General features: G+C 36.4%; 4 protein-coding genes across 9 annotated transcripts; 1 reads left to right on the top strand and 3 right to left on the bottom strand.

The window, feature by feature from the left end:
- Window positions 1–29,257: 29,257 nt before the first annotated feature.
- Window positions 29,258–30,267, bottom strand: LOC127138325 (uncharacterized). The gene has a single exon (XM_051064748.1). The coding sequence runs from the start codon at window positions 30,057–30,059 to the stop codon at window positions 29,445–29,447; it is 615 nt and encodes a 204-aa protein (XP_050920705.1). The 5' UTR covers window positions 30,060–30,267; the 3' UTR covers window positions 29,258–29,444.
- Window positions 30,268–40,031: 9,764 nt separating this feature from the next.
- LOC127138324 (probable carboxylesterase SOBER1-like) lies at window positions 40,032–44,446 on the bottom strand. The gene is made up of 7 exons (XM_051064747.1): window positions 44,388–44,446; window positions 43,989–44,294; window positions 42,648–42,700; window positions 41,424–41,547; window positions 41,109–41,230; window positions 40,404–40,511; window positions 40,032–40,315 (listed from the first exon to the last, which is right to left on the bottom strand). The coding sequence occupies exons 2-7, from the start codon at window positions 44,134–44,136 to the stop codon at window positions 40,226–40,228; spliced, it is 645 nt and encodes a 214-aa protein (XP_050920704.1). The 5' UTR covers window positions 44,137–44,294; window positions 44,388–44,446; the 3' UTR covers window positions 40,032–40,225.
- Window positions 44,447–44,631: 185 nt separating this feature from the next.
- Window positions 44,632–50,467, top strand: LOC127138322 (uncharacterized). 6 transcript variants are annotated; one of them, XM_051064744.1, is made up of 4 exons: window positions 44,632–44,800; window positions 47,080–48,750; window positions 49,096–49,140; window positions 50,132–50,467. In XM_051064744.1, the coding sequence occupies exons 2-4, from the start codon at window positions 47,337–47,339 to the stop codon at window positions 50,161–50,163; spliced, it is 1,491 nt and encodes a 496-aa protein (XP_050920701.1). In that variant the 5' UTR covers window positions 44,632–44,800; window positions 47,080–47,336; the 3' UTR covers window positions 50,164–50,467. The 6 variants fall into 6 exon arrangements, 5 of the variants coding, with proteins under 5 accessions (XP_050920701.1, XP_050920702.1, XP_050920697.1 ...); XM_051064742.1 differs by lacking the exon at window positions 50,132–50,467 and adding an exon at window positions 46,516–46,593 and having other exon boundaries at window positions 44,671–44,800; window positions 49,096–49,489; XM_051064743.1 differs by lacking the exon at window positions 50,132–50,467 and adding an exon at window positions 46,522–46,593 and having other exon boundaries at window positions 44,728–44,800; window positions 49,096–49,489.
- Window positions 50,468–50,675: 208 nt separating this feature from the next.
- On the bottom strand, window positions 50,676–51,989 carry LOC127138323 (uncharacterized). The gene is made up of 2 exons (XM_051064746.1): window positions 51,442–51,989; window positions 50,676–51,328 (listed from the first exon to the last, which is right to left on the bottom strand). The coding sequence occupies exons 1-2, from the start codon at window positions 51,824–51,826 to the stop codon at window positions 50,862–50,864; spliced, it is 852 nt and encodes a 283-aa protein (XP_050920703.1). The 5' UTR covers window positions 51,827–51,989; the 3' UTR covers window positions 50,676–50,861.
- Between the last annotated feature and the right edge of the window lie 20,100 nt (window positions 51,990–72,089).

The following is a 72,089-nucleotide window of genomic DNA, read 5'->3' as shown; positions in this document are numbered from 1 at the left end:
GGTTATGATCCAGTAATTGAGAGTTATACCTTCCTAAGGTCGTTATGGGCCTTTCCTATCCTTGTGAGGGTAAAACTGTCCTTACTATTGAGAAGTAAGTAGTTTTATCCTTTGGATGTAAAAGGGTCATCGTAGGGTCATCGATAGGTCATTGAAGGCAACAGTTGTAAGGATACCTTAGCATTCGAAGGGACGATCATCATTTAACCGTAGGCTACACCGAAGGGTCATCGAGGGACAAAATCATATATTCGAAGGCAACATCCGAGGGACTATGATTTATTTTAAAGGGACATGATGATTTAATCGAGGGGTCTTTGCTAAGGGTATCCCCACATTCGCGGGACATGACCGTAATACCGTAATATCGTAAGGCAAAAGAGAGGTCCAAGATCACATATTTAAAGGTCATATTTTAAAGTCCATTAGGTGATTAGGATGAATCTCCACATTAAAATCAATACATTAAAGTTAATACATTAAAATTAATACATTAAAATTAATTAAGCAATTTAGGGTGGATCTTCATAAGGGTATCCCACAAATAAAGTGGAAGGCCTAAACAGCACTCTTTTCCTGGGATATGTGAGCCTTTACAAAATTCAGCAAACGGGTTAGAATACCAATCAGGATGCAATCAAGAGTTGCACCAAAGCAGTAATAGTATCAGGTAAACAGAGCATGGTTATGATAAAACAGGTCAGATGGGCAAAGATCAAAACAGAGCGAAAAAAACAACGGCATCCATTACAACAATTCAAGGTATCCAGGCATAATTAAGTCCACATGCAAAACCTCAAATATATTTATGAATTCAATTATGGCATCACATGTGAATTCGGAACATAAAGCGGCGATAGTAACGCAAACCTGTTTGCAATTGAATTGCAACCTTGAATTAGCCGATCGGATCGAATTGAGCGGTGTCGCCGGCTTTTCCTTCAGGGTTTCCTTTAGGGTTACTCGGAATAAGTTAAATAGTAGTCCTGAACACTCCACCACAAGCCGGTAGGATTTGTTCTTGAATTCTTCAACTAAACAACAAATTAAAAGGAAAGAAATAAACTAGATCCTAACGTAAGGTTAGATCCGGTGAAAAGGTACACAATAGTTTACGTTGTAGAAACTATTGTGCGAAAAGAATTAACTAAATGCTAAAAAGGAAATAGGGAATTGCAAGGGAAATAGTGTAGAACCCGTAAAACACAATGCCTAAGCTGCTAGAAAAGAAAAAATGCAAAAGCGAAAACGGCAAAGGAAAAAATGTGAAAAAGCTTCCCCCCGCGGCCCCTTTAGGTTTTCAAAGTGGCTATTTATATTGGTGTCATTAAGTAACTGCCTGCTGCCAAAAGGTCTTCAACGTGGCTAATTGCATGGCGTGGATATAGGGCCCAACACTCCTCAACGTCTCTTCAAGTCTCTGAGGCGTTACTTGCGCCCAAAAAGTAGGGGGATGGTGTGACGTTCGTCACACCATGTGTGACGTTCGTCACAAGGCTGTTTTGCGTGACGCTCGTCACGCCCTCTGTGACGTCCGTCACAGGCACAGCATTTGTGTCTTGCGCTTTGGGCTGGGCTTTGGCATTTGGTTCTTTTTCTCTCCTTTTTGCACCTCTTTTCCTCCATTTTTACTTGTGCTTCCAAATAATCCACCTGAGACAAATAGGAAGAAAATACCGCGTAATATCTAACAACATAAAGTGAACTGAAATAAATAATGATAAAATTTAATTGAATTAAGTCCTAAAATATAATTTCATGTTATCACTAGGCGAGCGTGTAGCGAACAGGCCAGTTTGGGTCATTCGTGAGCTGGGCCTTCGTTCCCTTAAGATCAGTGTCATAAAAAGGAGTCGGAGTGCCCTGAAAAAAAATATCTTGAAATATTAATGGGCAAATTTTGGGGTATGACAGCTGCCCCTGTTCAATATTCTTGAACCGAGAGAGTAGAATGGTATGTGCCGTTCGTGGTCTGGAGGTGAAAGATTATTGAACACTAGAATGCCCCAAAAATTTGTGCTTGTCAATCAGGAGCTAGTCTTGATGGAGATGGGCTTAAAGATGCCATCCAGGGAATTTGATGATGAGAATTTCAGGGTGCGTCGTTCATTAGACGATATCTGAAGACATGGATGTCGTGCCGAGTCGTACGATAGCCCGTATAGTGAGTTATCCATTATGCTGTCGACTTCGTTGGGGAGTCAGAGTGTGTTATACGCTGCTGGGGATAAGGGATCAGAATGGATCATACGCTAGATCATATCTGAGTACCAGAGTGAGCTGTTCGTTAGGCGGATGACTTTGATGGGGATGAAAGATCAGAATGGATCGTACGCTAGACCGTCTCTGAGTTGCAGAATGAGCCGTCCGTTAGGCTGAATCTGCTGAAAAGGGAGTAGTCGTACACTAGACTACCATTCAGAAATGTACCTGTCCGAAGGTAGCATCTGAGAAGATGAAGGTTTAACTTGGTCGTACATTAAACCATATCTGAGCAGAATGAGCCGTCCATTAGGCTGAATCTACTGAAAAGGGAGTAGTCGTACACTAGACTACCATTCAGAAATGTACCTGTCTGAAGGTAGCATCTGAGAAGATGAAGGTTTAACTTGGTCGTACATTAAACCATATCTGAGCAGAATGAGCCGTCCATTAGGCTGAATCTACTGAAAAGGGAGTAGTCGTACACTAGACTACCATTCAGAAATGTACCTGTTCGAAGGTAGCATCTGAGAAGATGAAGGTTTAACTTGGTCGTACATTAAACCATATCTGAGCAGAATGAGCCGTCCATTAGGCTGAATCTACTGAAACGGGAGTAGTCGTACACTAGACTACCATTCAGAAATGTACCTGTCCGAAGGTAGCATCTGAGAAGATGAAGGTTTAACTTGGTCGTACATTAAACCATATCTGAGCAGAATGAGCCGTACGTCAGGCTGTATCTGAGGATTTGAGTATCCAAATGGGTCGTACGTTAGACCGTATTGGAGTTGTTGAGAGTCAAAATGGATCGTACGTTAGACCGTATCTGAGTTGAAAGAGTCATATGTTGGGCTGAATCAGAATGAACCGTACGTTAGGCTGTATCTGATAATATTTGTTGTATTTGCAGCGAATATCTGAGGTGGGCTTAGAGATGCCACCATTGGGAGGACGTCAGAATGAATGTTGACATGGGGTATATCTGAAAGCCGTATTTGTAATTGAGAAGGATGTCCGTCTGAATGGATCTTTATTTTGACTGTATCAGGAGGATAATTAACCTGAAACATGAAGTTAGTTTCATGCAATGTCATGATGCATGAGATGCAAATGTTGTATGCATGCGTGTGCTGTGAAACGATGTGATGAGTGAATTATGCGTCTGGAATAAATGCGAGCATTGTGTGCATGTATATGAAATGATGTAATGTATATGATGCGGAATGAAAATTGTATATAGGTATGTGATGTGAAATGGTGTAATGAATGCATTAGGCGTCTGAAACATTCTTCCAGGGGACACTACTGGGGAGATAAATCTCAGTCTGCTGGTCGGAGACATTGGTATTGATGACCCTGTCTCGGCTGGGGGATACTTGATTTCTGTCTGATGGTGGAAACACTCAACAGAGCCTGGCTGGGGATGGAAGAGATGACCTTTCGGTATGGTGGTGCCGACCTCTTCTGGGGAATAATTGGCGTTGCCGGGGAATCGAATTAGCAACGGATTCATTGGAAAGCATGGTTAGACCTTCTCCTTGGTCCTGAAGTCTTGTAGTAATCGCTATTTCTATTTTAGGCATGTATTTTTGTAAACATTGATCATATTCAAATGCATATATCAATTCAAATTAAATCAATGGACGTTTATGCAATCAAAACAGAAAAAGTGAAAACAAAAGCATCTTTTTTTTTGGGGATAAAATTGTATTGATTTTGAAAGAGGGCCTATAAACAGGCAATTTGTGTACAAGGAGACAGAAATCCTAGTAAGAGGAAATTGTCAAGACAACAAAGAGAAAGCCATGCAGAGAAAGTCCTATTTATTTTAATTCCACTACTGTCATCATGTCTTCAAGCATCTCATCTCCTGCTGTCGGATAGAGGTGATTGGCTTGTTCAGTCCCTTGGAACTTGGTTGAAGCTGACAGAGAACGGGACATAGTCATACGTTTTAATCCCTAATTTTTGCCTGGACCGCCTTTTCAGGTTTTCAGTCCACCGGGATACCCTTTTTTTGCCCAAGCCGCCTTTTCAGGTTTTCGACTTGCCGGGTGTACATTTTTATAGGTTTATCCCTAATTTTTGCCCGAACCCTTTTGGTTCGCCGGGATGCCCTTACTTTTGCCTAGGTACGTCGCCCTAGCGGGTCTCTGTTATGCGTAGTATTTTTTAACTACGTCCGCGTTCACAGGATGCGGGAAGTCTTCGCCATCCATTGTAGCAAGTATCATGGCTCCACCGGAGAATACCTTCTTAACCACGAATGGCCCTTCGTATGTGGGAGTCCACTTGCCTCTGGGATCCCCTTGTGGTAGAATGATACACTTGATCACCAAGTCGCCAATTTGATACACCTGTCTCTTGACTCTTTTGTTAAACGCCTGGGTCATGCGTTTCTGATATATCTGCCCGTGACAAACAGCCGCAAGTCTCTTCTCATCAATCAAATTTATCTGATCGAGCCGAGTCTGAATCCATTCATCCTCGCCTAAACCCGCCTCTTTCATGATCCTTAGGGAGGGAATCTGAACTTCCACTGGTAAAACGGCTTCCATTCCGTAGACTAAAGAGAAAGGAGTTGCTCCTGTCGAAGTGCGTACTGAAGTGCGATAACCATGAAGAGCAAAGGGTAACATCTCATGCCAGTCTTTGTATGTCACCGTCATCTTTTGTATGATCTTCTTGATATTCTTATTAGCAGCTTCTACAGCGCCATTCATCTTTGGTCGGTACGGAGAAGAGTTATGGTGCTTTACGTAGAACTGCGTGCAGAGTTCAGTAATCATCTTGTTGTTCAAATTAGTACCATTGTCAGTAATAATTCTTTCAGGGATGCCATATCGACAAATGAGATTATTCTTGATGAATCGTGCCACCACATTCTTGGTGACAGAAGCGAATGAGGCGACCTCTACCCACTTTGTAAAGTAATCAATAGCGACAAGGATGAAGCGATGTCCATTAGAAGCAGTAGGTTTAATCTCCCCAATCATATCAATGCCCCACATTGCAAAGGGCCAAGGTGCGGTCAACACGTTCAATGGAGCAGGAGGTGCATGTACTTTATCCGCATATATCTGGCCCTTGTGACAGGTTCTGGAGTGATGATGGCAATCAGCTTCCATGGTAGACCAATAATACCCTGATCTCAGAATCTTCTTGGCCATCGTATGTCCACTAGAATGAGTCCCGAAAATACCGTTGTGCATATCTTCCATAATCTCTTCTGCTTCCTTTTTATCCACACAGCGAAGCAAAGTTGAGTCATGATTACGTTTGTATAATACTCCATTACTCAAAAAGAATTTAGCGGAGAACTTCCTCAGGAATTTTCTATCATTGATAGATGCCCCCTCAGGGTACTCCTGAGTTTCTAAATATCTTTTTACTTCGTGGAACCAAGGTTTTTCCCGTACTCCCTCGGTGTTAAGTTCATAACAGTATGCCGGTTCAGCTAGTCGCTCAATGGTGATCCTGGGAGCTTCATTGTCCCATCTAACTCTGAACATAGATGACATGGTAGCTAATGCGTCTGCCAACTGATTCTCTTCTCGTGGGATGTGTTCGAATGTAATCTCTTCAAAGTATGGGATTAATGTCATCACCCGTTCTCGGTAAGGGATGAGATTCGGATGCTTAGTGTCCCATTCTCTTTTGATCTGACTGATTACTAATGCTGAGTCTCCGTACACACTCAAAAACTTGACTCGCCGGTCTATAGCAGCCTTGAGTCCCAAAATACATGCTTCATACTCAGCCATATTATTGGTACAATGAAAACATAGTCTAGCAGTGAAAGGCGTATGGTAACCCTCGGGAGAAATGATTACCACACCAACACCATTGCCCAATGCATTAGAAGACCCATCGAAAACCATAGTCCATCGGGATCCTAGTTCGGGTCCTTCATCCGGTCCAGGTTCTTCATAATCAGTAACAAGCATGACATCCTCATCTGGGAACTCAAAATTCATAGATTGGTAATCATCCACTGCTTGATGAGCCAAATGATCGGCTAGCACGCTTCCTTTGATTGCTTTCTGGGTAGTATACTGGATGTCGTACTCTGTTAGAATCATCTGCCATCTTGCTATTCTTCCGGAGAGAGCAGGTTTCTCGAATATGTATTTGATGGGATCCATCTTAGAAATCAACAAAGTGGTATGATTCAACATATACTGTCTTAGTCGGCGAGTAGCCCAGGCCAAAGCACAGCAAGTTCTCTCGAGCAGTGAGTATCTTGTTTCACAGTCGGTAAACTTTTTGCTAAGGTAGTATATGGCATGCTCTTTTCAACCAGACTCGTCATGTTGCCCCAACACACACCCCATTGAATTTTCTAACACGGTCAAATACATGATTAGAGGTCTTCCTTCAACTGGTGGCATCAGAATTGGAGGTTCTTGAAGATACTTCTTGATTTTGTCAAAAGCTTCTTGACATTCCTCATTCCATATCATCTCTTGATTTTTCCTCAGTAGCTTGAAGAGGGGTTTGCAGGTGGCGGTCAAATGGGAGATGAATCGGGCAATGTAATTCAAGCGTCCCAAGAAACCTCTGACTTCTTTATCTGTACTGGGAACTGGCATTTCTTGAATAGCTCTCACCTTGGCCGGGTCAACCTCAATCCCTTTACCACTGACAATAAAGCCCAAGAGTTTGCCGGATCTTACTCCAAAGGTGCATTTGTTCGGGTTCAACCTCAACTTGTATTTCTTCAACCTCTCGAATAGTTTGTATAAATGATCGAGATGCTCTCCCTCAGTATGAGATCTGGCTATCATGTCATCCACATACACTTCTATTTCATGATGGATCATATCATGGAACAAAACCACCATAGCACGCTGGTATGTTGCCCCTGCATTCTTTAAACCAAATGGCATTACTTTATAACAGAACGTGCCCCATTGCGTTACAAACGTAGTTTTCTCCATGTCCTCAGGCGCCATCTTAATCTGGTTATAACCTGAGAATCCATCCATGAATGAGAATACCTTGTGTTGAGCGGTGTTATCTACCAGAACATCAATGTGCGGGAGTGGAAAGTCATCCTTGGGACTCGCTTTATTCAGGTCTCGGTAATCTACACACATTCGCACCTTACCATCCTTCTTTGGCACTGGTACCACATTAGCAACCCATTGAGGATAAGAAGTGACAGCCAGAAAACCTGCATCAAATTGTTTCATCACCTCGGCTTTGATTTTCTCAGACATTTCAGGACGCATGCGACGAACCTTTTGCTTAACAGGACGACAATCTTCCCTCGTTGGCAGTCGATGCACTACTATATCGGTATCCAGTCCTGGCATGTCTTCATAAGACCAAGCAAAAATCTCTACATAGTCATGCAACATCTGAATCAACCTTCTCTTGACACTGTTTTCCAAGCCTGCTCCTATTTTTACTTCTTTCTTGTCTACTTCAGTACCCAGATTTACAGTCTCAACTGACTCCTCGTGTGACTGTATAGTCCTTTCTTCCTGCAGTAACAGTCTGGCAAGTTCTCCAGGTACTTCACAATCCTCCTCACTTCCATCCTCGGCTTGGTAGATCGGATTTTCAAAGTCATAATGAACAGTAGTAGAACTATTGTCCACAGGATCCAGAGTGGGTATGGATCTGCAATTCGTTACGTGAGTGTGTGTAAGAAAACATAGCTCGTTTGGAAGATGACAGAAAAGATAAAGAGCGCAATATTTGAATGCAAAAAGTCCATTGATTTATTGAATATGAATATGCTTATGAAAATGACAAAACCCTTAACAAATTAGCTATTGTGCCCCGGGCATAGACACAACGCTTGGAGAAGTTCAATTGTAAAAACAAAAATTTGCAACACCAAAATAGACAATAACAATTACTCCTGACTAAAGGAAATCGGGATAGTGTCTTCAGCCTTCCAATTATTGAGTCCGTCGCCAATTGTTGGGAAAATCCAGCTATCCAGGTCGCAATCGCTGTCAGCGTCTTCTACAGCATTAATTTGACTCTTGGCTACCTTCTCAGAGCTAAACCCCAGGCCAAATTTGTCAGACTTGTACGGTACGTCGATCAGTTGACCCCAGCCAGTACAGCCACCATCTTCAACCACAGCTTGAGCGTCCTTCAGGGAAATCATAGCAGGAGGAGTCCAAATAACCTTGGGCACACCGGAAGTTGGCTTAAGGACAGGATTGGTCGGAGGAACTACTTCAAATGACTGACAAGGAGTCTCAATGAATTCACCATCCATCTCGACGTATCTGAAGGTATGCACACTACTGATAATGTACTCTTCTTCTCCACACACGGTGACAATTTTGCCCTTTGTGGGATACCTCAACTTTTGATGGAGAGACGAGGCTACAGCGCCTGCCCCATGAATCCAAGGGCGTCCCAGTAAGCAGGAATAGGCAGGACGAATGTTCATTACATGGAAGGTAGTGTTGAAGACTTGAGGTCCTATCTTGATAGGAAGGACTACTTCGCCATGGACAACACTCTTCGCACCATCGTAAGCACGTACCACAATGTCACTAGGTTTCAGTTCAATGCTTTTACAATCCAGCTTATCCAGCACAGCTGTCGGTAGCACATTCAAGGAAGAGCCATTATCGATCAACACATGAGACAAAGTGATTCCCCTACACTCAATGGAGATATGCAGGGCTTTATTGTGATTCTTTCCTGCTGGTGTCAGATCAGCGTCGGAAAAGCCTAGGCCATTGTCAACAGCCAAGTGAGCAACATAATGTTCGAACTGATCGACGGATGTTTCCTGAGGCACATGAGCAGTCTTCAAGAATTTTATCAATGCATTGGCATGAGATTCAGAAGATAACAGCAAGGATAACATCGAGATCTTAGACGGGGTATGCCCCAACTGTTCTACAACATCAAAATCACTCTTGCGAATGATTTTCAGCACTTCTTCCATTTCTTGTTCGGCAACATCTTCGGGAGTAACTTCGACCGGTGTCTCTGACTGAGAAGGATTGACTGGTTCCTTTCCTCGAGTTTCAAGGACAGGAGGTGAGATTTCTGGAGAGAATATCCTTCCGCTTCGAGTAATTTTACTAGTCCCAACAATGCCACTAGTATTAGCAGCATTATCCACTTGCTTCACACCATGGACGTAAACATCACCGCCATAATTCCACGGAATAGCTTTGCTTGAGGAATACGGGATCGGGCCAGGTGCAGTGATGATGAGGGGAGCAACCCTGGGCTCGGCAGTAATCTTCACAGGCGCCCTGGTAGCGGTAATCTTCACTGGCATTTTGGACCTAGCAATCACAGATATTTCTTCAATAGGGTTTTCCGCCTTAGGCATCCTTTCGAAGAGAACTGTACGATCATCCATCAGCCGTTGAATACCACTCTTCAAATCCCAACAATCATCTGGTTGGAGCATGCAGAGATTCCAATCTTCAGCACAACCTGGAAATAAACCAGCTTGCAATAAATTCCTCTTTATGATCGGGAGAGGAGATGTTAAGTCCGCCACATTGGAAATGTGAGAGTCGTCATCCATAGCATTAACAGTCTTGTCATGGTTAGGCATAGGAGCAGTGATGACATTAGGAGTCTCCGGAGGCTCAAACTCAATTTCTCCAGCTTCGATCATATCCTGAATCTTATTCTTCAATGACCAGCAATCGTTTGTATCATGCCCGGGGCTATCGGAGTGATATGCACACCTGGCATTAGGGTTATAACGAGAAGAAGTAGTGTTGGGATTCGTAGGAGGATCTCTGATGGTGATCAAATTTGCCTTTAGCATTCCCTGCAGTGCCTGTGCCAAGGTCATATTGATCCTGGTGAACTGCCTTCTTGGCTTGTCTTGTTTGGGCTGGAAGTTTTGAGATGGTGGTGCTGCAATCGTAACTGCTCCAATGTCGTGGTCACGGTTTTTCTGGTTACGACCCTTTTGACCGTACACAGCATTTGATTCGTTCCTCCCCTGATAGGACCTTTTGGTGCTTGCAGAGGTAGCCGCCTGTATCTTTCCACTTCGGATGCCGCTTTCAACACGTTCACCTGTTAATATAAGTTCAGTGAAACCTGATGAAGAACTTCCCAGTAAATGGCTGTAGAATGGGCCGGTCAGTGTGCCCATGAACATATCCACCAATTCTCTGTCAGTCATAGGGGGTTTGACTCTGCCAGCCAAATCTCTCCACTTCTGAGCATATTCTTTAAAGCTTTCTTTAGATCCCATAGTCATATTCTGCAACTGTAGCCGAGTAGGCGCTAATTCAGAATTGTACTGGTACTGCTTATAGAAAGCCGTTGCTAAATCAGTCCAGGTGCGGATGTCAGAGCTCTCGAGCTGATAATACCATTCCAATTGAGTGCCAGACAGACTTTCTTGGAAGAAATGGATCCACAGTTTCTTATCAGTGGTATGCGGCTGAATCTTTCTCACATAAGCCCTTAGATGCATCTGAGGACAGGATGCACCATCGTACTTAGTGAAAGTGGGGATTTTGAATTTGCGGGGAATGGTCACGTCGGAGACCAGACCTAAACTTTCGAAATCTAGACCAGGCGCCTTCTGACCCTCCATGGCTAGCATGCGTTCCTCCAGCAACTTGTACTTATCATCTCTCGGAGAGTACTGTTCATTTTCATAGTTCTCATCGTCATCCTCAGGGTTGGAGAAATCAGCATTTTCTTCCTCTGAGTCATTCTCCGCCCCCTCTTCTGGACCATTCGGGATTCCAAACTTGACTCCTGCGGCCTGTCCTTTACGCCTTCTTCCCGGGTTAATGAAACTCACAGCTTTCTTATCTTTCTTCTTTTCGAGCAAAAAAGCCTTCAGTTCCTCCTGCCCCTTGGATAAGCTTAGCATCATCTCCTTGAATTGAGCATTCTGAGTTTGGAGATCTTTGACAGTTTGTTCGAGATCCATTTTTCTGTTTGCAATGAAGACCGTGAGAACATTGAACTTGTAGAATACCTGTTATGCAGTGTTATGTTATGCTATGCAATGTATGAAATGTTTTCAAGGACTTTTGGAATTTAACTTTGCGTAAATCACCAACAAGAGAGAAATGTTTATTGCTAATTTCTTTGATCAATGTTCATTACAAAAGGAATAATAATAAAAATACAATGAAAGCTCAAGTCTCCCAGGGGCGGCTTCTTTTTGGGCGAAGATACGCATTGAGTCTTCGTTCCTCATTAAGCTGACTGGTAAGTTCTAACACTTTCTTCCTTTCTGCGACGAACTGAGCCTCGAAAGTATCCCTTTCTTCTCTCAACTGGATCCAGGATCTCTTTAGTTCCTCAACGTTGGTAGGCATATCTGGATAAGGAATGATCTGAGGAGCACCTCCTTCAGCTTCAGGTTCGACAATCTGAGGTCCGATTGCAAGATATGGCATGACAAGTTCACGAGCTCTGGCGCGTACCCATCTGAGATAAGGTTCCATAGGAATGGAATTTTTCTGTCCTAAAGTACTTCTTTTCACCATGCCCCAAGCTCGTACAAACCTTTGGCGAAGACCTTGGGAATCGTTGTCATAGTCAAACACAGTGCCTTCGATGATCATTTCATGTGGACCATCTCTTTGAGCACAACCAAACTGTCGCAGAGCTAAAGCAGGATTATAAGTAATACCTCCTCTTATTCCTAGGAGTGGTACATTAGGGAACTCGCCACAACGGTCAATGATGGTAACATTTTCCTTGAACTGAGGACACCAACAGATGTCTGGGTGGGAGAGCGACATTATCCTTTGAGACCATTTCAAATTCTGCTCGTTCTTCAAGACTGATTGAGGAAGGTGCGAAATAAACCACCTAGACAACAAAGGTATGCAGCACATGAGAGTCCTTTGCCTTTTCATAGTACGAGTGTGAAGGGAATGCAAAATGTCTCCTAGCAAGGTAGGTACAGGGTTATGAGTGAGAAATATCTTAATAGCATTCATGTCTATGAATTGGTCTGGATTAGGGAATAACACCAAGCCATAGATTAGCAATGCCAGGATGTCTTCAAAAGCACGGACATTCATAACTTTTAAGAATTCTTGGGCCTTATTTGTCAGGAATTTGGCAAGTAAACCCTTAACTCCACTCCTTGTTACCCAATTAGCTTCAATGTCGGACTTCGTCATGTGTAAAGCTGCGGCAACTTCTTCAGACTTCGGAACCTTTTCTAAACCACTGAACGGTAGTTGCTCAAGGATAGGTATGCCAAGCAGTCCGGAGAATTCTTCCAATGTGGGTACCAACTGATAATCTGGGAATATGAAGCAATGATGTTTAGGGTCGAAGAACTGGAATAAAACTCTCATCATATCATCTTTGAACCCAGTGGTAACTAAATTGAGAAGAGAACCATGTCTCTTGATGAACTGCGCATGATCGGGAAGTTCTGACACTAAATCCTTGAGTTGAGGAGAGATTGCTACAAGATTAATCCGGATGGTCTTCCTGGGAGCCATAGCTTTACAAAACAGAGCAAAGTTAAATCCCTAAGTCCTTGAAATGGTTAGTACAATGTTATGATGTCATGATGTTATGATGTTATGAGGTTAAATAAATAACAAGCACAAACAAGTCACACAACCATCATTCCTAAGTTTTGAGGCTTGCATGAGTTCCATAGGTAAGTACCCTCCCCACTGAAGTTTGGTTGGTTCAATCTGTCCTAGAATAGTAACCGGGTTCTAAAAGGATCTCCAATCATTGACCTTCCTTCAAGTCCACTTCAGTGCAACACCAAGTGGTTGACCGAAGCTTCCCTAAAGTCCAATCTCAAGGAGTGTAGTATCGAGTCTCAACCAACCCCAGTCGGAACCGAAGTCAGTTATCTCACTACTTTCTAATGGCCAGGACGAGTCAATTAGGGTTCTAAAGGTCTGGTTAATGCTTTAATGACACCACGCGGAAGCCAAATTTTTCCTCAAGTAACATGAGGAACATCAGGACAACCAAAGTGTCACATTAACCGTAGCCATCATTTTAACCATTCCAGTATACGCCGGATAGTCGCGATGATCTATTGCTACTTACCTAAGGTACACTAGATCCGGGTGTAGGACCTTTCACTCAAAAATACCCAAGCAATCCCTTAAAAGTAAATCAGACAATTTGGAATAAGTGATCTTGTTTTTAAGGTAACCTCTCTTTTTAAAGTACTCCCCAGCAGAGTCGCCAGTTCTGTCATACGGTGAACTGACTTGGGGTGTTTTGCTTTTTATCGCAATGTCGCGGATAGCAAGAGTCGCCACCGACTTTTCTTTTATCCAATAAGGAAAGGTGGAAAAGAACAGGAAAGACCTCAAAAGATTTTGGGTTCGGGAGGTACATTATACAAAGGGAAGGTGTTAGCACCCTTTGTATCCATGGTTATCCATGGGCTCTTAATTGCTGGATCACTTATATTTTTGTCTGAAAAGTGTTGGTGAATTGTTTAAAAATGTTTCGAAAAGAGAGTTTAACTTTGTAATGATTCTCGTATGAATGTATACAAAGTATTTATCTCGTTTGATTTTGGAAAACAGTTTAGAAAAATATAACTTGGTAATGATTCTAGTATGAATGTATACCAAGTGGTGATTTTCTAGGACTTGCAAAGTGTGAGGGTGGAAAATGTTTTAGGTTATGATCCAGTAATTGAGAGTTATACCTTCCTAAGGTCGTTATGGGCCTTTCCTATCCTTGTGAGGGTAAAATTGTCCTTACTATTGAGAAGTAAGTAGTTTTATCCTTTGGATGTAAAAGGGTCATCGTAGGGTCATCGATAGGTCATTGAAGGCAACAGTTGTAAGGATACCTTAGCATTCGAAGGGACGATCATCATTTAACCGTAGGCTACACCGAAGGGTCATCGAGGGACAAAATCATATATTCGAAGGCAACATCCGAGGGACTATGATTTATTTTAAAGGGACATGATGATTTAATCGAGGGGTCTTTGCTAAGGGTATCCCCACATTCGCGGGACATGACCGTAATACCGTAATATCGTAAGGCAAAAGAGAGGTCCAAGATCACATATTTAAAGGTCATATTTTAAAGCCCATTAGGTGATTAGGATGAATCTCCACATTAAAATCAATACATTAAAATTAATACATTAAAATTAATACATTAAAATTAATTAAGCAATTTAGGGTGGATCTTCATAAGGGTATCCCACAAATAAAGTGGAAGGCCTAAACAACACTCTTTTCCTGGGATATGTGAGCCTTTACAAAATTCAGCAAACGGGTTAGAATACCAATCAGGATGCAATCAAGAGTTGCACCAAAGCAGTAATAGTATCAGGTAAACAGAGCATGGTTATGATAAAACAGGTCAGATGGGCAAAGATCAAAACAGAGCGAAAAAAACAACGGCATCCATTACAACAATTCAAGGTATCCAGGCATAATTAAGTCCACATGCAAAACCTCAAATATATTTATGAATTCAATTATGGCATCACATGTGAATTCGGAACATAAAGCGGCGATAGTAACGCAAACCTGTTTGCAATTGAATTGCAACCTTGAATTAGCCGATCGGATCGAATTGAGCGGTGCCGCCGGCTTTTCCTTCAGGGTTTCCTTTAGGGTTACTCGGAATAAGTTAAATAGTAGTCCTGAACACTCCACCACAAGCCGGTAGGATTTGTTCTTGAATTCTTCAACTAAACAACAAATTAAAAGGAAAGAAATAAACTAGATCCTAACGTAAGGTTAGATCCGGTGAAAAGGTACACAATAGTTTCCGTTGTAGAAACTATTGTGCGAAAAGAATTAACTAAATGCTAAAAAGGAAATAGGGAATTGCAAGGGAAATAGTGTAGAACCCGTAAAACACAATGCCTAAGCTGCTGGAAAAGAAAAAATGCAAAAGCGAAAACGGCAAAGGAAAAAATGTGAAAAAGCTTCCCCCCGCGGCCCCTTTAGGTTTTCAAAGTGGCTATTTATATTGGTGTCATTAAGTAACTGCCTGCTGCCAAAAGGTCTTCAACGTGGCTAATTGCATGGCGTGGATATAGGGCCCAACACTCCTCAACGTCTCTTCAAGTCTCTGAGGCGTTACTTGCGCCCAAAAAGTAGGGGGATGGTGTGACGTTCGTCACACCATGTGTGACGTTCGTCACAAGGCTGTTTTGCGTGACGCTCGTCACGCCCTCTGTGACGTCCGTCACAGGCACAGCATTTGTGTCTTGCGCTTTGGGCTGGGCTTTGGCATTTGGTTCTTTTTCTCTCCTTTTTGCACCTCTTTTCCTCCATTTTTACTTGTGCTTCCAAATAATCCACCTGAGACAAATAGGAAGAAAATACCGCGTAATATCTAACAACATAAAGTGAACTGAAATAAATAATGATAAAATTTAATTGAATTAAGTCCTAAAATATAATTTCATGTTATCACTAGGCGAGCGTGTAGCGAACAGGCCAGTTTGGGTCATTCGTGAGCTGGGCCTTCGTTCCCTTAAGATCAGTGTCATAAAAAGGAGTCGGAGTGCCCTGAAAAAAAATGTCTTGAAATATTAATGGGCAAATTTTGGGGTATGACAAAACGGAAGACTTCCCGAACTGCTTTCTGACTAGACAACCTTCACAGAGTTTGTCGGGAATCTCAAGACTTGGTATACCAATTACCATTTCTTGAGTGATTAGTTGATTGAGGGACCTAAAGTTCATATGGCCAAACCTCAGATGCCACAATCAACTATTCTTGTGGTCAAAAACTGTTTTCATACATTGTAACGTAGTCGAACTGATCATTTCTTAAATGTTCTATTCTTCGACAGAGGAGATTTTGAGACCAAGTTATTTTAGATGTCGAAAATTTCTAAGGCTCCATCTTTCATAACCACTGAGAACCCTTTTTCGACAAGTTGTCCAACACTTAGCAGATTTCACTTCATTCTAAGGACATAGAGTACATCTTTGATCAAGGCTTTCGCTCGATTACTCCTTTGAATAACTATGTTGCCAGTACCCTCAACTTGCAACGAGCTACTATCAACAAGTTTGACCTTTCTCTTCTTCGATTGTTGAAATCTACTAACCATACATGGTCATCTGTAACTACAACCATAACCATCATATCATCTTAATCATCTGAATCTTGACGTGCATGGTTCTCTCCTTTGTCCTTTCCTTTTGTCAATCCATTGTCTTTCATGTACCAACAATGCTTGGCCAAGTGACCCCACTTTTCATAATTATAGCATTGCACACCTTTTTTCTCTTCTTTGTCTTTCTGATAGGAATTTCCTTCTTCTCTTTTCGAGGATTCAGAAGCTCTATCGTCGACCTTATTTTTGTGAGGATTTGACCAAGACTTCATGCCCTGAATCTTGTCAATTTTGCCTTTGAACTTGTTGGAACCACCATTTTTCCTCCATGAATGAGCATGTGGTGCTTGTATCAAGTCTTGAACTTCTTTCCTTTTGAAAATCTTAATCTCATGCGCCTCCAACGAACCAACCAAATCTTTCAATTTCAGGGTTTCAAGATTGTTGGATTCTTGAATAGTTACGATAACGTGATCAAAATGAGATATCAACGTACACATTACTTTTTCAACTATCATCTTATCAATTAGGGTTTCACCACAACCTTTCATGAGATGGACACATTTCTGCACCTTCGACGCATAGCCTGCAATCTTTTCATCTCCTCCCATCGACAACAATTCATATTGTCGTTGCAAAGTTTGTAACTTGAAAAACTTGACTTTCTCGCATCCTTCATAGTACTTGACAAGAGTATCCCATGCCTCATTTGCCAATTCAGCATGAGTGATTCTGTCGAAATTAGTCGCGTCAACCGCCGACTGGATGTAAAACGCCGTCTTACAATTCCTTTTCTTGGCATCCTTGTAAACGATTATTTGTGCGTCGGTTACATCTTCACCAACCACAAGAACACCATTAGTAACCACTTCTAAGGCTTCATGAAAGCCAAATAGAGATTACATTTATTTTCTCCATCAAAGTCAATTCTTGTTGTTAAGAGTTGGAAGGGAGTTTGGTAAATTTTTGTTACCATTCATCTTTGCAATGATTGATCAACAATAACCCATGATCCCGGAAATATGATCTCTGATGTGTGATTCTTGAAAACACGATCAAGAATCTAACCAGAGCTCTAGATACCAACTTGTTGGTGCTTGAGGCACTTTTAGTGAGGAAAGAAAAAGAGAATAAGGAAATAAGGATTGTATTATTGAATTGAATTATAAAACTAATTACAAAGTGTTAAAGCTACACGAATTATCCCCGAGCGTATCACACGCTCAAAGATACAACAGAGTCGCCATCAAACTTTATTTATTCTCGAAGGAAAGGGAAAACATAGATAAAACCCGGGGGAAATAGAAATGGGTAAGGAAGTCGGTTATGAAAGGGGAAGGTATCAGCACCCCTAACATCCATGGTACTCCATGGGAACCGTTTTGAATGATCTTTATAAGAATAGGTGTTATTATCTGAATATTACTCGCGAAAGGGGGAAACGGGGTTAATAGATAACTGTGCTCGCCAAGGATTTGGGCCCTCGTGCCTACGTATCCTCATTCGTGCAATGAGGAAATTAGAGCTTCGTAGTTCATGGAACTAGGACGAATGCATTAGTTGTTTTCAGTGGACAGCATTAACGTTAGCGTTCTACGGTCGACTTGCTTATATGCTAGAGCATGGGAGTTTTAAGCATTTGTCTATTTGCGGTAGAATGGATGAACTCGGATCGCACTCTAGCAGTTAAACATTGATTGATCGCTCATGGAGGCTTAAGCGTTGTTCACGGTAGAACGGAAATAACACGTCCTTTCTGAAAAAGTTTTGAATTGAAAATGAAGCCCAAAGGCAAAACTGAGTTTGATGAGGTGAGTTTGATTTTATTCTGAAATGAGAGTCAGGATTCGAATCGTACTAAAGTCTATGAATGGAGATGAATACAGTGAGCAACTGGCTCATTTGTCCCGCACCCAAAGATATTCAGAATGGGGGTAGGAATTCTCCAGTCTCATTCCTTCTTCATTGCTTAAGGCTCGTGTCGTACAATCCTAATCGTAGGGTTAATTGTTCTTGAATTCATTCACAAAATAGTTTTAGTTTTACTGGGAGAACAAAAGATAAAAAGTGAAACCCTGGAAGGTGAAAGTTTGATCTTCAGTTTGATCTTCAATTTGTGTAGAAAGACTTATCAATTATTTGATTTAAATTGCACTAAAGTCTATGAATAGAGGCGAATACGGTAAGCAACTAGGTCATTCATCCCGCACCCAAAGATATTCAGAATGGGGGTAGGAATTCTCCAGTCTCATTCCTTCTTGTCGCTCCCTAGGATTTATCGAATCCAGGTACAAACGCGAAAAAGAGCGGCGAGGAGAAAAGAATAGAGTCGCCAGCTATGTACTTTTATCCCAAGAGGAGGGAAAGGTAGTACTGCATAACCTAGAGAGAACGGATAAAACAAAGTCTCGAACCAAAGAAAACTGAGTAAGGGGGCCGGTTACGTGAAGGGAAGGTTATCGCACCCCTTCACGTCTGTGGTACTCCACAGGATCCACGTTTGCTATTTATGTCTAAAGTGTGTATAAAAATCCTATATGCAATGCAAAAGAGAGAAAATCAAAGTAGGGAAAATAAAGACTTATTGCTCGCACAGGCCCTACCCTGCTGCATCCGTATCTCAAGAAGGATTGAGAATCAGAGCACCGTAGCTCGGCTAACCTGTTTCTGTTTATTTTGTGTTTTTTAGGTGAACGACGTTACTACACAATCTACCGGATGCTCGACCTTTGGAGACTTACTCACCTGTAGTAGAAGGAGTTAACGTGTCTATAAGAGAAGATAGAGTTTGTTTGTGTTTTAGGAATGCTCATGCAAGAAAGGAAGTCCTAGACGAAGGAACCGTGCTACCTTAATTGACATGCAAACGAGAGACTGTACGAAGTCTAGCAATCCTATGGGGAGACGATCACACCACACAAAAGCATATAGCATAGAATAAACACACCAACAAGGGGGCTCAAACATACAAGGGTAAGGCTTTAGTCAAGAGGGGTCATATCAACCTCGACAAACAAGCCAAACTGTACAAAGGTGGTTTGTAGCTCTTAACCACTAACATTGAGAGTTAGGGTGAAGCTGATCAAAGATGGAAATGAGGATGAGACCTCATGCTCTTAACCCTGGCCTGGGTGAGCTCAAATCAAAGAAAGCGTGGGGATCCAGAAAGAGGGACCCTATTCCACTTGACTGACTCTATACAAAGATCTTGGGTTATGTTCAAGAGCATCAGCACGTAGTGCGAGCATAATGAACGACTCAACGAATAACAGGGGATTGATTTCTAATCCCTTCTATCTGTCAATTGCCTCTTCACTTAGGAGGACTTAACAAGTAACATGCCTCAACAAGGAGGTCTTTGGCACAAATATAAACAAGCACAATCAGAGCCTCATAAGAAGGACTTCAGCCAAATGCCTGCCAAAAGGTGGCAGGACTTCCAGACTACATGGAGTGAGAGAGTGGTTACCTAGGTGGTATATCAACCACAAACCAAAGCAAAGCTCAAGCAAGAGCTAAAAGCGACTAATGTACCTGTACAAAAGCCAAACAGTTAATATTGTATTCAGAAGAACAAACAGACAACACAATGGAACATCCAACAGTTTTACACAATGCAAGTCACAAATGCAAGCACTCAAGTGAGTTCATCACATAAATGGACCTACAATACAACAAGAGTTAGTGATTAAAGCAATTGGCATCTCAAGTAATGAGACCAAACCAACCATTAGTGCTAAATACCTGAAACACAAAACACAATTGGTGACTACAAACCACTAGTGCAAAGACTAGGGACAAAGGCAAGTCAAATGACCAAAACAGAAGTCAATATTTCACATGAAGCACAATCAATCAAACAAGAAAGAGTCCTCAAAAGGACCAAAACTAATTCATAAGGCAAAGCCATCAAATGATCAAGATAAAGCGAAGGCACGCAATGTGATCAAAATTGGACATCAAAAATAGAAAATCCAAATTAAAACAGAAACACATCCAATGATCATGAAATTTTTTATGTGAATTCAACATGTTATGGACAAGCATCTTACCAAAAATTAAATCCAGAAGAGGTCAATTAGTGTATGAATGAAAATGCACGAGTACAAGGCACAAAATGTTACACCAAATGTCACACCACATGTCTATGTGTCCAAAACAGTGGTATCAAATGATAAAAATGGCAAACAAAAGCCAAAAAATCATGTCACATGTTAGGATCAAGCATGTCAAATTTCAAAGCAATTGGATAAACCATGAGCATTTTAAAACCAAATGAATGCAACATATCAATATGGCATCATGTTCAAACAAACAATCACAATTAAAAATCCAGAAGCACAAAAATCATGAAATAAACATCACAAAATAATAGACATCAACACAAGCATGTGGAAAAAAATTTGGATCAAATTGGACATGTTTACTATTTTTTTTAATTTTTTGAAATTGAATGACCAAAATGAAATAAATGTGAAAATAATATGGAAAATAAAATGTGAACGGAATTCAGAATATGCACAAGGCCAGGTTCGAACCCGTGCCAGCCAGGTTAAAGTGCGCTCAAGTAAGAAATCAGAAAACATGCGCTAGTGAAGAATCAAACTCATGTGCATCAGGTCAAATGATAATTCAAATGAAATAAAAAAAACGGCATGGCGAAGGATCGAACCAGCGTGCGCAAGGTCAAAAGAGCGCTCAAAGGAAAATCAATTGGAAATAAAAAAAAATACATGCGCTAGGATCGAACTCGTGCGCTCTTGGTCCATGAAGCGCGCAAAACACAGCGTTTTGCCACAAACCCTAAATGAAAACCAGACGGCGGTGGAAGGCAGTTTCCACCGTCTTCTCCGACCGTGTACACGGCGGAGCTACAGGAATTTTTTCCAGAATTTAGCAAGGCTTATACCATTGGAAAGGTCTTGCAACGAGGAGCAAGAATCTCACATTTATTAGTCCTAATTCTCCATGAATCCACCGGATCGAATGAAAACATTTTGATCAACCAAACTTAAAGTTCATGTATCTAACTCAATATCCAGCCAAATCAAGATCTAAAGCTATCAGAATCATCAGCACAACAAGATCTACAAGATTATGTTCATGAAAAGGCAAATAATGAAGATCGAATTTCACCTACCTTGAGATGCAGTGTGTTGATTTCGTGTGCTACAGCTCTCAAACCTTTCAGATCTTCTCCCTCAATCCTCTGCTGAAGCTTTATGCACGAATTGGCAATTGAAACACCTTGAATCCAGCTCAAATTGAAGCTTCCATGTTCATGTTCAAGCTTTGGATCTGCACGATTCTTGACCAAATTCTTCAAACCAAACCCTGATTCCTACTCAATGATACATGCTAAACACGATTGTGCAAGAATTCTATGGAATTGGATGAAGAAATTTGAAAATTGAAGAGAGAGAAATTTGAGAGGGAAATGAGATTTTGATCCAAATTTTGTTATTCTCCTCTGATTACAGTTATCATTAGGCTTATATACTCCTCCTTAATCACACTGAAATTAAGATTGGGCATTGGTTAAGTGAAAATTAAGGAGAAATAAGGTGAATGGAAAATTTGGCAAGTGTGCTTAGCATGAGCAATGTGCACGTGAACAGTGCCATGCTAAGCTTCAATTCCACTTAAAATCAGTCAATAAACAACATTGGATTGGAATTTTGCTCATGTGATTCACCAAATTTGAATTACCAACTTTCCCTCCAAAATGCACTTGAATGGACACTTGATCATGTGAGCTTCTTTCATGCAATGCAATGGTTGATTTGGGATCTCTTGGTCACAAGGAGCATTTTGCAAAAAGAGTGGTTCAACTTGGAGTTTTGAATCAAAAGTTATGTCATGTTGAACTTCCATGTATACTTTGTGATCATTGGGCCATAACTTCTCAACCATTCATCAGAGGGTCATGATCTTTGACTTTTTGAAAAGAGGAGAGCAAAATCTTCAACTTTTATGTTCACCAAAAATCCATTTGAAGCTTCTTTGATGTTGAAAAGTCAAGTTGAATATGGACCAAAAACTTGCCATTTTTGGAAACTTTCAATTACAGGTCACTTTCCATTTTTGGAAACTTTTGCCATGACTTCAAAATCTTCAGGATAGATGTTTGTCATGATGAATAAACCTTGTTTGAACATGATTGAGATACTTCCACTCACTTCCTCATCTCAAAGCCCCTAGTTGATTGCACAGTTGACTTTTATGGTCCTCAGATGACCTGGAAATGTACTGATGAATTTAGGTCTCTACCACTTGGTAAAAATTGCTTCAAAATGAACCCTAGCTCATATAAGCTCTTTAGAATAATCATGTGGCCTTCATCTCAAGGAAACACTTGCTCTTTTGCACTGAGGATTCTCTTGATGCCAATTCTGACTGATATGGTGCAATGCAATATGGAATGATAAATGACCTAAAAAATGAAATGAATGCATGAATGGGGAGGGAAAATTTGAGGTGCTACACTTCTCTACTACTTAAGGCTCATGATGTGCAACTTGCATCATAATCGATGAGTGTTGAATTTGAATTTTCTTGCATCTTCTCATGATGAAGGGTTGTCTTTGAAGAATGAAGAGGCTTGTTAATCAACTTGAATTGAGTTGTGCTAAAGCCTATGAATAGAGGCGAATACAATGAGCAAACGAGTCATTCGTCCCGCACTCAAAGATATTCAGAATAGGGGTAGGAATTCTCCAGTCTCATTCCTTCTCTATTACTTAAGACTCATGGTACACAACCTGGCTCATGATTAATAAGGGTTGAGTTTTGACCTTTGTAGTGCTTGAATAGTATTCTTGTCTTGTACTGACTTGAATTGCTTGAATTCTTGATCTTGATCTTTGAATCTTGCTTGAAGTTGGAGATCCAGTATCCAACATATCTTGATCACATGGACTTGCTTTATCAAGTGATCAAGGGTCTTTTGATCACTTGACTAAGCTTGGGGAATTAAGCACAGTCAAAGGATTAAGTCAATCAAAATGTACTTTGATCAACTTAATCAGTGGTGAAAAATTAGTTGAAAGTGAATGCACAACTACCTAAAGGGTTAATGTTTATTGGAATTATTTTCACTATGCCTAAAACTAGGGGAACATGCAAAATTAGACTATTTCTACATCTAGGGGCAAAACAGTCATTTGACAATTATGGATTATCAAATTAAAATTCTAATCATGAAAATTTCTAATCAAATCTTAAAGTTCTAACAAAAGTCTAATCATCTAAAATTAACCTAAATTTAATTGATCGTTAATATTTCTAATCGATTCTAAATTCTAATATACTAATTTTCTCAAACATTATCTAACCTAATTCAATCAATTTTGAAATCTAATTAGCCTAATGGATTAAGATCTAAAAAACATTGAACTAATCAAATCAAGAGTTAAACCTAATAAAATTCTAATTAAAGTCTAATTAAGAACTAATCGGATTTCGAATCTCAAAATAATTCTTCTAATCACTAATCAATTTCTAAAACCCTAATTAACTTCTAATTTCTAATCATTCTAATTCTAGTATAATCTAATTAAACTAATATTTATAATTATAATCTAATTAACTTTAATCAACCAAACAACAACCAAAAAAATTGGAATGAGCCTCCAGGGCGCAAGAGGCAGCCCACTGGTTGGGCCTGGAAGTCCTAACCCAATGCCAATTTGCATTGAAAGGGAGGTGCAGATGACGATCTTGGAGGTGTGGGTAGCAAGCCCATTTTGCTTGGGCCTTGTATCAAGCACAGAGTGCATAAGCCCAGTGGAAGCACTGAACCCTAACATTTCCCACAAGTTGAAGCAGAAAGCAGAAAGCACTGAACCCTTGCACGCCTGAATATTTGTGTGATATGTCTAATGCAATAGACATGGGTAGAAGAATGATCATGTCATCTATTATCATGGTTATTGTAAGCACTCTCAATGGCCACATGTCTATCTGAAATCAAACAGAGATTGACTTGTAGAGTGACATGTGTTCTGAGATGACGAAGGAAGAAACCCCAATCACCAGCGGTTTCACCTTCAACCAGAGCAAAGACAATGAGAAAGACATTATTGTTGCCGTCTTGTGCAACAACCATAAGCAAAGTACCCTTGTATTTGTCGTATAACCATGTTCCATCCATTTGAATAATAAGTTTGCAGAATGCAAAACCTTTGATGCATGGTTGAAACGCCCAAAAGAGGCGGTGAAAAATTCTATTTCCAACAACACAAGTTCCGTCTGGCGTAAATGTTGGCAATGTCTCAATAATTGCAACAGTTCCTGGTGCATATTTTTTAAGTGCCCATAAAAACCATGACAATTCTTTGTATGAATCCTCCCAGTTGCCGAATACCTGTTCAACAACCTTTGTCTTTGCAATCCACACTTTCTTGTAAGATGGGGTATAATTATATCTTATGACGATATGAGTTATTATTATACTCACCTTCACTGATGAGTCTTTGTTAACAAGCGGCAAAATGTATTGACATGTCAATCTAGCGCTTAAATTACGGTGATCTTGTACAACATTAGTGGCAATGCAACTGTGAGGGGGGGTCTATAGAAGCTATCTCCCAAGAATTGCTTCTCTTCTTGTGAGATGCAGCCAACCGAAATTTGCAAAGGATGTTAGGACATTCGATGATATACCTTCTCGAATCAGTGTGTTTCACGGTGAAATCAGTAGAGTTATTCATGTGAAATTTTTTGATAGCTCGCACACATTCTTCTTTAGTGCGGAACGTGTCTCCCACTTTTAACTCACCCTCTGATCGTGGATACGGGTTATAGAAAATATTGTTGGATGTTTCATCGTCATGCAAATCCATGTTTGTTATATGTTGAGGTGAATTATATACTTGACTTGTAGGTAATGACGCTAGATGATCGTCATCTTCAATGTTGTTGTTCAACATATGACCGACCTGTATCTCGGTTTCTTCTTCTTCTTCATCATCAATGACGCTGACTTCTGCTTCTGCTTCTAGGTCGGCTTCATCTGAGTTTTTTGAATCAAATTCATCAGATTCAGATTCATCTGAGTCTTGGTCGGTTGATACTAAATTTATTCTTGCATTATGTGAAAGATGGCGTCCCGAGACACACATTTTGGTTTCTAACCGGTGAATGTACCGTGACGTTAGAAGATGTCTACATGTTATTGGGACTTTCTATCGAAGGTAAGGCGGTAAATGGTAAAACCAACTATGCAAATTCAATTTGCATGGACCTCTTAGATGCTGACTTGTTATATGATAACTCGAGAGGTCAATGTATACTCCTTTCACGCCTTAAGGCATATTACAACAACTTATAGTTAGATAAAATTCTACCGAAGACGCTCGAATAATAAATATATGTGTTATATTATGCTTTTAATTGGTTTATTTTTATTTCCCGAAGGTAGTGGTTCTAGTATGCATGTTATGTATTTACCTTTACTAAGACATGTAGATAGAATAAGAAATTACAGTTTGGGTCCGCTTGTTTGGCTTATCTTTATAGCTCTTTGTGTAAAAATGCACACAAAGACACATCTATATTTCCTGGATGTGCTATTTTGCTCCAAGCATGAGGTTGGTCCAGACTACCGTCCCTAGCGCCCGTCAACCACAACCTGTTCACATTCCCGTACGCACAAAAGTAAGTTCTTAAAAATGGACTATATTTACTTACTTTACCGATTATTATCTCTAAATAATATTTTTACTTTTATGGTGCAGATGGTCGACACGTGGTATGAGTTACAACAAATGTTCTAGACACTGTATTACCCAGTATCACAATCTCTTGGATCACCTTCGACCAATAAATGTATTTCCATTAACCTAATTAGTTCGTAATAATTTGTTAATTTCTTCTAACAAATTTATAATCTAATATACGTTCACATTTCAGTTCATTTGGCGTCCATATCTAAACTTGGATCATGACCATGAAATCAACGAACAAGACGCAGCCGTTTGGATTGAATGCACACTGATCATAAGATTCACCACTGTGGAGATGCACTATAGTGATCGTGTTAAATTGCAGTTCGGTATGCTTCAACACATCCCAGATCCCCCAACAAACCTCGGAGAATGGCATCTACGAAAAGTTAACGACCAATGGAACTTTAACCCTTGGCAAAGCTTCGCTAGATCTGAGTGTCGAAAATGGAAGCACCGACAAGACCATGTCTTAATTGACGTTGTGATGCCAACCGAAGAAAAACCAAATCGTAATTATATGGCTTGATACATATCGGTTGGATTTGAGTTCACCGCCGAGGATATGTACCTATACGACCCACACCAAGCAACTTACACACAGGAAGGTTCAACATCTAACCCCTAACAACATTGTCAGACCAGTTACTCACAACCCCATATCCATCAAAATTTCCGAACAACAAACACACAAACCTACAACCATAATATGCCAAACACCCAACCATAATACCAAGAGCATACCACGTACCACCACCAGTAAGTAGATCATCATCAAGACACCCAACATCGCTATGCACCCAACACATCACCCTACCATAGCCGCCTTAGCCAAAACACTCAGCGATTATTTAACATCAACCGTCCCTCCTCCTACTATAGCCAAGAAGCCCAAGCATCACAAAATCAAAACATGCAACAACCATATGGCTACCAAACACCACAACAAACATTTCAATCTTTCCTCGATGCATCATTCACATCAATATCGCCCTTCAATCGTCCTGGTCGCCCTCCAATAACTCAAACACAACTCAACTACTCTGGCATGGGTCATGAACTCAACTATGGCGGTAGCGTTTCAATGCATACATAAGACTACGCAGTTTTGTCTGAATATCTTAGGAAATCTCCTGTAGTTGGTGGTGATGTTCCTGGACCCTCAGATACTCAAACATCTGTGGTGAATCATCAACGTGGGTTAAAGTCACGCGTTCGGGTAGTTATGGGATGTGGGATCGGAGGTCGGTTAAGTCATTTCGGTCAACGACATTAGTCTTTTTGTGTAAACGCGTATTAATATTAATATTAATATCAATTGGTCTGATTTTGGCTTTTATCTAAAATGTACAATGTTTTTCAAAAAAAATTACGAGCACACATGTGTCAGATCAATTGACGTCTCCTTTATAAATTAACACACAAGCGTCAGTTGGATTGAATGCACTAGATGCACTAGCCAATCCAATTGACAGCACCTCTCTAAGTTTAAGAGCAGGCGTCAAGCGTCAATTCATCTGACGTCACCTCTTTAAAGTCGAGTATTTTGAAAAATAATCTAAAAAATAAATTATTTTTAAAAAAAATTAAAAAAATTGAATTATTTGAATAAAAAATTCGCAGGATAAGATATTTAATTCTAAATTATATAACAAATATAGAATGATGGCCATTTTATAAAAAAAATAGTAATACTTCATCCTTAAAAATATAACCTAGGAGTAGAGTACAACCATTTTTGTGTCAAGAGTATAACCAAGTCAAAGACGGGGAACGGAACACGTTGGGCTTTGAAAACACAGTCAAAGATGGAAAACGATTTGAGTCATAATTATATTCACAAGAATACCATGAGAGCATAGAAATAAGAGATTGAATATTAGTACTACTAGTACAAAAGAGTCCCCATATGTTACTCGTAGAATTTCAAGAAAACGGAGCTGGATTTTGTCTTCTTTTGAGGTGGTATCTCCACGAAATGACAATACAAATGCCACAGATTTTTGACTTCTATTTCTTCATTTCATCTCACTCTTGCTCGCCCTAGAATCCAGATTGCAACAAGGTTGACATGTTTTATACAACCATTCAACTCATTATATATCTTTTATAATGAAATATAATACTTACTCTATTTCATAAAAAGTAGTCGTTTGTATTTATTATTATTATTGTTTAAAATAAAAATTTAATTGATATAGTATAAAGATTTTTTACTATCAATGTAGTGCATAATAATTAATCTCTTAAAATAATTGTTCTTTTACAATATAAATATAATATTAATTATTTTTTTATTATTCTTTTTTACTATAATATCTTTATTTATTTGATAATAAAATTAATATCATTTAATAGAATTTATAATTAAAAGATTGATTGAATACAATATTAATTAATATGAATATGATAATAAAAAAATAATAATAATAAATACTGAATTGATATAAAAAAATAATTATTTTGAGATAGATAAAAAGTGAATAAGATACTTTTTATAATAAAGTAAATAATTTTCACTTTTTCTAATATTCTTTAACTATTCGATCACTTTCTTAAAAAAAATTATTTTTTTTTAATCATCATTTTTAAAATTCAAGATAGTATTAATTAAATTTTTATTTAATTTATCTCTAAGTAATTATTACAAATTAACAAAAAAAAAAAAAAATTAAGAATATTATATATAAAAAGAAATTTATTGTTTGAAAAGAATTAATAAATAATTAAAAATATTATATCTAAAAAAAGAATTATTATTTAAAAAGTAATAATAATGATTAATTTTTTTGATTTGTATAAAAAATCAGAAAATAATACGGATAAAAAAAAAGTAACACTGAATAAATAATAAATAACGGAGAAGTATAATTAATAGAGATATTCTAATAAATAATATTAATTTTATTATAAAATAAAAAATAACATATTCAATCTATCTATTAAGATGCGTAAATAATTTAATTTTTTTTAGATGACGGGAGTAGTTATTTTGAACTATTGTTTTGAGTGAGCGACCTCAATTCCATTGTAGGATGTGTATAATTTTTCAATTAAGGTTGAGATTGATTATTGATGACTATTTTATATTTTATTTAAATTCACTTTTTTTGCTTATCCTCTTTTTGATACTCCTCAATTTTACTTATGGGAAAGGAGAAAGTAGCCGCCAGCAACCCTAGAAGAAACCTAGTCGGTAAAAGAAAACTAAATTCAAGCCACAAAATTCGTAAAGTCATAAATCCTCTCACGAATGATTCAAACTGAAATGTACTAGTAAAACACCAAATCTCTTAGAACACAAAAATAAAAACAAGATAAAATTTCCTTTTTTTATTGGATTCAAGCTCCAATTTCCTTTTATACATTACATGAAGATATTAATGTACAAACAGGAAACAAAAATTATATAAAATAAACAAAACAAACGAATTAAAAATATAGAATGTAAACAAAATTAACTTATCTCCTTTTTATTTTCTTTTAAAATTGATTCATCTTCCCCAAAGACACCATCGAAACCAAACCTTTTCTCCAATGAAACTCATAAGCTTTCTCACCGAACCTACTTTCTCTTCAGTTTCATCTTCAACTTCAACCGAATCAACAGAATCTATTTCTTTACTAACATCAACAATATCACTATCGCTAGTAGTACTCTCCGTTATCGATTCCATAGATTCCAACTCGGAACGATTTGACTCAGATGATTTATTCTTTTTGTTGGATGCTTTTCTGTTTTTCTTCTCCTTTCTATTATTGGCGGTTTGAGAGAGAAAATCTTCAAAATCATTGATGATTGTGTGAATGAGTTGATGATTCGGCGAAGAGTTCCAACGAATCCAGTAACTCATGTAGCAATGGAAGCAGTTGCAATGGAATAGAGGAAGATGTTCTCCTTCAACGGCTTCCTTGGTTTTCCGGTTAGGGTTTTTGTATGATGAAGAAGAAGATGAAGAGCATGAGATGAGGTAAGCGAGAACTTCTTTATCCTCCGGTGAGAGAGCGACGATGAGAGTGAAGATTGTTGCCGGAAGGAAGGAAAGTTGTTCCGACACCGATGGCGGCGATGATGGATGAACCGTTCCTTTTCGGTACAGTTTTTTCATTTTTTTTTGGGATTCAGTTCAGAGAGGTTTGAAGAAGAAGAGAGAAAATAGTAAGAGAGGGTTGATATAGAGATTGAAGGGTTTTATATTGTGTTTTGGGGAGTGTTCAAGTGCGATGCGGCTCTTGGTGAGTTCCTGCACCTTTCTCAAACTCAACTTGGGTCCGTCACTCGGTTCTTATTTGTTCCTGATTATTGTAGGGTTTTAATTTTCAAAGACTTGATTTATGCACGCGCCGCTATATATACACATGTATTATCTTAACGGTTGCGATTATCCTGGTTATATATTTTACATACTTAGGGTTTTGTTTACGTGGGAAGCACGCTAACTATAAATACAAATTTCCTTTTTAATAAAAAAATAACAAATCCATATTATTTAGTCGCACTTGCACAAGCACAAAAATTACACATAATTAATTTACTTCAATAATAATAATATTTTTAAAAAAATTTGAAGCCATTTAATACAAATATAATTCAATGATAGGTGTTTTTATATATATTTTTATAATAATAAAAAAATTAATTTTTAAAAATTCATATTAAATTAAATTTCTATTTTTGTGTGTCTAAATAACTTATATTCTCATCGATGTGATAACATAAATGTTGGTATGATTTTTTTTTGGTTGAGTTTTGAACAAAATAAAATTGTACTGCAGTAATATATAATAATTCTAAGTTAACAATTTGTAATAATTTATGTAAACAATTTGTAATAGTTATATTTAATTTAATGAACTTTATTTCATTTAGTGACAAAAATATATTACAAAATGCAAATAAAAATCATACATTTCTTTTTATGTAAAATTCACATTTCTTAATCTACTCCTTAATTAAGGAAAATTTTTTATATGTGATTATTATATCATAAAATTAATGTGGTTATGGATAGGGATGTCAAAACGGACATGACCGGTTGGACATGCAAGAGTTTATGCTCTCATTCTTTAATATGTTTGTTGTGTCCCGTCCCATTTTCTTTGTTGGCTATTGCGTACACAAATATTTATATAAATTTTTGTGTTTTAAGACTTAAAATGTATAATATTTGCGAGTTGTTTATACCTCACCCTCACTTTTTTATGGGGTAGGTCTAGATTTTAGGTCATTATCCTCAACTAGGACCGTCTCACCCATTTTTTTCCAGGCTTTTGCGGGACGGACATGTCCGTTTATCATCCCTAATTATGCATATGGATGTGGAAAAAAAATGGTTCCCATGAACCATTTTAAAAAATATGATGCACCTATTTTAAAAGTCCATCTTATTTTGCTTAAAAGTGGTCCAGATCCATTTCATCAAAACCACAAAAAGATACTACCCAGGACGGAGTCAGAAATATTAATATGTGGGGCATATACATTTTAATTACATTCTTGTATGATTAATTTATTTCGAATGTTACTAAAAACATTCGTTTTTATGTATGTGATCAAATATTTATTTAATATTTTATATATTATATTGTTAGATATTTAATTCTTCACAAAATTATTATTGAAAACATATTTTATTTATCATAATTTTCTTAAATAAAATAAAAAATAATTTTTAAAATAAATAAATCATTTAATACAAAATATTTTTACTAATATTTTTTAAAAATCATTAATTTATAAGGAGGAATATTTTAAATTATACCTAAAAGTTGAAACAAATATTATATTATTAAATATTATTAAGCAAATAGTATAAAAAATAAAAATGATATAAAAAATATTATAACTAAACTTAAAATCAATTGGGGCAGCAACCCCATTTTACTATATCTCCCTCCATCCCTGTCAATACCCACTTTTTAAAACCAATACATAAATGGTTAATCGATGTGCTTTTCACCTTGTTTGTGATTGATGATCACAAATTATCAATATAGTTATTAAGACAACACTTAACTAGAATTGAAATCACTCTTTATAATATGAATTTTTATAAAATAACCAAAACTATAAGCATCAGAATAGAGTAAAGTAAAACAAATTTATTATGCGGTAATTCATATTTGATTCCCTCAATAAAAATTTAAGATAATATTTTAACAATTTCTTAACATATTTGTTTTATAATTGTTAGTTATTGATTCAATTTAATATTGTGTTGGACTATGTAACTATCTCATTCTACGTATTTAAAAAAATCCTCTAAGTAAAAATATTTAGATTTTCAAAATCACAGCGTATTTTTTATTTGTTATAACTTGTTATTATGTTTTTTTTCCTTTTCTTATCATTTCTATTGACTCTATTATTTCGAAAATCAAATTATTGTTGATCAAATTTCATAAATATCATAATTTAGATTGAAGATCCGCCGCCAAGAGATATGATTTTAAAAATGGATTTAAAAGGATTAGACGGCGTTAGGAAAAAATTGTTTGAATTGAAAATTGAGTTTTAATCGAAACAAGTTTGAGAAAATTTGATTTTAAAACTAGTCCAATCAAAAACCGATTTTTGGTGTAAACCGGTTTTGAATCAAACCAATCCAAATATAAACCAGTTTTTAAAAAATAATTTGGTTTCATTAAAGTGGTTCTAAGAACCAAACTGAACCATATATTTTGTTCAATTTGGTTTGGTTTATTAATCATGCCCACCCCTTGTTATGCTTATGCAAATTTGTTCTAGAATGTGATTTTTTTTATATTTTGTTTTGATTGCTCCAAATTTGAAAACTACCGTGTCTATTAGATATGATTTGCATTATGTAAGATATGAGTGCACCTAAGAGGGGGTGAATTAGGATTTTTAAAAATTCATCCGGTTTTTATGAATATTGGTTCTACCTTTTTCGGTTAGGTTAGGCGATGAAAGCGGTAAAGTGCAGAAAATAAATAACACCGGGAATTATCCTGATTCCCCTCACAATCCGAGAGTACTTCAATCCCCTTATAACATATAAGAGATTTTATTATAGTTAGATCTTCCTAAACAAGACTCTAACCAAGTTATAAAAAACAATCCTCTTGAAACTTGTTCCACAAGAAAAGAAAAAAAATTCTCCCTTTTCTTGAACCTTATCTCCAACAATCCTGGATGATAAGTAACCATATCTAATATCAAACAATCTTTGATACTTAGGAATTTGTAACAAAACAATAATTTTTATAAGAAGAAAGTTGGTATAATGGACAAGGCTTAATCAACTAACTAAAGTCTTCTTCTCTTTTAAATATGAAGATTCAAGAACAATTAATCTTTAAGTGCTCAATGATACTTTGTTGAAAATGATATGAAAATGTATTTCAAAGTATATAAGTATGAAAGTTCTGTTGAAAATTATGCAAAGAGATTTTAAGATTAGTTTGAAATAGGTGAATGTAAAATGAAAATTTGAAATGTAATTATAGTGATGAAAGCAACCACTTAAAAATCATGGCTACGATTAGAGAAATTCTAAAAATTCATTAGTGAGATGATGTGAAGGTTGTCATGAAGAGATATGATGAAAAGGTGTAATGAAACAAAGTATTTTTCAGAATTAACACACGTGTAATCGATTGTTCCAGGCACAACGTTTAAAAATTTGAAAATTTGCCTTGTGACAATCGATTGTCATGCCTCAAAATGCAATTTCAAAACTGGCAGTTGCAAATGCAACTTTGAAAATCGATTGTTTCCATGGAGCAACCGATTGTCAAACTTTGGAATTTGAAAAAATGCCTATGAATATGAACCAAAGTTATGCAACATCTAGAGATTCAACCAAGACAATAGATGAACTTTGAAAATCACTTTAACATGGTTCAAAAGATGAAATAGCTTTTTCAATACATGATTAAAAACTTGAGCGCTAAGATTGTATATGTTAAGAATTTCCCATACCTTTAAATTTGATTAAGCATATCTTGTAAATGAAATGAAGTCTTCAACATATTTTCTTCTATCTTCTTTGATCATATCATTGTCGAGCTCGTCTTCATCAAAACATGTTGGAAACTTGTCTTCCCACATTGAGTATAAGAAATCATCACAATAAAGCATTTTTTTAGGTTGAGGAGTGTGGTGTTGTATATAAATTACTATTTTTTGTCCCATATAGCTTTGTTTATGAATCCCTATGCATCGTTATCACTTGTATAAGATGACGATGAACAAATTGGTAGTCCTCATCTCCTTTATCGAGAAAACTCAAAATAGCTAAAAAACCATAGTTGTCGTCACCTTTAACATTTACAATCCGCTCAATATATTTGTGAATAAAAAGTAGCATCTCTTCGATGTGTTTGATTTTTGGTAATGGCGGTGGAGAAGATGGCTTGCTAATGCGACACTCTTGAAAACACTTTTTTGGGGATTTTGGAGTCGAAAAATCCGGATAATGTGAGTTAACATGTTCAAAGTATGAATGGGACTATCTCGCGGAGTTTCCACTTTGTATCGGTTTGACCTTTTTAGGGGCACCCTTTATTTTAACCGGTTCCGATGGTGGTTTCAAATTTGTTGTTTCTGGATATACAATCTTCCTCAATTGCTATTTGATATGCAATTTCATGATGTCATCAGCTTACATGAATCTATATTGGATCACTTCCCACTCTGTCATGATAGATATGTTTGACTTATCATCCTTCATCACACCATCATCATCAATATGAATCCTTTTCTAGTGAGTGTAAAATCCATCCATATGAATCAATTTATCAAACTTCATCTTCTTTGATATTAAACAAGAACATGGAAGCCCGTATGTCTTCCTAAGTATATAACCAACTTTTGCGTTATTCAAACATGTTTTATTTGCTCGCTTGGCTTTGTGAAAAATAATGTCCAATGTCGCTCGAGATACATATTTAAGCAAATCCGGATATCTCGCACACATACTTTTTAATTTTATTACAGATTCAACATATAATTCTTTCGTGGAAGAATTTATTATACAAGTCCATGCATCCATTATCTTTTCCACCACCACACTAGGTTTGGCCGTTTTTCCATATTCACCCTTGATTTGTTTGGTGCCAACCGCATATTTTACTTGACTTCTCGCATTTTTGGTTATGTGATACTTACAAAGTAATGTATACGATGTAGGAAATATTGTTGCAACCGAATTCATCAGTGTGGTGTCACGATCTGTGACTATTAAGTGCAGCATGTTTTCTTTGTCTTTCAACATAGTCTTGCATATTTCTAAAGCTCATGTAACATTGTCCTCTTTTTCGGATTCCAAAAATGGAAAATCGACTAAAAAAGTAATCTCCGTATAAGTAATACCAACAATTTTCAGAAGTGTAAGTCTATACTTGTTTGTTTTGTATGTTGAATCAATTATAAGCATAATGGATAATATGTTGAATAATTTGATGGAATTTGGATGACTCCAACATATATCTCGAACGTTGACTCTATCCTTACAAACTATGTACCTAGAAACATAGTGGTCATCTTCCAAAAGCTTCAACTATTGTTGCATCTAAGATATTTGTTATCTTACCGCCTTGTTATTTCTAGAACGCACGTTGTATATTTGCCTGATATTTGAAGTATTTAAAGGTCTTTTCCTTTTCAAAGATGTGAGTATGTTTTTCGGCACCACCATGTTTAATGTCATGTCCGAAACAAGTTTCATCTCCTCCGAAACAATGCGACGTAAAATGGGATGACCGGCTAGCTTGTCAGTCAAGGCTTGATTATGTATACCGGAAATCAAATTGAATTTCCATGTCTTTGATCGCGACTTTATGAGTCTATCATATTACCTAACTGCAAGTATACAGTCTATCATGTAGTTTTAAAAGATATCAATCCCACATAGACCAATAGTCAAATCTATCGTTTCTAACTGTCACGGTGTTTATCTAAGGCAATTGAATTAAGAATGGAAAAAGATGAAATAATAAACTTTAATAAATTCGGACAAATAATACTAGAATGTGGTTCACATCAATTAACAGTGCTCTTATTATTTCTAAATAAGATTACTTTACGGGGCAATATTTTATACCTTGAAAAGAATTCAATTAAACAAAAACTGTCGCTTTCGTGTATTCAGAACTGGATTTTACTCCTTAATTTATACCGTTCATTGTCACATATGACCAACGCTTGTTGCGTTAAAGTAGTAAAACCTATTTTAAGGAATTAAACTTTTTACTCAGTTGAAAAGTGATTTTGATTAGTAAATTTAAATAAAAAGGGTCCCCAACTTCCGCTCAGGTACCGGATCCTAATCCTATAAGCGCGCGCGTTCGCAAATAGTTTTAAAACCACCTTCTACAAATATTAAACTTCCCAAGTAATTAATAAAGTGCTTTCGCGGTATTTACTAACCAAAAATAAACCAATTTTAATCTTTGGTGTCAGAGGACTTTCGATCTTACCTGACGTCACCACTATCCTACTTTCATAGTAACATATTAGATTAAGTTTAGAAAAATTGCGTTTAAACCAAAACAACCCACAATTGTAATCCTAAAGAAATAACAGACATAGTACCATCAAATGACGGTCTTCACATTCTAGTACTGACAAATTAGCTATACATAATTACCGTAAATAAATAGGCAATTGGTTTGGATTTAGAATTAAACATAATGACGAATTTAATAAAAATGGTTTTAAAAACAAATGCGAGGAAATTAATTCAAGAAAAATAAATTGCGGGAAAGTAAATGCGAGGAACGTAAATCTCGGGAAAGCGAATGCGAGGAAAGTAAAGCGAGAAAATGAAATAGACAAGGCAATTAAAACGTAAATAAAACTGAATTAAATAAGAACTGCTCCAATCAGAGACTTGAATCTGGTACAATGCATGTAGACGAAAATAAACTTCGACGAAATGTAAATGCGGGAAGATAAATAACTTCAAAATAATGGTGTTCCAAAACTTGATACACGAATAAAATGCGATAACCCCTTGATGTAAAGAGTTAAAGCTCTAAGAATACCAAACTTTATGGCTTATGTTTGTCCTAAGCTTGAATGCCCCAAAAAATGGAAAAAAACTATTATATATAATGTTTCAAAACCCTAAAATGCCATGAGGAAGTTGCTGGATTCGAGTGAGAAAAAATAGGAGAGAATGGAGGGAGTGGGAAGACCTAGCAAAACCCATTCCAACTGCAGCGAAATACAAAGGATGGCGAACGCCACCCCTTGCATGGCGAATGCCATCTTTACAAAGTGGGTCTGATTGAGTCTTTTGACCGTTGAGACGTGGGACACTTCATTCTCCTGATGGCTATCTCCATGGCGAACGACATGTTGGTCGCCTTTAGTGCAAACTACTCTATTTCTTCTGTTTTTCGCCCGTTTTGCTTCGTTTCTCCGCATATGACTCTTAAAAAGCTAAAAACCTGAAACAAAGACAAAACATCAACATAACAGTGGAAGTGTAGACAAAAATGACAATAAAACATGCATAAATTGAGTTAAATATACATAGTATTTTGGTGTTATCAGTCTTATTTTCCATACGGTATCCGCGTAATTTAAACGGACATTGACATTTTCTCAATCCAGTGTCGTCTCGTTTCAACTTCTTAATTCGTGGTTTGTACGTGCCACTTCTTTCGCATCTCATTGTTACAAATGTTTGTCTTCTATCAGAACCATTGTCAGGCCTTCCAATTACAACACCAACCCCCAATTTCCCGGCCTCCATGTAGGCCTATTGTAGCATATGTTCACGAATAATAAACTCATATTTATTTGTAAATTGTGCACCCAGATCAACCTCCATAACACCGATCGAGTATCAGGTTTAACACCATCATGAAATGAATGAACTTTATCTATAATTCAAGCTTCTTTTGGTCCTTTTGATGTCATGAAATACAATAATGATGTTTTAGTGTTGAAAAGTTGATTAAGAATGAAAGAAAATCTTTTAAGGATTTTGGAAATGAAGTGTTATTCTAGCATGAAGAAGAAGATCATGCAAGGTGGTATTTTATCAAATTTTCCGCTTAACATTTTCAGATATGCATCTCTAGAAACAACACTGAGTTGTTAATTCAATCAGCTCAATAAATAAAAATATCATAAATGAATACATGGTGTATTTTGGAGATGCATCTCCGGATACACTCAAATAATATATAGAGATGCATCTTAGACCATATTTTGTTCAAAATGGGATGAATTTTAAAAAAGCCCAATTCCTAAAATATTAAACTGGTCTCAAACTTTTTTTTTGGGTTTTCACCACTCGTATCGACAAATCTGATTCGGGGGTCAATTCTGACATCAAGTTGTTCGTCTGATCGCAATTGTGGGGGATCAAACCACAATCCTCCCTACCAAGTCCAACGCCAATCACCATTGGACCAACTAACAATTGATGTCTCATCTATGACTTTACATCATTATATTTAAGGACTTATTTCCAACAATACTTATAAATATATAATTAAACAATATAAATTTATTTTCTCTTTTCTATTATATCATTCAATATAAAAGTATTTAAATAAAATTCACTTATTTTGCAAACTTAATATAACAATTTTTTTTTTCAATATCTAAAAACTTTATAATCAAAATAATTTTTGGAGTTTTATTTCACACTCTATTACGAATAAAAGCGTCCTCAAGTATTTTATATTAATAGTTAATTTATTAAAAATAAATATAATTATTATAAAAAATTTACTTGAATTTTACAAAAAATATTAGATAATTATTTACAGACAACTGAATATTTTAATTAATGTGAAGTTTTTTTTTACTTATAAAAATAAGGAGAAAACATATAAATATGCCTTCCCTGCAAACTTTGTTTATACAATCTCTCAGAAATTCAATCTTAAATCAACAATTTACATTTAGTTAACTCAATTAAAATATTTCATCCTGTCTCTTTTTAGTTTTTTATTATGATTTGAAACTTGTTATCACGAAGATAGATGGAGAAATTGTTATAATCTACAATGACAAGACCTCTTCATAATGTAGTTTATATATTGACATCGGATGCGAAATTTAGTACTTATACATTTAATAACTTCGTATAAAAATAAAATAAAATAAAATAAAATAAAATAAAATAAAATAAATTAGTCTTTAGGTATTATCATGATAATCGTGTATATATAATTTTAAATAACTCAAACATTGATTATTATATATTATAATATTTAATATTTGCATATGTTTTCAATAACTTATCATAAGTTTAAATAGTTTTTAAATTCTATAAAATCTTATAGGTTTGACCTACTTACTAATAATTTTCAATTCAAATGTCAAAATGATTTAATTAATTGTTGAAGGAATGCAAGTATATTAAGTTTGATGAAGCAAAATGGTCATAGGACGCTTGTCCTTTGTATCATCAACACAATTAACTAATTTATTTTATCACTATTAGTCACGTTTATAATAGGCAAGGTCAATTAAGTATAACATGAAACCAATCACATACTTAAAAGATGTGAGATTTTTTTAATTAAAAAGGAGAGAAGCATTTTGAGTTTATACAGGAGGGTGTGATTTGTGAAAGAGATGAAATGCTAACTCATCAATAGTATGTAGCATGACAGAAGGAAATGCACAGTTTTTCACTATAATTAATTCATTGGCATATGAACTGGTTCCATGGGAAAGAAGATGCAAAAAAGTGAGTTACACAAGTGTAACTATTATTGAAATAAGAGATCTTTTAACATGGCCATAGTTTTCAGTGAGTAAACATTATATTCTTCTTTCTGTGTGGGGTTGCTAATAGAGCTCAAAAGAGAAATTGGCATCAGGGATCACATTATTGCTGCAATTTTTACCACATGACATCACAATCTTTTGGTGAATTTGAGTTAGTTGTTCACCCCCTAACCCATCTTAAAGTCAGAAAAGTTCCAACTGCATGAGTGTATATATATGCTAAATTTTAGCTCAAAAGTATCAATCCTCATTCATGAGTGACTTTGTGATCATTATTACCTAAGATTCAATTAATAATATAAGAAAGAGAAGAATATCAAGACAGACAAAGAGCAAAACTATAGTGCTTTTGAGAGAGTAAGAGAAGGAAAGATTGTATTTCACAATGATATGTAAGAGTAAATGGGATCAAGAATTTCGATTGTGTTAAATATTGAGAACAAAGTGAAAATAGATTAAGTGATAGGGAGGTCTACACAAGTACTAGTACACAAGCATGTATTAAAATTATTGAGTTACAATGTAAGAGATACCCGATGAAAATTAAGAAGATTAAGAAGAACTTTGTAGGCGTGCCTTGATCCAAGATTCGAGATCCTGCAGCTCCTCGTTGTTTATGGAGTGGGCAAGACCAGGATAAGCCTAATGATACCATATGTCAATATAGATTTGGACAGAAGGAGTCATTGGATAAATAAATAACCGAATCGGAGAGAACTTGGAATTTCACCTTAAACTCACAACTGACGCCAATTTTTTCAAGGAACGGAGGACCAGCTTGTCCTGCCTCGAACAATACTGTTTTGTCAACCAGCCCATGGGACCACAGTATGGGTGTCTGTATAACAATTTTTATGCATATTATAGATCAGCACAACAAAAAATTGATGGTTACAGCAAACAACAAAATTCAGTTAAGTCAAATATTATCATAACCAGCTATTTAAGTTATAGTGTCTTAACAAATTGAAAATACTCCATTCAATGATACCAAGTTATTCTAGTGTAACTTTGTAAGGCCCATGACTCATGGAAAGTGGCTCTAAATTGAAAATTTATTGACATAAACAACCAAAACTGAGAACTTGAGAAGTGTCACCGTTCCAAGGACTACTTTATTTATACCAATAACAATAGGCCCTGATGAAAGAAAATCAGCTGAGCTGGAATGTATGCTTTATACTACAGACGAAAGTAGAAATCCAAGTATTGTTTATTTTCTGTATTTAAAGGCACATATATGGTTTTCTCTATTGGATTTGGTGTACTTTTGTTGGGACATATAGCAAATATTTCTCCCTAAACATTTGATGCAGAGGCAATTGAAAATGGAAAGAGTAGAACTAAGAGAAAGCTTGACAAAAAAAGAGAAACATTAGAAGAAAGAAATTGAGATGGCTCATAATATAATAATATTCCTGAAGATAACAAGTACCTGCTTAGCCTCGGGGGCAATTTTTTCAGTAATAGACGAATTAAATGGAACCCAACCACTAAAGACAGCACCTCCACCTAAAGTTTTAGGGTATAGCAGAACACTGGCCAACGTCAACGCACCTGCAAAACAAAGTCGATATCTATCAGCAAGTTACTCTTATATCTGTTTTTCTATTAAGAACTACCCGATTCCATTTAGTGGAATAAGGATTAGTCAATGTTATTTTCTATTCAGAACTAGTAGGAAGGGCCAAAAATAAGTGAGCACATGCACATTTACATTTATATTTGAAACGGGAATTAAAGGAGATACCTCCTTGACTGAATCCACAGATAAATACATTGTTAGGGTTTGTGCCAGCAGCTATTTCCTTGTCAATTGTAGCATGAACTTTTTGAACAGCTTTAAGTAAACCAGTCTCGTCCGTTGGAGAATCCTACCAAATATAAGCAAAATGTTTTACAATATCATTTGATAAGATCAACAGCAGCATCCTAAAGAGGATAAAACTAATTGCACAACTTAAGTTGCTCAACAGGTAACAGAGAGCTTTAAAGTAAGTAATTGAACTAAAAAACAAAGTGAGGGAGGCCTTTAAGCTTTTTATGACATTTACAAGATATGGCGAAACATGATTCTTGCAAATAAATTTTTCATTGAAAATTGATCGTGGTGATGAGCACCAAAGTTTAGGCCTACGAGGTGCACCATCATCTATAAGAGAAGGGTGTCACTTACATCACAGACAAATTGACAATTAAATCAGGAAAAATAATATAATATAATATAATAATTGATCGGGTTTAAAAGCTGTAAGCATAACTCTTATCAGTTGTTGAAAATTCTGAGATATCAATATTAAAATTCCAAAGTATATATGACAAAGAAATGAGTTTAACAACTGACGAAAGTTGAGTTGCTGAGTCCAGGATTCTATCAGACAGTAATATTTCACTTGAGAAGATGAAAATGTAAGAAATCAGTAATAGTCAGTTCAATATGCCATTATTAAGCAAACCATTAGTGAGATTGTCAAAGAAAACACTCCGCAGAAATCATTATTCTTAATTATTCTCTATATGTTAACATTAGGAGTTGGCACTACCATGATAAAAACACAAAAGGTTATGCTTTAAACAGAATCATTCGCATTTTCAAGTGGGCATTTGAACCATGTCCACAACCACGATAACAGCCCACGGTGTTTCTTTGAAAAGAATTACGGTTACTGTCAAGTGGACAGGTGAACCTGTTAGTCTCCTTTTGTAACCCAAAACTTAAACAATATAATTCAACTGAACTTAATATACATACTCCAATTTACATTCTGACAACATTTTGCAAAGCAGGGATGTGAAAAATGGAGAAATGAAAGGCCCAAGCATATTAAAAATACGGATTGCCAAGTTTGTTATGTTGTTTATAATATTCCCTTCAAGCCCGATTGTACAGTATTATTGTAAAAAAAAAAGGAGAGAACGCTTTTACGAGAAATAGTAATCAATAATGAAAAAGATAAAAGAAAACTAGACTTACGGCTGTCACAGGAATCTCATGAATGTCAAACCATGAAGGCATTACAGAACCATCTATAAAGAGTAAACAAAATCAATATAATATATCATCATCTTTTAAAGTCGGAACAATTAACGATACGAAGAAGAAAATTTAAGCCTAGACATTGGTGGAATAGGAGGAGAGAACATATATTAATAGGAAACATCTTTAGCATAAACAAAAAACAAACTACCAAAGATCACCACTCCGAATCAGAAATTGTTCTTACAATGACTAATTAATTCCATGAACTTGTGAGCGCTAAGGATGGGTCTGGTGGAGCTGGTTGTGTGTGGAAAGAGCAAAAATTGTAACATAATACTGTCAAATTAGGTTAATATTTGGACATCTAATGTAGTTGTTGAGAGTTGAGACTTGACTTGTATTCATATCATATAATCTCTATTCATAATGAAATAGTAAGTTCATGCTTGGATAAACAATTTAATCAAATGCATATAGCTTAAACACTGATCATATCATTGCTTATCGTAAATGTCATGGTCTTTCCCTAAAAGCATTTGGTTCCTACACACTTCGTGCTTGAAGGACTGTGTACCGGTATGTCTATACCAGCCCGGAGTATCAAGAGCTCGCCCAAGATTATCAAGAGCCTTCCGTGGGTTGATAATTCATCCGTCATAGTGGGGTCGGATAAACCCGCTTCATGGATCAAATCAGTCTTTGCGGCCCAAAACTAGTGCAAGAGGATTATTCAGACTTAAATGCACATATAACACACTTATGACTAATTGGCAACAGTATGCCGCATAATCTTGAAAAAAGGATGATTTCAGTCCCCATTAAGAATGACGCTCAATCAGGGACAATATGACCCTTAATGAGCTTTAAATACTGAAAGGATCAGAGGCACTTTATAAACGGATGATCACCAAAGGGTAAAACATTGAGAAATCAACTAAGCTTCACTAGTCCTACACCAGTGGAGTAACAATGGAGTACTAAATGTATTATTACGAGTACAGTTATGTAAAGTTATTTCTGTAACAAAAGATAAAATAAAGTATAATTGTTTTCATATAAGCTATTTTTATAAGTTACCGATAAAAGCTTATAGAAATAAGCTGAAAACAGCCCAAAGGCATGTTAAAAGCCTTCAAATATGCTTATGTAAGCACATAAATTCAAATAAACCAATCTAAAAGAACCCTAAATGATTTTCGCAAAAGGAGCAATATCAGTCATTTGAGCAATTCACAGATTCAATTTTGTGGTTGATCTAATAATAATAAGTCAAATGAAATTAACCATATGAATCAATTTTATCGCTGAACCAACAAAAAAAACGAATATACATACAGTTGCAAGTGACTGGTACGTAAGGTGCGGAAGGGAAGGACCATTTGGTGTTTCTGAATTGAGGAGAAGTGAAAAACGTTTTGATAGGTTCATTGGCAGGACCAGAGTCACCAAGACCATGAAGCCACAGAACAAAATTTCGAGCCATTGGTTCCGTTACTGTAACTTTAGAGGAATTACGAAACGCGCTTTTAGGGGACACAACAAGTAGAAACACAGACGCACTGCTTAATGTGATTATCAATAACACAATTGGCTTAATCACGTTTGTGAAGTCGCGAGCCGTGGCGAAAGCCAAACACGTCACTGAAACAAAGGAAAAGGAAAATATTTATCATGAGGAAGAAGATAGATCGGAACTAAATTGGAAAGAGAAGAGGGAGTGGCCGGAAAACTTACGGCGGCGACCTGACGGAAAATGGAAAACGAATCTGGTAGTCCTTTTCTCCGGCAAGGTTTATGATGCCTAAAAAATTAGAGAGAAAATAACTTTTAACTTCTGAAATGAGAAATAAATAAAAACCGGATAAATATCCGTATTCAGATGTAAAAACCATATTCAGATATAAATCGGATAAATATCCATATTCAGATACAAAAACCATATTCAGATATAAAAACCGGATAAAATATCCATATTCAGATACAAAACCGGTTAAATATATATATCCAAATTTTATTATAAAACTGATTAGCTTCTCCTTTTTCTCGCTCGCGCGGCTCACTCTCTGCAACTCACTTCCTCTTCTCCGTTTCGCCGCTCCATCCGTCACTGAATAATTTCGCATGTAAAACTCGTTTTGCTTGAAAAGGTGAGTTTCAATTGATTTTTGTATCACTATTTCTTCTACTCATTTTGTCAAATTGTTCGTTGTAGCATACCGATAATGAAATCGCACAGTTCTTGCAAAAAAAAAATTTATGTTGTAGTTTTTTTTTGTTGATTATGCTTTTTATGCGATAGGTTTTTATTGTGATGCAATGATCATATTACTTATTTGTGGATGCAGTGGATTTGTGTTGTGTATATGTACTTTAACTTGCAGAAATTTAGTGCTATTGAGCTAATTGATTTGTTTTGATACAATAATCATATGATCATACAATAAACTGCATTTTTGCATAATTTTTGGTCCTCATAATTGATTGATAGTAATTAGTACCAATTGTGATCAATTTAGATGAAGTTAAGAGAATTAAAATTTGGCATGTTAGGTTGGTTTATGTCAAGCTGTGATAATTTTCTTCAGTTCTTGACCAAGGCAACCACTGTTTTCTATGATAAACTATGTTGTGGAGCTAAATTGAGTTATTGGGGTAGCCACACCCTTTGAACCTGTGTTTGTAATTCTGATCCATTCATGAATATTGTAAGAGAATCCTATTTTGAGTTTTGTAGTAGCTAGAAATTAAATAATCATAACTAAAAAGTAGTATATTCTGATGAAAAGGAAACAGAACAAAAATTGAAGGGGGATATAAAAAATTATTGTTAGATTGCCGTGTTTTGATGAAGGTCATATAAAGCTCCAATTTTCCAACACTAAATCAAAAAGTTTTGTGGTACTGCTTTATATAAATAGGCAGTGCAATTCCCTTAGTTGGACTTTTGTGAAATTAGTTTTGGTTGAGTATGGTGAAATTAGTGGGGTTATTAGCTTTAATTTCTGAATCACTACTTGAAGTATGTGAGGCCCTTGCAGATCCATCTAGTGTATGCTTGGTAGAGCTTTACTTCACCGCCATCGCACATATGGATAACATTTTAACGTGAAAAGCAGAAGCTACAAACTGAACTGAAGCTTCTATGTTAACCTGAATATTTGACGTGATTTTTTGCAACGCACCGCCATTCCAAACACATGCCTAGTTACTTGGTGCATGTTTTGGGAAGGCTGGTGTGGTTGGAGAGATATTAATGGCTTGACTTGTATAGTTGTGCTCTTGCTGTCATGTGGTATTAATCAGTTTAATTTAAAGGGTTGGATGGAATGATGGCTTGAAGGAAAAAATTTGATGTGATGCATTTTTTATTGTATTTGTTGTTGATGCACTGGTTTTATTTAGGCAGTTAAACGGAGTTTTTGTGTGAAGACATTCTCAGCAATTTTGTGTATGCTTGTTTTTGAATCTAAGGCATGAAGGCAAAGGTGGCTGGCTAACTTAGTCTGCCAATAATGGTTATAGTCATAGATTGTGTGACTAGTTTCGTATTGTGGAATGAGGATAACCAATTGGATAAAATCTTTTAATTATACACATAACAGCTACATGAGTGGCTCAAATGTGTTTGTACTATGAATACAAACATTAGCTTGTTACCATTATTATACTGATGAAGAAATGCAGTTATTTCAATATGTAATAGTGATGTGCATAACACATATGGTATTTTACTATTGTAGGGATTTAATGATTGTGTATTTTGTTATTATTGAAGTAAATTATTGACCCTGGATTGTAGTTTTTGAATTTCATTTTTTGATGTTCCACATGTTCTTTTGCACTTCTGATTTTCTATGCTCAGTCTCAGGAGGATGCTACTATTAAAATTACGCCCTAATGACGTTTGTTAAGATTCAAGTTAGCTACTAATTACTAGGCTGTAAGTTTGCTTGAATTGATCACCTATCCTTGAAGCTTGTTTACTATTTAGGCATTGTGTTGCCTTTTGTAGTAGCTTTTCAGTCTTCTGATGATTTACTTGAATTATGTATGCATGCTGCTCTAAAATGGAGAAACCTTGATGGATTTGTTGTTTTGACATGTTGAACGAGTTTCATACTAGCAAGTTTTGACATGTTGATCTAAGATTTTTAGGTTTGGCATGTCCAACGAGTTTGATACTATCATTGATACTCTGAAAATATCTAGCAGTTATTGCCAGTGACTAAATAGGTTATCCTTTGTTTTTTGAAACATTCAGCAAACATGAAACATATCTATGTTATTTTAAGAAAGCTATAGGTTGTAATTTGTGTTACGTACACTCCTCATATAGATAGGTTTGTTTGCATCTATATTTTGCATCCTCACATTTTGATTATTAGTTTGTTGATTCTAATTATTGTTGTTTTCTTTTGTTTTGAAGTCGTGTGAAGAAACCAATCGATTCTGATTTAAGGTCATTCTAAACTTGGACAACATTGTAGATATATGTCCTAAAGATAGAGCAAGTGGAATTAGAGCAGAAAATGCATTTGACGCAGATGATGTCATGAGCAATGAAATAAATATAGAGGAAGAAGGTTCCACTGTGCATATTAATTTAGAGTAACCAAGTTCCACAACAAAGAAGGTGCCAAAGTCCCTTTAAACCTGTGTTTTTTATTCGTTCCTCTTTCCATCATGGTTTTGAATTTGACCCTAGTGGCACTGCATGAAGCCGAAAACCAAATCGAAGTGTCTCTGAAACAATCCCTCAAATCTCTGGAACCTTCCTTGAGACCACCCTTCACCTTAACCATTCCAAAACCCGATGAATACGCTCAACTCAACTGTGCAATCCTTCACGGCATTCTCACCGAACCCCAATTTGCCAAAACCCACATTAAACACATGCACGCTGTTGTCACCGACGGTTATGCCATCTTCCTCAACTTGCTCCTCAAAAGTGTTTACCACCTCTACCCAAAGCTCCTTAGTTCGGTGAAAAACCAGTTGCTTTGGGTCACCAAGGAAATGGTTCGCGTCTCAGCAATTGGCTACGACGTCCTCTTGGTCTCCCTTTTGAGGCAAATCATTGGCGGTGATTTCAGCGACGACAATTTGTGGCTTTGTACGAAGTTGGTGACCCTCTTATTGGATAAATGGGATTGTTTCTTGGAAGAAGTGCCCCACATTTTGTGCAGTGCTTTGTATGTGTTTCTTCGAGTTTTGGCTGATCATTGTAGGCTCAATGGTGAAAAGTTGGAGTCTTTGAAGCGGTTGGAGGTTCATTTGTGCGTGAAAATAGTGAAGGAAGAATTTCACCTATGTTTAAAAATTGGGAGGGATTTTGTTCGGTTGTTGCAGGATTTGGTTCATGTTCCTGATTTTAAGTCTATATGGAAGGATCTAATTTTGAATCCATCTAAGTTTAATACTTTAGGATTTGGTGCTGTTTCTCAGATTTATTGCACTAGGACTTCGAGTAGGTATGCTTTGCTTAGGATCACTCCTGAAATGGAAACTCAATTGCGGTTTTTGCTTACCCATGTGAAGTTGGGGCACGAAAAGAGGCATTTGACGTGGTTTGCTAGGAAATTTCTAAATGAGCCGGATAAAGAGACTGTTATAGTTGATATAGTTAGATTTATATGTTGTGCACACCATCCTCCAAATGAGATTATTCAGTCTGATGTGATTCCGAGATGGGCTGTTATTGGTTGGCTTTTGACAACTTGTAGGAGGAAGAATTATATTGAGGCCAATGTGAAACTGGCTTTGTTTTATGATTGGCTCTTTTTTGATGAAAGGGTGGATAATATCATGAACATAGAGCCTGCTATTTTGTTGATGGTACATTCTATTCCCCAATATGTGGACATGACCAACACTCTTCTTGAGTTTTTGTTACTTCTTGTGGACAACTATGATATGGAACATAAGGATATCATTGTTAAAAGTGTCTCATCGGCCTTTCGATTTCTTGAAAGCAAAGGTGTGATTAAGTCGCTTGATGTTTTGACTTCCTGTCCTACAATATCCCCTTCTCTAAAAGAGGGATTGAGTAGATTGTTATCATGTGGAAAGCGTGAAAGTTCTAAAGGATTTCTGTCAGGTAGTTAATACTCTACCATGGCCACCTTCAAGATTCTTAAATTTGTCTTTAATCTAAATTAAGGTAGCTCAGAATATTATAGGAGTATGTAGCAAGCTGTGCAGTCTGCACACATATTTAGTCCATTTTTTCAAAGACAGTTCATATGCAATCTTTCTTTTAACACATTTCTAAATAAAAACTGGTTGATCACTCTTCTGTCTCTGGCGGTGCTCTGCTCCCATAACAACACCTTGTTCATCTCAGGTCAGTTCTTTTTTGACATATTTTGTTTCATTATTTATTCATCTTTAAATTATGAAATACCAAGCTTTGATGAATCACAATCTCTATTGCACTTTACAGTGTTGAAATACAATAAAATATATATAACACCATTCATTCTCCCAGGTAAGATTTTGTACATTTCTTGTTATTTACGTACTAAATAGCTTAGTAGATGTTTATGAGTTTCTCCATGAGAGGAACTTTGCTTTTTTTGGGGGTGGATTTAGCAATCTTGATTTTTCTTTCATGTGTGTTACTATAATCTGAGTTGAGATAATTATTTTTCTATCACATATAGGATATGATTTGGTCTATGATAAATAGGTATTGACATAAGTACTGTATTTATATTTGGGAGGATTAACACCCTCAGGTTCCAACTCTTCAATGCTCCCGAGACCATTACATAATTTTATATGAGTCTTCTTCATTCTTCATGTATGCCTCCTCATCAGACAAATCAATGCTTTTATACATTATATATATATATATATATATATATATATATATATATATATATATATATATATATATATATGTATATATATATATATGTATAGGTATATATATATATATCTATCGTATATATATATGTATATGTATATGTATATGTATATATATATATATGTATATATATATATATATATGTATATATATATATATATATATATATATATATATATATATATATATATGTATATATGTCCCTGGAGTTATCAAGAAATGGTTCTCCCTCCAAAACTTTGAGAATTTATCTTTGCATGGAGGGGAAGTATGAGTATGGGAAGGGGAAGGAGAGTGCCTGGAGAACACTCACTATCATCAAGAGCCCTTTTTAGGATCTCACAGAAACTGTCATAAGCAGCACAGTTAAGGGACACAACAAAGTAGTGATGATCTTTAAAGTCCTTAAAGATGTCCATAATATAATCGTCAAATATCTTTTAGCCTTGTTTGAAATAATTTAGTTAAAAATGAGCAACAATAGACTGATGATCCCTTTTAAAGCTTATATAGAGCTGCATCACTGATTTCTTTTTGTTTTGCATTGATGAGATGAGTTACTTTTTTATTCTTCTTTATTTGATTGATATGTTCTTTTTGTTGTTTTCAGTACCGAGTCAGCCAGGGCAACAGATTGTGTAATTTCTGCAAAAGTTATATATCAAACAACTGGACAAGGTTAAAGAAGAGGCTGGCTGCTATGAGATAAGAGAATGCTGCTTAGGAGAAAAGACAGAAAGAAACAGCTCTATGCTTAGGAAGTCTTGTGATATCATAGAATTAGATGTGAATATTGATAATAAAACTAATTGAAAGAACCGTCTCTGTGTCTTTCCATGGTTTACCCTGTATTTGCAATTTTAATGGCTAAAAACAATGAGTGCACTGTCACTGCTTGGTAGTAATGGTTTCTCTCTTTTCAAACAAGCATGTCCTTTCTCTACTACCTTTGTTGGTAGATTGCATTTAAAATGAATATTTTACATTGACCAACTATTTTCCTTAATATAAATAAATAAAAAGAGCAAGAGGTCTTTTTATATCAAGGAATAAATAAATAAAAAGACTAAGAGGTGCTTTTATATCAAGGAATTTTCTTTTAGTAACTTGTGCATATCGAAATATGCTTACTTTAATAAAAATAAAGGCAAAAATGAGCCAAACTTTTTCTTATAGAGAATAGATGTAATAGTAATTTTCATTACCCAACTCATCTCAACTCATACTGCAAAATTACCCCATTACACAGACCACTGGGAAAAATGTGCTGAAGCACTTCTGTGCCCTGTGCTAGGGGGAAAAATGAAAATTCATTTTTTGTACACTCTTGTTCAACGTGACTATAATTTCATCCCAATACCATCTACATTAAATGCTGCAGTCAGATTTCCATATTTTAAAGCCCTTTTACTCCCAAAATTTTCCCTGCAATTGTATGCTTCAAATCCAAAGGATTTTCTTGTTGCAGCAACCTCATTAGTTGTTCTCTTGTAAGGGTTAAACCACTTTGCTTGCATGTAACTATTTCTTCTCCATGGAGGTGTATGCATTTCCATGGTCTTCATCGAGTCCTTAATAGCAGTGCACATCAACCTCACAACCTTTTTCAGCTCTTCCACTTTCCCAACAAATACAAAAGGGAACACATCAAGTAAAGAAGCATATTGATCGATAGGACGAGCTATTTCGAATTCAGCCATAAGAGATATTTCAACTATGTATCGATTTCCACCATAATTCACATCAATATACTCGTAGTCACCGGATGGAAATTTTCTATTCCTTTCCCACCTTGTTTTGCAAAGACCTGTACACAAAAATACAAAACATTAGAAAAAAAAAAACCTTCTACGACTTAAATTGAAAGAAATTCATAACAACAGGTAATAAATTAAGCAAAAGTAAATAGCAGTTAATTACCAGCATCAAAACCTCTCTCCCGCAAACGTGACATGACAAGGCGTTTGAATTCTGGCGAAGATTTATCTCCGGCAACAAGCTCAATTGCAACTTCAACCTCTCTTCTAATCTTTTCTTTCACATTATCATCATCAGCATCCCCAAAAATCTCTTGCAGTATCTCCTTTTTCTCGGAATAATCATACCACTCAAATTCACCATCATCATTCTCATGAACAACAGAATCTTCTTTCAAAGAATTCTTCTCCATAAACGATTTCACAAGATCTGACAAATCAGTTGAGTCTTCTGCCGAGTGCTCGCTCCCACTGCTTTCGCATAACCTCCGGAATCTCATCGGAATATTCCTTCCCATTTCTGATATTATTCTGTGTTCAATTTCCATCTCTCCCTCTCTTTATAGGTATAAATCTCTATGGCATGCAAACTACTAATAAATTGATAATAAATAAAGGATTATGACGGTAGAGTGATGAAATTGTGTTTAGAAAGAAGGAAAATGACAAGAAAATGGAGTAAGAATAACAGAGAAACGGTGACATATTTATGCATAAAATCTCTCTTATATTGAAAGCATGAATGAATCTAGTCATTATTACGACATTTTAAATATTTTAAATGAACATATCTCCAAAAGAGTCTAGATTCACTTACCCATATTAAAATTGAACGTCTAGTGTTACAAAAAGCACGCGCAGTTAAACTTTTAACACACATTATTAACTTCTCGCTAATCCTTATCCTAATTTTGAACTGATATACACGTGTAAGAATTAATTTATTATTAGCATAAAATGAGACACACCAACAAAAACTAAACACAGATTAATAGTAAATACATAAATCATGATTTATCAGTTTAAAGAAAATAATAATAACTTTTTTGACTAAATAATTGCATTTTTTTTGTGGTAGACTAGCATTCACATTTCCATGTCTCGTAGTACTTTACTTTCATCCAATGCAAACCTACTATCCTTGAGAAAGTTAGTCAAAGAAAACTAATGTATTGATAAAATATTTAAATTGAATAATATCAAATATTGTTTTGACTAATTATTATTTATATTTGAAATCAAAATATATAAGATAAGATAGTTAATTATTAAGAACAATAAAACAATAAAATGAAATATCTAGAGCATAATCTAGAGTGGATTATTAAAAAAAATTCAAGCTTACCCTAATTTTTGTTGATTGATGATTAAAATGACACTATAAATTTAAAAAAATTATGTTTGAGTATGCAAACTTTGAATTGATATTGTATAAAATATATAATAAATTAATGTTTTCCTTAAAACAATGAGAAATAAAATAATATAAATATAAAAAATAATTCTTTTTATAAATTTATTTTTATCTTTTTTTTATCTTGTATATTATTGTTAGAATGAGAATTTTAGCTTAGCATTTCAATACGAATGTGTGATATAAGATATATAAAAATGCTAAATGTGATAACGAAATCATACTTTTCACATTAAGTTATAAATTCAATATGTTAGACCTTCCGACATATGTGGTGAGTTTGACTCACCTATGAAATTAGGTGTTTAGGACTTAGTATATTATGGAGTCCACAAATTGGATGACTTAAAGACGTTTTCAACAGAAATGGCAGTTTGAAGCGCTTCAAGTGATGAGGACACATGAAAACAAATCAGAAGATGAAAGTCCATGAAGTAGTATACGTGTCAAATGTTAAAGACGAAAAACCATGTAGTAGTATACGTGTCAGATTTTTAAGAGTTAGATGTTGCTGACAGTTGATAATGTATCTATTATATAAGCAAAGTTCGACTTTACAGTCAAGGATCGCAATTCATTTTGTTCTCTTTAAAACTCATACATTTGATTCACTGAAATAACGAGTATGTGAGAAATGTATGAACTTGCGTTCCATTTTCAATTCAAGCATTTCAATTGCTTTATTGTTGCTTACTTATTTGTTTATTTTTCTTTTCATTTAAGCACTTTTACTATGTTTTCTTTTTGTTATTTACATTAGAAATTCTTTCAGCACAATTACATTTTCTCGAACGTTTTACACAAAGTTTCATTTAGAATTTTCGAGTTTGATCCTACAAGTGAATTAAAACTTGTGATTGTTTACTAAAAGCACCAGTAAATAAATTAGCACACTCAGTAAGACACACTTTTATGCAAAATTAAACTTTTATAGAGAGTTTATGTGTTTTTATTTTTGTTTTACGTTCTTCACACATTCAAATGGTTTCAACCATTGATTATTTATGCGTCTGAGGAGCGGAAAATATGTTAGTATGTCTTGTCAATCATCAAAGAATTCATCCCCTCAATGGGTTCCTCCTCCCCATAACGACGCTCCAAATGCATAAGAACAATTAGTTGGAACGACGATTGGTGGTGCAAGCACTTAAACAATTGTCAGAGTAACTGCTCATTCCATGAATTAAATGTTAGTTTCGACTATGATGCCAGAGTTGGTGATACCCCCACCACAACCAACCAGTTCTCCTATAAATCCCATGGTTCCAAAAACCATTATAGGAGGTACTAGGCCTCCATTCCTTCCAAGCTTCACACTTCCCCCTGGTGGTAGGGAGTACCCATATGACATGCCAACTGCATTAATGGTAGACCTACAAATTAACGCGTCGATGTATGTAGATAATGCAATGGTTATTGCCTATTCTATTATTCAATACACGACGTCAGGATCTGCTGTAAATAACCCTGGTCAAATGGCTCAACTCCATGGAAGATTATGATATATCCTTCAAGTTATACCGCATATAACCACCAATTATCTCTTAGTTGTAAGGAAACAAATGGATAACAGTAACCATAATATGGTTAACATGCTTACCCAATAAATTGGTATTGTGTTCAATTCTCTGATGCAAAATTCCAATCATATTTACCAACCGTTAGAACATAAAATGGGTCAAATTGATGATTTCTTTGGTGTTCCTCAAACCTCTATTCATCCAGTTCCTCAGATCCAAGCAGTTGGGGTAGTCCAAAATCCAGGAGTTGCAAACAACGAAGGTGTTCCTAATAATCATGTGTAACAATAGGTTATGTCCTAGCTAGTCAAACAACCTATACCCAGGATAGTCGAAGGAAGCTTAGGTTGAAAAAACCCAGATGTGGTGTTGGTGAACAGGAAGCAAGATGTAGATCAAGTGGTTAGGAGAGTCCAACAAAACAATTTTGGGGGCAAAATAACATAGCCAATATGGTTGAACAGGTTTTAACCCAAATTGGTCTTAATGTTCATCTTCATAGGCCAAATTTTGTTTCGGCATTATCTGAATATGTATTGCAAACTGAACTTCTCAGGGGCTATAAAGTTCCTAAATTTACTAAGTTTGCAGATGATACTAGTGAGCCCATTGACGAACACATTGCTTGATACCAGTCAGAAGGCGGTGATTTGGCTAATAATGAAAATCTAAAGATGGAATACTTCCCTAATTCTTTAACCAAGAATGCTTTCACATATTTGCCACACCCCAATTTTGCCCCTCATTTAATAAAACGATACATGCGTTGTGAAATTTGCATCATATGCGTATCATAACATGTATTTCTTGCCGCATAATGCTTAAAATGTCGACCATAATAAGTTTTCGATTTTACAAATAGTTCAGTTTAATCAGTTTTCAAATGTACGTAAAATTAGTGGACATAATTTTTTTGAGATCGAGCTTGCAAGTATCAATTTTATTGATCTATGATTTGCATAATTTAAGCTGACGTGCTCGTTTAATTTTTCGACTCCATTTGCGGTCACATTTTGATCATCCTGGCCCTTTTCAACCAGGTATTTTTTGCTACAAAATTTGATATTTTCCTGTCTATTTTCTAGAAGTTTATTTCGTGTATATCATTTTAGCGCGTTCATTTTTATTTTTTGCGCCCAATTTTTATTCATTTTAATCCCTTTTATTTTGTTTGTTATATCAAAATATCAAGCAAACCTAAATAGAATTAAGTATATAGTTAGTTTAATTTGATTTTGTTTTATTAAAAACATTTGATTTTAATTCATTTAATTTCTAAAACTCATTCTATCACATTTTGGACCCAAGGGTAATAGTGGTATTTGAGTCAAAATTGTTAAGCCCTGATTGCATATTGTCATACCCTCAAATTTCCCCTATCTCCATATCACCCTCTATAATCTTAACACTTGAGCATTGCATCTCACACATATCATTTCATAATCATTTATACCTAATGATCCATAATGTTCCACAAACATAAGGCATGGGGTTCCTCAATGAAGCTTCAAGACCCTCTGATTATGGTAAGATGTGTCCAAGCCACCTTAACCTCTATAACCTTTTTCGACTCCATTTACGGTCGCATTTTGATCAGCCTGACCCTTTTCAACCAGACGTTTTTTGCTACAAAATTTGATATTTTCCTGTCTATTTTCTAGAAGTTTATTTCGTGTAGATCATTTTAGCGCGTTCATTTTTATTTTCCGCGCCCAATTTTTATTCATTTTAATCCCTTTTATTTTGTTTCTTATATCAAAATATCAAGCAAAAATAAATAGAATTAAGTATATAGTTAGTTTGATTTTATTTTGTTTTATTTAAAACATTTGGTTTTAATTCATTTAATTTCTAAAACTCATTCTATCACATTTTGGACCCAAGGGTAATAGTGGTATTTGAGTCAAAATTGTTAAGCCGCCCTAATTGCATATTGTCATACCCTCAAATTTCCCCTATCTGCATATCACACTCTATAACCTTAACACATGAGCATTTCATCTCACACATATCATTTCATAATCATCTATACCTAATGATCCACAATGCTCCACAAACATAAGGCACGGGGTTCCTCAATGAAGCTTCAAGACCCTATGATCACGGTAAGGTGTGTCCAAGCCACCTTAACCCTAATCTTCATCCTAAAGCATCCCATAAGATTAGAGGATCATTCAAGTCATCTCACTTACACTCCAAGTCCCTAATTGGATGGTGAATCCCCATTGAAGACATGTGAAGATTCATCTGGTCACCCAAGGACCTCAACCCTAGTTCTTAATCCTCTTTGGCTTGTACAAGTCATGATTCACCTTATTCCTTGACCACACCATTGAGGGCCCCTAATATCCAAACATTGTTCATATCACAATCCTTTGAATCACCTCAATACATCCCTTGTACCTCAAAACCCTAACTTGTTTGGCTTTGATTCTTGATAAAACTTGTGGTCCAAGAAACCCTAGTTTGTGCATCCCTTGATACATGAACTTGACTCATTTGATCATCCCATCATACCACACTTATTTAACCTTCATTTCAAGTCATTTTCAACCATAATTCACCAATCAAACACCCATTCAATTCATGTTACTGTACTTGGTTTGGTCATGAACTTTGAACTTTCAATGCCTTGAATTCACCTATGGACTTGACCTAAAAACACCTCACAAAGCTTCAAGCCCCATTTTACATCATGATATGATCATATGAGCTTCAAACATCCATCATTGTGCCTTAAAAATCAAGAAATCATAAAGTGGCATTTTTAGGTCATGTTGGTTGGTCACGTTTTGGCAAAAATAGCCTATCATTTGATCCAAAGTCCATAACTTTTTCACCTTTCAATATTTTCAAGCTCTTCTTTGAGAAAAATGTCCTAATTAAGTCCCTCTTCAACATTTAATCACATGGATCTGATCCTTTTAACCTCTAACATGTTACACAATATTGCAAGGCACAAATGAAAGCCAACTTGGATGTAGGAAGCTCACATATCCAAGAACCCGAGCCATGTGCAAATTCTAAAAATTTCTCAAATTAGATAAAAGACAAAGCTTTAGCAGACCATTTCAAATCCTTTGGTTGAACTTGTTTGGTGCTAAGGACCAAAACCAAATGGTTATGAGTGCAAATTGGATTAGAACACATCAATTCATGTCCAAAAAAATCCATTTTCGAGCATGCTTCAAGTCACTTCCAATCTCTGATCAAACCTCACATTTTCTCTCACCTATCAGTCTCAACACCTTTCCTATAAATATGGGAAGGTTTTCCACTTTAAAACCAAGCTTGAAGAGCCAAAATTACCTTGCTGCAAAATCGTATTTCACCATTGAAAACAGAGATCCCATTTTCAAGTTCTAAGTCATTTCAACTCAAACCAAGGGCCCATAATCCATCTATAAACATCACTCAAGCTTTCCCAAACACTAACTCACCTTCCCAACACCTCACCTAAGCTACTCAAACTCATTGGAGTTCCATTCTGAAACGAGTTCTGATCAGGTAGCTATAGTCATCCCCTTCACTCAAATAAGTTATCATTCCACTCGAAATCACTTGCTAAAGCTTAACTCTTTGGTTTGAGTGTTGATTATCCAATATCAAGCATTTAATTTTTGTTTTAGGTCAAGTTATTTTTCTGAACTTTTGGAAAATACTCAACACTCAGAGCCAATCAATGGCTCATGAGTGTGGAGGTAAGAACGATGATGTGTTTGGGTGATGTTTTCATGCTTAAATCTCCCTAAAAACATAAGTTATGAAGTTTGTATTTGGGTGGTGGAAGGTTGAAGACAAAGTCTTCTTCGCGCGTTTGAACATTAAAAAACTTTTGTTGTTTGTTCCTGATTGGCTGAAACATGCACGCTCTTTCATTTTCATTGTGGTTTTAATATTTATTTTATTGAGGTGAATCCTTGTCACCAAAGATCCCTTGGCTCAGTTGGTAATAGGGTTGACCTCATAACCCCAAGGCCAGGGGTTAAACCCCTAGTATGCCCACTTGTATTATTTTTGTTTCTTTTTCTTTTCTTCTTTTATTATTTTCAACCTATTTTTTTTTATTTTTCATTTTATTTTTTTCCCACTTATTTTAATTATGATTAAAAAATTTCCAACACAAACCCTTAATATTTTCCCCTCTTTTATTTTATTACACTTTGTTTTATTTCATTTGAACATTTTTTGGTTGACTTTTGGTGCTTTGAATATTGATGGCTAATGAGATCTATTTGGTCTTGATTATGGATTGATTAGGGTTGATAAAACCTTTTATGTTCCAAAAATATCAATGAATGATCAATGGATCATTCATGATACTTTGAGACATAGATATGATGCCTCTATATCAACTAAAATTGAATCATTTGACACAGATGAATCTTTTGCTTGTATATACTAACTTGTGTTTCCTTTTGACTTGTTGTAACTTCATTTGACCATTATGCTTCCTTTGTTTACTTACCCTCTAACATTTATGCTTCATTATTTACTTTGTACATTAATCATTATATAACTTGCCTAACACAACCCTTAATAAACTTGTTAATCTTTAACCTTTGAGTGGTACAATCTTCTGTTTGTCAAACTATTGATAGATAGACTTAGGGTTGTATAAATTTCATTGTTATAAATCTATTGTTAGTTGATCATTGATCATATTCAATACTTTGCATAAATGATAAGTTATCTCTTGAAGCACCATATTTTGAATCTTTTGACATATGGATAGATAATCCTCAAGTATTACCTTGATCATATTACTAACCATTAACTACACTTTATTAGGTTTATTTATCACTAGCCATTATTGTGATCTTATTACCATTGTCTTATGGTTCACTATTGTCATCCATACTCACTAACCATTGTTATTGTGACTTTATCATTACCTTGTGATTTACTTTTATGTTATGGCATTATAATTTATTTTATAGCACTCATTATCATCACCATCATTGTATATAATCATCATGTTTGTTTATTATTGTTATTTACTTTGTCATCATATAATCAAAAACAACAAAAACATGATAAAATGATAAGATCAAAAATATGCATTCCACTTTTAATCAACCATTGGACTTAGAGGATCTCACTTATGACCTTTGCTTGGAGGACCTTGCCCTTATCTTGTGATACTTTATTTCAACTTTGGATTTCATCTCTAACTTACATACTTGTTGTAAGAATGACATCATGACACTACCCTGGGGAGACATGATTGTAATACCATTATCCTTTGTTAGCTTATGTAACTTTTGCACAAACAAGGCTTTCTCTTGGGTTACCTTACAATGAGACCCTTTACTTTCTTGCTTGGTTATTTTGTATATTCTTTATCTGTCATCAATTTCATAATCAAAGCAACAAACCCTTGATCCAACACCAAGTGACATTTTCATAATAAAACTCCAAAAATAATAAAAATACGATTATTATCATGCACCACGAGCCTTAAGTGGTGGAGAATGAGTAAGAATAGTGCTTTCATACCCTTATTCTGATTATTTTGGACACAAGACACTTGGCTTATTTGTCTAGAATATTCACCTCCACCTATAGACTTTAGTGCAATCTTATCACAAACAATCTTTTCATAAATCATTCTTCAAGGTAAAATCAACATAACTCATCAAACTCATTTTTGCGCCTTATGGCATCACTCCGAAAACCCTTTTCTCAAAGGTGAAATCAACCAACCCACAATCAATTTTTACTCTGAACTACAGAGCTCTGATTCTTCATCACCTAATTAATGATACATAGGCACAAGGGCCACAATCCTTGGTAAGCACAATAATAAAAAACCAAAATCTCATTCTTTCACACTCTTTTGAAAATAAAGCAATAAATAAGATAAATAGCCATGCACGTAGATAACTTAAATGGTTTCCATGGAGTATCATGGACGTGAGGGGTGCTAATACCTTCTCCTTTCGTAACCGACTTCTAAACCTAAGTCTCGGTTGTAGGACTGATTCCCTATCCTCAACCTTTTGCACTTCCCGTGTGCATTTCTTTTTCCTTGAGGGTTTTATCGACTATTTTCCCTCTCCTCTCTCTTTAAGAGGAAATCCAATAAAATTAGGTGGTGACTCTTTTGTTTTCCTTTTAACGGATAAGTCCCCGATTTTTTCGTTATCATGAAACCCCGATAGCGACTCATACTATATAATTTGTCATTGTCTATGAAAAGAAAAACAGACTGAGTGGCGCATACGTATCCACACCCATCTCCTTTTTAAAGATCCAAAAAAGTGGGGGAAAACAAGTAAAAAAATAAGGGAATAAAGCTGCATGAACGCGACCTTTTGAGGAGTTTACCTGTTCACCTAGTAGCATTTTCTTTTTTTCCCTACCAACTGTAACACCTCAAAATTTGCCCTCCTCTTCTTGGGACTAGTTTAGCATATTGCATTTCATGTTTTAGGACATTAGGCATTTGCATATTGCATATCATGTGGAAATAATGAAGTCATCCTCCAAAGTCTTTTCAGAGATGGAGAAGTGATATGATTCAAGCTTGAAGGTTTCCATGAATTGATGATCAGCCATCTGAGGGTATGGGCTTCAGTTAGGGTTTCCTGATACTTCAAAGCTTGTGCATTATCTTATTGCAAGGGTATATCACCATCGTCATGGTTCTATCATCACCAAGGGCTTCATGATTCATGATCAGTTTCCTTTGGATTAGGGTTTTGACCTCTGGTCAACCCTAATCAATGACTTCTATTCCAACCAGGGATTCTCAAGGAGGTGAAGTATTCTATTGAGATGAAGATCACATGGTTATATGGAGAGCTTATATGAGTTAGGGTTTCATTTTTGTGCCAATTCCCCAAGTGGTTGAGGCTCAAGCGGATCAGAGCATGTCAAGGTCATCTGAGGACCTATACAGTCAAGTGTGTAAGAGCTGAGGGCTAGGAGGGGGAGAAAAGGGTTTGAGACACTTCATTCATGTCCCAAAGAGGTTTATTCATCATGTCAAACACATACCTTGAAGATTTTGAAGTCAGAGCAAAAGTTTCCCAAAATGGAAAGTGACCTGTAATTGAAAGTTTCCAAAAATGGCAAGTTTTTGGTTCACATTCAACTTGACTTTCCAACATCAAATAAGCTTCAAATGAAATTTTGTCCAACATGAAAGTTGAAGATCTTTCTCTTCCATTTCCAAAAAGTCCAAGATCATGAGCATCTGATGAATGGTTGAGGAGTTATGAGCAAATGATCATCAAGTGTGCATGAAACTTCAAAATGCCATAACTTTTGATCCAAAACTCCAAATGGATTCACTCTTTTTGCAAAATTCTTGTCATGACCTATATTTTCCAAATCTATCATTGCATTGCATGAAATCACATCACATGATCATTGGTGCATGCATGAGTATTTTGGAGGGAAAATGAAGAATTTAAATTTGGTGCATTACATGAGTTAAATTCCAATCCAATTGTGTTCATGAACTGATTTTGAGTGAGTTTACACCTCCACATGCTACTGTTCACGTCCAAAATTTGCCATGCACCTTACACTTTCCAATTTTGGTCATACACCCCATTTTCACTTAATACCAATTAACATAAGCTTAAGCAAAATTTCAGAGTGATTAGGAGATGGTATAAAAGCTTAATCATAACAGAATTTCTCAGTTTTCATTCATTCTAGATCTAGATTCAAGTTCCCTCCAAAAATTCTCTCAATCCAAATTTGAAAATTCTTCACATAACACCTGAATTTTATTGCATATTCGTGTTCCTTGATCATCATTTGGTAGGGATCAAGCTGTGGATTGAAGAAATTGGTGAAGAATTGTGCATACTCCATACATGAACATGAAGATGGAAGTTACAAGTTGAGCTAGATCCAAGCCTTTCCAAGCGTCAATTCGTATTCAAAGCTTCATATCAAGAGTGGAGAAGGAGATTTGGAAGTTCTGGAGGCTTAATTACAAGATTTTGGTCACTGCAAGTTCAGGTTGGTTAAAATTCGAATCTCTTAATTCTTCAAATCATTGCCATGTTTAGGTAGATCTCATCATGCTGAGAATTCTGATGGTTATAGATTTAAATTTGGTTGAGATTTGGTTGAGATATGTTAGTTTTAAGTTTTGAACATGAAAGATATTTTCATTCGATTCATGAAATGTGTGATGTTTTAGGCTTAGTTAATGTGATATCTTTGTTCTACGCGTCAAGACAATTCGATTGATATATGCCATGCTAAATTCTGCAAAAAAAAAGTATGAATGTTCATGAAGGTTCGCCGGAATACCGTCGGAGAAGACGGCTGAGCTCCACCGTCGCCGGCTCTACATTTAGGCTAGGGTTTTGGTCCAGTCATCGTCCACAATGCGCCTGCTTGGCGCTTCCAGTGGCCTGCGCTTCTTTGACCATGCCAGCGTGCGTTTGGACCTGCTGACTGGCGTGCCACTTCATTAAGTGGTACGCAGCGTTTTGTACAAAACGCACCTCGCTTCGATTCCCAGCGATGACATTTCTTTTTTTCACTTTTGATTTCCCTCATTAGCCTTAAACGCCGCATTTGATGTCAACATGGTTCGATCCATGCTGGATGCTGTTTGCAAATTCCATATTATTTCCAATTGTTTCACATGTGTTCAACTTTATTTCATTTTTTGTTCTTTAATTCAAAAAATCGTAACAAATAGAATATTGATCCAAATTGAATGCAATTTTTTCCTACATGTTCATCTTGATGTCTAGTATTTTATAATGTCCATTTCCTGATTTTATCATTTCTGGATTTTTTATGATGAGCTGTTATTTGAACATGTGTGCAAATGTGACATGTTGTACCAATTCTTTTGTGAAATGCTCATACATTGTCCAATGGCTTTGAAATTTGGTATGCTGATTCCTAACATATTGCATGACTTTTGAGGCTTGGTTGTGAATTTTTATCATTTTTCATCTCTGTTTTGGACACATAAATGTAAGGTGTGACAATGTGTGTCACACATTTGGATGATGCTTTTGTTCATTTTTATTGACATGCCATTTGATCTCTTATGGTCCTAAATTTTTGCATGAGGCTTGTGTTTAACATGTTGACATCACATAAAAGTTTCCATGGTTATTTGATTCATTTCTGTTTTAATATGGAATTTCTACTCTTGATGTCAAATTGTGTGCTTTGTAATTTGCCTTTGCCTTATTTTGTGCTTTAGATGGCCTAGCCTTTTGATTTAAGTTTGATCCTTTTTATGACATGTTCTTATTGGATTAAGTGTGCTTCATGTTGAATATCAACTTCTGTTTTGACTTTTTGCTTTGCCTTTGACCCTAGTCTTGGTACTAGTGGTTTGTACTCATCTTTTGAGCTTTGTATTTCAGGTTCAAGCTATTAGCTCTAGTGGTTGATGCAATCTTATGACTTGAGATGCAAATTTGCTTTGTCCACTAACCTTTCTTATGTTGTAGGTCCCTTGGTGATAAACTCACTTGAGTTGTTTGCTTGTTGGCTTGTATTGAGTACATATTGGTTGTAACACTGTTGACTGTCTGTTTGATTTGTCTGAATGTGAATATTGATTGTTTAGCTTTTCATACAGGTACCTTAGCTGCTTTAAGCTCATTGCTTGAGCTTTGCTTTGCTTGTGGTTGGCATACCACTTAGGTAACCTCTCTAACTCCATGTAGTCTGGAAGCCCTGTCGTTTCTGTTTGGCAGGCATTTGGCTGAAGTCCTCCTTAAGAGGCAATGACTGTGTTTGTTTACTTTTGTGCTGTTACTTTGTTAAGACCTCCTAAGTGAAGAGGCAATTGGCAGATAGAAGGGATTTGCAATCAATCCCCTGCTATTCAGTTGAGTCTTTCATTATGCTCGCACTACGTGCTGATGCTTTTGAATAAACACCCAAAATCTTGTATAGTGTCAGTCAGGTGGAATAGGGTCCCTCATTCTGGACCCCCACATCTTCTTTGTCTTGAGCTCACCCAGGCCAGGGTTAAGAGCTATGAGGTCTAACCCTCATTACCTTTCATCTGCTCACCCTGACGGTCAATGTCAGTGGTTAAGAGCCTCAGACACCCCTTCCAGTGTTGGCTTGTTTGTTGAGGTTGATATGACCCCTTGACTAAAGCCCAGCCTTGTATGAGCCTCTTGTTTGTATGTAGCGTGTGATTGCTTTTGATATGTTTATCTGCTTTCCACTTCTCATCTCCTTTTCTGTAGGAGTCGTATGGTCAACTTCCCAGGAAGTTGAACGTATGTAGAAATAGACTTGAGTTGACTCACTTCCTGTGTGAGTCAAACTCTTGTTAGAGACCTCAACCTAGGGTTATAATTTGCATGACGATTATTAGGCTCGAGTCAGCCTCCCTTTTAGTTTGTTATTCCCTTGGTCTCTAGTTAGGAGAATTTCTCCCCTGTTAAGGGGAACTACGTCGCCCTGATCCTTATACCAGATGAGGTACGTAGGCAGGAGATCGTGCGAGATCTCTCCGGGCAACCCTTTTTCTTTTTGCGTGTGTTTTGCTTGATAACTTCTAGGCTCGAGTTCCAGATTCCCTTTTAGTTTGTCAATTTGCTTTCTACCTTTGGTGTTCGCTGGTTAGCGATTGTTGCTTGTGTGGAGTTGGATGTAAGCCCAGCCATTGGCATTCCATTTCCTTGTTTGTTGTGTAGAGTTGGATGTAAGCCCAGCCAATGGCATTCCATTTCCTTGTTTGTTTTGTGGAGTCGGATATAAGCCCAGCTATTGGCATTCCGTTTCCTTGTTGAGTTTCTTTTGACGTCTCAGCGTCTCTGTGTTGTGTTTTGTTTCGGCGTGCGTTAGCCGAACTACGACAGCTCTGATTCTCATTCCAGATGAGATACGTAGGCATAGGATGTGATATCCTAGCGAGCCCGTTTCCCATTTCCCCGAACTACGTTGACTCTGATGTTTGTTTCTGACAAACTACGTAGGCCCAGGATGCGACATCCTGCCGAGTCCGCTTCCTCCATCTTCCTCCATCTGTGTTTTATTCCAGTGTGTGTGCATTCTTTTGAGCAGTTATTTAACAACCTTACTCTATTCTTTTGAGCGTGGATCCCGTCGAGTACGACGGACGTGAGGGGTGCTAATACCTTCCCCTTGCGTAACCGACTCCCATACCTTGTAATCTCCGGTCGTAAGACCATTCCTTTTCCAGGTTTACTTCGAGCGTTTCCTTTCCCTCCTTTGGGATAAATAACACATGGTGGCGGCTCTGTTTGTTTTGTCTTTTCACGCCGGTTGTTTTTCGCGTTGCGACACCAACCATATTCTTCCCAACTCACATGTCACTCATATTAACCTCATAAACCAACCACCATCATCATCTAACTTCACACACTCCTCACAAAATAAACTCACCTCTATTAAACTCTCATTCACTCTCATATAACATACACGCAAACACAAACTTCATAACTCTCAATATAAGTACAACTCTCTGTAACTCATCCTTCTCACATTTCGTCTTCATAAACACTAACCTCACCCACCATGAATATCTCACTTTAAAACCTCACATAACCATAAAAACTCAAAACCATACAACCACCATAAACATCTTACAACATGATACTTGATTCTCTTTATAAACCCACTCATAAAACTCCTTCACTTAACACACAACATATTCCAAAATCTTCCTCACCATCTTCATAATCTTATATCAACCTAACAAAAAACTCCTTCCATTCATACCAACTAATAACCATTCATATACCTAAGCTTCAACATCCTTCACTTTCTACTCCTCACTGATCGCGACTTAGTAAGTCTATGGGAATCGTGACTACAAGTGCATAGTCCTATCGCGTAGTTTTAAAGATTATCGAACCCACAAGGACTAATAATCGAATGTATCGTTATCTAATGTTACTACGTAAATCTAAGGCTGATGATCATTCTAAGATTGGAGGGATGAAAAGAAATAACTATAACGTAAACAAAATATTAATAAAGATATTTAATAAAGGGATATCGGTATGCAACGCATCAAACTTCGGGGATTCGATAGATATTTGGTGTAATCTTATTGGTCAAAATATTCTTCAGTAGAAATTATTTATAGAAAAGACTTAGTCTCACACTCTCGTTTTATTGACTCTAACCATACTCCTAAACCAGAATGCTTGGCTCTCGCGGTCTCATTTTGAATTTAAAAGTAATTTCTGAATATGAATAAAGTCTAATTAATCCTAAAACACTCTCGCTATGTTTAGGATTAATGCCTAGTTTCGGTTATCTGGTTAAAATCTCAAACTCTCGTTCTTGTTGACTGTAACCTTTGTTTGTTTTGTACTCTCGTACGAAAAACAGTTTGAATAAAATAAGAAACTAAAACCGGAAAAATAAGTTTTATAAAAAACCCAACACCAATTATTTATGAATCCCGTCGTTTCGACGGTCTTTACATACCGATACCTAGGGGTTTAGCCGGACATGGATCCGGTAACAGACATGGTATTCGGAAAATCAAACATATAATAAGGCATAAATAAATAAAATAGCAATCAAAATAAAACCTGGATTATGAATTGAGAACTAGAACTGAATCTTGATTCTTCAAATAAAATAATGTCGGCAGGCTTTGGCAATGAGTAACCGTTACAATTGAATTTAAATGCGTAAACAATAAATTGCGATAGTCCTCGATGTGGAGAAACTATCACTTTTACCAAGTAGGAAAAACTGCCTAGGAAACTAACCAAAAAATAAATCTGACTAAAATTAAGCATACGATTGAAAAAAGCAGGAATAGAGAGAGACCCTAAGGAGAAAACCCTCCTTTATATCGTTTCCACTTCCCTAAATTATAGCTAAAAGGTGAGTGGAATCGTGGCTAATATCATGGAGAAAAAGTAGGGAAGACTGGGTTGTGGCGGTTGCCACAACCCTAGTTTTGGACTCCGTGGCGAGCGCCACATTTTTAGGGATGAACGCCACAATCTTCATGCTTTGTGGCGGGCGGCACCACCCTCTTTGGATCATGTGACGGGCGCCACACATCCAAGTGATGGGCGCCACAAGCTCATTAGGTGTGGTGGGCCCATACTATCTATTTTTCTTCATTTTCTTCTCTTTTTCTTTCCTTTTTGCTATTTTCCACTTTGCTTGCTTGTAAACCTTTTATTCGATAAATATCTGCAATAAACATAAAATACTGCATAAGAATAAGTGTTAATCAAGTAAAAAGCAATGCATGTGAAGTCAAAAATACGATACATTTTCGCGTTATCAAACTCCCCCATACTTAAACCTTTACTTGTCCTCAAGAAAATGTTGTGTATATGAATAAAAAGTTTGGTAATATCTTTGCAGCATAAAGTATCAAGGCTCGTAAAAGACACAGTTGCATTCAGATACTCATTCTAGTCTATAAACTTTACTTTGGTTAAAAATTGCATTAACAGGTACTCACTTCCATACTAAGGGTATCGTTGGAACACATAGTCACAATATTGCAACCATAAGTCTCCCTCCTATACAAACCAATCCGAATCATGTTGTCATGCCTAATCCTACCTTACTAAACCTTCTTTTTATCCTTTTTCATTCTAGCACAGTCACATTAAGCTCGTTATCCTTTTACATTCATAGCAAGATAATCTGTTAGTGACTATGATCTCATCATTATTTATTTATTTCTTTTTTGCACTTTGGCTCAAATAACAGTTAAAGATGGTTATACCGTTGGGCTAAATGACCGGTCACCTAACTTAGAAGGAACAATATTTTTCATACATTTCGTAATCTTTTCTTCTTTTAAGCCTGAGATCATAAACTTATTTGCATCGACTTCTTGTATAGTGTGTGCTTAAGATGGTGTTAATTGCTAGATAAACTACTTAAAAAATATTAAAGGATAAAATTTAAGGCTATGGCATGACAAGTACTCAAATCTATCTTATACTTGGGAGATTTAAGGCATTAAAACGATATCGATCTTATAAAGTTTTTCCAAATCTCTACAATTCAACCTCAGTTTTATTTATAGGTTAGAATTTTCAAAAGATGCACTGTATCTCTAAGTCTAGATTTTTGCAAAAATTGTGTATGGCTTAAGCAAATAGGAGAATTAGTAAATAACGGAAACCACGCATAAAGACTCGACATCACATTGATATTTGACTCGACTGACACTTAACAAAAATAACAAAAGGAAATAACAATAACAATAATTTAAATCTACCTAGAAAGCGATAAATAAAAGCGGTAAAGCTTCCTCCTCCATACTTAAACCTTGCATTGTCCCCAATGCAACGACATAAGATAGGGGAGAAAGGAGGAACCTGGGTAGCCGGCTACTGGCGCCTTCTGCCACGTGTTCGTGTATGTCCACCATTCCCAGTCTGGTGGGGTGGCGCATATTCCTGGAGATCTTCCACACGTACTGTCAATGCTGCCATTTCATCAATCAAACCATACATGTTCTATTCGGTTATGAAAGCATAGTCGTGCTGATCATGTTGCATTTGGCGAAGGATTTGCATTATTTCAGTTTGATGAGCTTCCATGTTTTGGATTTGTAGGCCGCACTGAGCATCTAATTCGATACACCACAGTAGTTCAGCATAGATCTCATCAAGGGTGGCTGGTGCCGCATTTCTTCTTCTGGGTCTTTGGCTGGAGGATGTACCTGCAACATTTTAAGATGGAATGTGTGTGGTGTGTGGGTCAGTAGCGAGAGCAGCTTGCTCCGGAAAGTAATCCTCATCGGTGTCCCTGCCAGCAGCTACATTCTCAGGAATGTGCGCAGGGACTTGGTTAGGCACCGGATCATTAATATAACAATAATTTTCCGGGTTACGCACATCTGTAGGAGTTGGATTTGGGAGGATGAAATCTTGTAAGATATTGTTTGCAATTATTAAATTAAACTTAGCGTCTCCCCTTCGTTTTACCAATTTCATGCTCCTTGCCATGTCTATGTCAATGGCATGATGCGGGAGCGGGGTTAGCCTGGAGAATTTTTCTTCGAGTCTTAGGACTCTGGCTATGGAGGTTATTAGACCTCCAAAAATAACCATCCCTCTCTTTGCATTGACAATGGCCTGCATGTGAGATAGCATAAAAGGGACGGTATTCACCTTTTGTGGCAAAAGCGTGGCAAGCAAATAAAATAGTTCTTTTTCGTTCACCTTGTTAGAATTTGCTCGGCCAAAAATGGTGGATGCCAATATTTGGCAGAAATATCGAATAGTCGGGTTGTGAATTAAAGTGGCCCTGTTTCCCTCAAAACTATGGGTTACTGTATCGGTTATTGCCCTCCAAATTGGTTGAAAGACGCGTTGCTAACCCTCAGTATCTGGGACCTCACTTACTACGCCATCCCCATGGGGGAAATGTAGCAGGCCCGCTAGTTGGGAAAATGTAAGGTCATATTCGACGTTGAACAAACAAAACTGGACAGTCCCACTAAAGCAACTTGTGTTGGGTGTGGGACTAAAAATTAACGAACTTAGAAATTCTAGTTTTAATTGAGCATAGACAAGGTCCTTAAGAGATAGGAAATAATTTAAATTTAAAGTGTCTAGCATATAGTTAACACTATCTAAAATTCCTAAGGCAAATAAACAGGGTTCATCGGCATACCTTGTTGATTAGATCTTTCTTGCACTTAGAGCTGTGTACGTCTCTTCCTGTAACTCACCTGGCTCGCCGTTTCTGAACACTATTTCGTATTCCATCATCTGTGCTATGATGAATTTTACACTTCTTATGTAATGTAGTAAGAAGAGAGAGTAGAATTATGTTTATGAGAGGTATGGTTTGGTGAGGTTATGTTGGTGGTTTATATAGAGATGATGCTGGTTGGAAATTGATTAATGAAATAAATTTCATTTATGGTCTTCAATGCCTTGGTCAAAGATTTTGAAAATGGTTGAAAAGGCTTTAATACATAGTCAAGCATGCAAGGGACAAAGCAATTAAGGGATTTGATGTGATAAATAGTACAGCAGCATGCGTGTGAATGGCAATGTAATGGCTGGCGCCACTTTTTATACTCGTGGCGGGCGCCACTAGGGACTTGTGGCGGGTGCCATAATCCTCACATGGGCGCCACAGCCTGTGTGTGGCAGGCGCCACATGCAGTGTGGTTTGCTCCCATGTGTGGATCTCTTTATTGATTTGACCATAATTTTCATTTGAATTTTAATTTACCGGCATAAAATAATGGTTTAATAATTAGTTAGAAGAAAACCAATATAATATATAGGTAGGAATGAGAAACAAGATATAGTAAAGTGACATTAAAATGAAAAATTGAAAAATAAAAGAATGGGGGTAGACCGGAAAAAACGATATAATTCGTCTACTGGAATAAAAAGAAATGAAGTAATTAAATAAATTCCCAATGTGTAAAAACAACAATAAAATTCCAAACAAGAAAAAAAAATGTCAGTGAATCGGTAATATTCAAATAAATTAGCCATTATGGCGATTGCTGGTAGGAGGAGCAAACGAGTAGAAGTGCTGGTAAATGTGATCCAGTTTCTCTGTCACCACATCCATAAAGTCATGGAATTCCATGCACAAGGTGCTCAGCTCGCCTCTTAGATTGGCGACGTCTGTCTGAACAGCTTTGATGGCAGCAACATGATCGGTGAGAGGTGCAGCAGGTATAACGGGGGCGTGTTCAGCGTCAGAGAGATAATTGTCATATTGGTCATAGATTTGGGGTGTCTTTGGAGGAGAAGGTGGTGCATCTGGTGGTCCATCCAAATCATAGAGCCAGTTGTTCCTATCATGTACATTTGTCCTATGGTCTGGTAGGGTAAACAGGTGTACTACTTGGCAGTTAATTAGAAATTCAAACACATTTGGACCTAGATTCCTAATGATATTGGTGTTGAAGCAAAATTCGATATTCATTGGTCGTATCCCATCTAAAGGGTTGAGCCTGATAAGTGGCTATCTCAGTCTGATGGCATTTGCTATCATGGTCACTAAGCCTCCCACTAAGATTGGTCCATAGTCTTCCTGTGCTATACGGTGCAGATTAGCTATCATGAATGTAGCGGTGTTAACAGGTCGGGCCTGTGATGCACAATACATTATAAAGAGTTTGTCTTTGGACACGAAGGTTCTGTTCTATTCCTTTCCAAATAAGGTGTGAGCAAGGATCTTATGAAAGTAATGAATGTCAGGGTTATGGATGTTCTCTGAATGCATAAGGTTCGACTCAGGATGATCGTTTCCTGTTATGCTACCCCCAAAGTAATCTAATTCAAGGTCTACAAGCCTATCTTCCTGGGTAATGGTAAAGGGATCAGAACCATTAGGGCATCCTAGGAGTTCATCTATTTCTCTATGGGTGTAGCGGTAAACTAGGGAGCTTAGGAATTCTAAAGTCAACCTACTGTAGGAACTAAATTTTCGTTTGATAGAAAAGGTGTCCCAGCCTAGTTGGTTAATTAGGAACATAACATTGTCTCTTATACCTAATTTGGTCATGGTGCATCCATTTGGGTATAAGGTTAGTGTCATTTCTCTCTGAGCTAGAGCCTTAAAATGTCTCCTTTGAGCCCTGCCTTTGAAGACTATATCCATGTAATCTACTTGTTGCATTGTGATGGTCAGTAGCTAGATAAAATCAAGTAGATAACATCATTAAGTTAGTAATGGTCAATAATAAAGAAAAATACCGATTGACTTTATGAGAAATAAGAAAGAAAGAAAGAATGAAAAATAAGCAGTAGTAATAATCATAAATTTAGATAATTAAATTAAATAGTTAAAGATAGAGTGTGGGTTGTCTCCCACCAAGCGCTTTGTTTATTGTCGTAAGCTCGACAGAAATAGAATAGATGTTATTCTTGTGAATGAGCGGGTAGCTCTGCAAGCTTTAGATTTGCGATGAAATCATTGTTGTCA

This window comes from Lathyrus oleraceus, chromosome 4 (genome assembly GCF_024323335.1).
Source record: "Lathyrus oleraceus cultivar Zhongwan6 chromosome 4, CAAS_Psat_ZW6_1.0, whole genome shotgun sequence".
Taxonomy (NCBI): domain Eukaryota; kingdom Viridiplantae; phylum Streptophyta; class Magnoliopsida; order Fabales; family Fabaceae; genus Lathyrus; species Lathyrus oleraceus.
This window is presented reverse-complemented; position numbering and strand designations above follow the sequence as displayed.

What these genes read in the sequence shown, in the direction of transcription:
- LOC127138322 (XM_051064740.1), top strand. Translation starts at nt 47,337, where the DNA reads ATGGTTTTGAATTTGACCCTAGTGGCACTGCATGAAGCCGAAAACCAA. An exon ending in TTCTAAAGGATTTCTGTCAG is followed by an intron (nt 48,751 to 49,095) that starts GTAGTTAATACT and finishes TGCACTTTACAG; the next exon opens with TGTTGAAATACAATAAAATA.
- LOC127138323 (XM_051064746.1), bottom strand. Translation starts at nt 51,826, where the DNA reads ATGGAAATTGAACACAGAATAATATCAGAAATGGGAAGGAATATTCCG. An exon ending in GGAGAGAGGTTTTGATGCTG is followed by an intron (nt 51,329 to 51,441) that starts GTAATTAACTGC and finishes TTTTGTGTACAG; the next exon opens with GTCTTTGCAAAACAAGGTGG.
- LOC127138325 (XM_051064748.1), bottom strand. Translation starts at nt 30,059, where the DNA reads ATGAAAAAACTGTACCGAAAAGGAACGGTTCATCCATCATCGCCGCCA.
- LOC127138324 (XM_051064747.1), bottom strand. Translation starts at nt 44,136, where the DNA reads ATGGCTCGAAATTTTGTTCTGTGGCTTCATGGTCTTGGTGACTCTGGT. An exon ending in CTGTGGATTCAGTCAAGGAG is followed by an intron (nt 41,231 to 41,423) that starts GTATCTCCTTTA and finishes TTTGTTTTGCAG; the next exon opens with GTGCGTTGACGTTGGCCAGT. An exon ending in GCGTCAGTTGTGAGTTTAAG is followed by an intron (nt 40,316 to 40,403) that starts GTGAAATTCCAA and finishes TGGTATCATTAG; the next exon opens with GCTTATCCTGGTCTTGCCCA.